This window comes from Ochotona princeps, chromosome 21, assembly GCF_030435755.1.
Source record: "Ochotona princeps isolate mOchPri1 chromosome 21, mOchPri1.hap1, whole genome shotgun sequence".
NCBI classification, from domain to species: Eukaryota; Metazoa; Chordata; class Mammalia; order Lagomorpha; family Ochotonidae; genus Ochotona; species Ochotona princeps.
Genome location: NC_080852.1, coordinates 261,560 through 333,648, shown reverse-complemented (window position 1 = coordinate 333,648; position 72,089 = coordinate 261,560). Strand labels below are relative to the sequence as shown.

The 72,089-nt window shown below is 43.0% G+C and overlaps 1 pseudogene; it reads right to left on the bottom strand.

Annotated features, from left to right (window-relative positions):
* Positions 1 to 31,253: 31,253 nt before the first annotated feature.
* LOC131482916 (deubiquitinase DESI2-like) lies at positions 31,254 to 35,745 on the bottom strand (annotated as a pseudogene).
* Positions 35,746 to 72,089: the final 36,344 nt, after the last annotated feature.

Genomic DNA, 72,089 nt, shown 5'->3' with positions numbered 1-72,089 from the left:
ACTCCCAAAATGTCAGGACTCTGCCATGCTGAGCCCAGCAACAGGAATCCATCTGGGTTTCCCAGGGAGTTCTCGGAACACACCCACTGTGTTCCAGGCACAATAGCAGGATACTGCATTGGAAGTGTTACATAGCCAGTAGGCATAAATAAGGCATTTGGGGATCATATATGATCTATCCCAAGTCACAAAACAACTCCAAACCACAAACCAATCATGACATTCATTCCTCCTAGTCTGATAGTTTTCTCTGGCTGTTGCCATAATGTAACTATTTAATAAGGTAAAGTGAAAGCACTTTTCAAACTATGCTGCTATCATATTTATGGATGTCCTATACGCTAAGGCAAATACAGTTTCAAGATAAGGTATCATTGAGGGTTTAGGACCTGGAAAGTGCCATTGAAGTCTTAAGAACTTCCCTTTGGAGCAATTAGTAAAAGGCTGTATAGAATAAATGTATATTATATTCATTTTTCATATATAGGTTTACACAGAATTACTGTGATTGAAAGATGTTTGCCTTCTGTATGGTTTTTATTATTAGCAGCAAGAACCATTTTAATGGAAGTCCTTATATAGAGTCATATGCAGCTCATGTGTGAAAATGGAGAAATCCTATTGGTTTGAAGAGTTTGTAGAGGATTGGGGTTAGTTCTGTTTGGAATGTTTTGTAGAATTCTGCAGTGAAGCGATCTGGGCCTGGGCTTTTCTTTGTTGGGAGATCTTTAATCACTGATTCAATCTCTGCATCAATTATGGGTTTGTTCAGTTCATTTGTTGCCTCTGGGCTAAGTTTTGGCAGGTTGTACAAGTCTAAGAACTTTTCCATTTCTTGGTGGTCTTCTGATTTGTTGGAGTACAGTGCTTTGTAATTTCTAATTATGTTCTTAATGGTTGTAATGTCTGTTGTTATGTTGCCTTTTTCATCTTTGATGCTGTTAATTCTTGCTTTCTCTTGTTTTAGCCAATAACAAAAGGTTAGATACCACATGTTTGCCTTAATTTAAGATGATATGATGTTATATAAAACATTTTATTTTATGTATGTTATATGTTGTGTATAAACTAAAATTGAAATGTCAATGAGGTGACCACAGAATGTGGTTATGAAATCGCATTTGTTTTTAACATATTGGTTACTCAATACTATATCAATTAATTCCACAACGAATTTAATTGTTGCTGATGGTATGTTGGAGCTTTTAATTGATCTGGATGATACTCTGCTGGTTCTGCTCTCAGACCACACAGGGTCTCCCTAAGGAGCCCCGAGGAACTTGACTGGACTATAAGATGCTGGACTCTATGTTTAGTATATGCTTGCAAAGAGGGAATCTCAACTGAACTTGAACTGTGGTTATGCAACAAGGTGGAGTAATCCATCTTGGGGGGAGGGTGAAGGAAAGGGGTGGGGAGAATTCCTAGTACCTATGAAACTGTGTCACATAACACAATGTAATTAATCAATAAAAAATGGAGAAATCCTTAATACCACCCTAACATGTTTCTGTAGCATAAATTTGATATGTTTTGTGTGGTGTGTTGTAATTTGAATAATAGTTGTTGAAAAAATAAGTTAGTGCTTGACACTAACATTATTATTTTAATATTCATATATTCATTGGAAAGTCAGATTTACAGAGAGAAAAGAAATCTCTTCTATCAGCTGGTTCACTCCCCAAGTAGGTGCAATGACTGGAGCTGAGCCAATCTAATGCCAGCATCCAGAAGCTTCTTCCAAGTCCCATGTGGATGTAGGGACTCAAGGCAATGGGCCATTCTTGAATGTTTTCCCAGATCTAAACAGGGTGCTGGTACAGAAATCTAGCAGCTAAAATATGAATCAGTGGCCATGTGGGATGCTGGCATATACAAGGTGAGGAATTTAGCCACTAGGCTATGCTGTCAAGCCCAGTAATATTATTTTAAAATCTGTAGTAGTTGTTTGCATTAGACAAATGAAAACTTGAATTTAATCACTGCCAATTAATGGCATTGTGGATAGGGTTCAACGGAAGCTCTCCTGGCACTTGTAAAGCACTGCTCTGGCCCAGGGAAACTGATGGTTATTGTGCCTCCAACCATTGTGTCTGCCTCTGTGTTGACATTGCTTATTACAGTAGGAACCATTAAGGAGACTAGGGACAAGCAAGACCAATTCACAACTGCCTTTCTCCACCTTATCTTGCAGGTGTTGCACTGCAGCCCATGACATGTTTCCCAGGCTGAAAAACACAAACCTACCTTCAGCAAGTTGTTTGTTTACTTCTCAGCTTGCTTTACATTGTATTTGAGGAGTTTTATGATGGTTTCTAAACTATAGTGAAAAAAACAATGAGAGAAAGAATGTAAAATTGTCATAACTAAGCTATTGGAGCTGTCAAACTTCCTCTCCAGGTTTTCTAATGCCATAAAAAGACAGGGTAATTTTTACATGATTTAAATTGAAATAAAGAATTTGTTCATGGTTGCAGGATATCAAGTTTGAAATGGTTTTTATTGATGTTGTATATGATAAAATAAAAATTATTTCATACATAAAATAAACACTCAAAATTTTGGAGTAGTATGAGTTTCCAAATATACAAAAAATGTATTAACTTTCCAGTTTTGCTTTATTGGAATTGCTGAAATTGTGTGATGCCTAATAACATGTGGAGGTTACTACATTTATGAGCTGCTACAGGAATATTTGGAGAATAAAATACGTTGCATGTTCTTTTATTAAAAATTAAAATGCACACTATTTATTTTAAAAACTGAATTACAGAAAGAAGAGAGAGACAGAGACAGACATGTCTGCTATCCACTGATCGATTCTCACAATGGTCAGTGCTGGATCATGTCAGAGAAGATCCAGGAGGTCCATCAGTCTCCTACTTAAGTACTTGACACATCTTCCACTGCTTCCAATTCACATTGATTTAGAGCTGGATTGAAAGTAAGACAGATGATAGCTTAGCCTGATTGCCCACAGTGCCATTTCCTACTGCTGGTTTTTTTTCTTTCTTTTTTTTTCCCATAAGATTTACTAGTTTGAAAAGCAGAGATACTAAGAAAGAGAGATGTGGAGAGACATCTCCTATCTGCTGGTTTGCCCCTCAAATAACCAGAATGGCCAGAAGTAAGGAAGTCTAAAGCCATGTGCCAGGTGTCTTGTCCAGGTCTACAACTTAGTTACAGGTAACCAATTGCTTGAGCCATCCTCCACTTTCTTTCCAGACCTATTATTAGGGAGTTGGATCTGAAGTGTAGCATGAAGGCTATGGAACAATGCTCATATGGGATGCCAGTATCTTTACTTGGTAAGGCACAGGGCCTGCCCTCTGTGGCATTCTCTGGTTTTTATTTGAAATGCAAGGTTGTAGAGAAAACTTGGGACAGTGAGAAAGAGATCTTCCATCTGTAACTTTGTTCTGCGCATGACTGCAATGGCAAGAGCTAGGCCAATCCAAAGCCAGGAGCCTCTTTTGTGTCTTACACATGTGTACAGATGTCTGAGGACTTGAGCCATCCTCTCTTGCTTTCCTGAGGCAAAAGCAGGAAACTATGTTGAAAGTGGAACACTCAGAATATGAACTGCTTTCATGTGGGAAGCTCAGCTCACTATGCCACTGTTCAGGTCACAGATCCTGACAGCTTTAAAAGGAAACTCAGGCAGACCATGGAAACTCTGGCATGCTCCCGGCTTCTTCCAGGTGATCTCTGTACTGGTTCCAATGTTTGTGAGAAGGTTAAAAACATAGGCAGTCCTCTAGTACCATTTTTGGAAGATTTATCTCATTTTTATTGCAAAGTTAGATATACAAAGAGTAGAAACAGAGAGGAAGATATTCCATGCAATGATTGTCTCCCCAAATGACCTCAATGGCTGGGGCTGACCCAAAACAAAGCTAGGCGCCCAGAGCCACTTCTGCGTCTCCCATGTGGGAACAGGGTCCAAAAGCTTAGAGCTGTCCTCGACTGCCTTCCTAGGCCACAAGCGGGGAACTGGATGGGAGGCAGGGCTGCTAGGATTAGAACCGACACCCACATGAGATCCCAAGTTGTTCAAGGCGAAGGCTTTAGCCACTAGCATGACTGGCCTTCTCTCTGGTTTTCAGGTAAATAAATCTTTCAAAAACAGGGAGGAAAAAAAAACCACTTAGATGTGAAGGAAAGTCATATTTCTTTTTTTTTAAAGATTTATTTTTATTACAAAGTCAGATATACAGAGAGGAGGAGAGACGAGAGGAAGATCTTCCGTCCGATGATTCACTCCCCAAGTGAGCCGCAACGGGCCGATGCGTGCCGATCCAGAGCCAGGAACCAGGAACTTCTTCCGGGTCTCCCACGTGGGTGCAGGGTCCCAAAGCATTGGGCTGTCCTCGACTGCTTTCCCAGGCCACAGGCAGGGAGCTGGATGGGAAGTGGAGCTGCCGGGATTAGAACCAGCGCCCATATGAGATCCCGGGGCTTTCAAGGCGAGGACTTTAACCGCTAAGCCACGCCGTCGGGCCCAGGAAAGTCATATTTCATGAGGAAATACATTTTGCAGTTACACGTGTTTCATACTACTTACTCTCATCCCACATGTCACTGAATCCAGTACTTCCATCAGAGTGTCTCATATTAATGGAGTCTTTCCCAAATCACATTTTTGCATTCTCAGCCAGATGAAATGGAATCTCATTCTAATATTCACCCCATTTGATCTTTGATTTAAGTTTCTACATTGTACTCAAAAATTTTTCAAATATAATGACGCAAGTAGTTCCATGTTTTATTCAAATTGACAATTTTATCTTTCAATTTTCATGTGACCTTAACAACATAAAAATACCCAGTTTGGTAAAGAAATGATCCAAGAACCTTATTAAGTAGTTCTCAGGAAGTAACCATTAGGGAACTGTAAATCAAAATCCCAAAGAAATACCATCTCAACCCTGTCAGAATGGCTATTATTATCTCGAAGAAAGGGTAACAAATGCTGGTGATGATGTGAAAAATGGGAACTTTTGCACAATGTTAATGGAGTTATAAATTAATTCAGTCCTGTGGAAAATAGTATAAAATTTCTTAGATGATTAGAAATAAGCTTGTTGTATGATTGAGCGATGTAGTATTTGCATGTTCTGAAAGTTTTGAGCACATTGTATGAAAGAGATACCTGCAGCCATTTTGTTTATAGTAGCACCGTTCATAATACCCAAATATGGAATGAATCAAGGTGTCCATCATTAGATGAATGAATAAAGAAAACATAGTATATATGTACAATAGACTGTTATTCAGCCATGGAAAACAAAATTCTGTGGATTTTAACGAAATGAGTGTAACTAGAGGGCAAGATGTTAAGAGAAATATCTTAAATATAGATACAGAAATATGACCTTCTGTTATATAGAGTAGTGTAGAAGGACACTGTGTCCCTAAAAGGTCAGCGAGCATAGTATTGCAACTGATAGGATAGCATTTGTATGAGAATTGAATGGATATCTTTTGTATAACTGAGTAGGTATCATTTGTATGAGAATAGCTGAGTAGATAGAATGTGAATGAGAACACTTGGTGGGGTATACAAAACAAAAGAATTCCGAACAAGGTTATAGAAACAACTCATGGGTTCCTTAGAGAAGCTCAATACCTCCTCCCTTATCCTATAGGACCCTCTATAAAGTCTATAAAGTCTGATGCGACTAATAAACTTCATCTATTGACCACCAGTTAGCAGTTCATGCATGTCATTATTGTCTCCATGCACCAAGTCCATTCCTGATCAACAACTAACAGAGTAGCTTAAAAAATCACAAGCAAAAAAACAAAAAAGGAATAAACAATGGTGTGTATCAGTATTTGTTCAAATGTGATCTTGTTACTTTGATTCATATCTTTGCCAGACAAATGGTTAAGAATGAAAGTCTACTATAATTTAATGATCTGTGTTTGTCAACTGTGTGTGATTGAAGCATTTTTATGTAATTATATTTATAGTCTTTATCTATTAAACTATGATTATCTTACTTTCATTTTAATCATTTCATGAAAAATTAGGATCTTGAGTGCAATTTAAATTTAAAACATGTTATTGCCCTTTGTTTCTCTCCTGACCCCAGATGCAAGGAAAAAATGATAATATTAGTGTGGAAACAATGGTATTACCCACTTTCACCCTGTAGCCCTTGACCCTTTGTACCCTAATCAACTAAGTAAGAAAACCAGAAAATAAATTTTTTTAAATTCATTTTATTATTATTCTTATTAATTTATAGTACAGTTTCATATTCCCTTATCCTCTCCCCAGTTTCCCCCCCCCCAGTTCCTCTATATCATTACTAACATATAGTTCTTCATACTCAGCCATATGTCCATCATTGCGGGCATGGACAATGGCAGAGAGTCCAGAATCCTATTGCCAAGAAATAGTAAACAGTTTCATTGTAAGTCCATCTTTGTCTGGAAGCATAAATGCATACCACACTACACCCTTACATCTGGATGTTAGTCTCCATTTCACAGCTACTGTACATCCCCTTAAATGAAAAGTCATAATGCAAAATAAACAAAAGAAAGAAAAGAGGAAATTTACATTGCCATGAAGTTAAATGACATGTTACTAGATATGATAGTCTCCATTACACAACTACTGTACATCCCCTTAAATGAAAAGTCGTGATACAAAATCAACAAATAGAAATTTACAATGCCCTGAAGTTAAATGACATGTTACTAAATATGGCAGTCTCCATTACACAGCTACTATACATCCCGTTAAATGAAGAGCCACAGAACAAAATCAACATCCGGGATAAAAAAGAAATTAACAACACCAAGAAGTTAAATCACATGCTATTGAATGACTAATGTGTAGCTGAAGAAATGAAAATCAAGAACCTTCTTGAGGAAAATGATGCTACTGTATGATATACGAGTCATTGAATGATTTAATCAGAAGGAAGTGTTTTGAAGAGATGAAACCAACAGAAAACAACAAAACCCATGTGATACAGTTTCCGCTAATCTCTGTTGAAGTGTGTCTCCTCCAGACAATAAATAGATGGGTTTTGTTTCATAATCCAGTCTACTACTCTATGATGTTTATTTAAGCTTAAGCCATTTACATTCAGAGTTTAATATACATGGGTGTGACGTTGGTCCTGTCATTTTAGGAATGGGTTGTACATGGGTTTAGTCTTCTGTTATCATTTTACCTGGATGTTCTTCCCCTTTGCCTTTGGCTTTGGTAGGTGCTATTCCTCTTCTCTGCCAAGAGAACATCTTGAAGTACCATTTGTAGGGCAGGTTTGAAACAGGCAAATTCTTTAGCTTTTCTTTACTGTGGAAGAATTTTATTTCATTTTCAAAGACAAAAGAAAGCTTTGCTGGATATGTTATCCTGGGCCGACAATTTTTTTTTCCTTTAGAATCTGGAATATGTTACTCCATTCTCTTCTTGCCTGTAGAGTTTCCTGTGGAGATCTCCTGTGAGCCTAATTGGTGTTCCTTTATATGTCAATTGATTTTTTCACGTGCACATTTAAGGATCTTTTCCTTATGTTCAATTGAAGAGAGTTTAATGATCATATGTTGTGGTGAAGATCGCTTTTGAACAAGGCTGTTGGGAGTTCTGTGACCCTCCTGGATCTTGTTTCCCAATTCTTCCTCTAGATTAGGGAAATTTTCCTTTATTATTTCATTAAATACATTTGCAAATTCAGCTTCTCTTTCTGCACCTTCTGGGACTCCCATAACTCTAATATTTGGCCTCTTAATAGTGTCTTTCAATTCTTGAATACTTTTTTTGGCCTGATGCAGCTCTGCTTCCAGCTTTTTGTTTGCTTCCCCCTGGTGACAGGAAATACCTTCCAATTCTGAGATTCTTTCTTCTGCTTGCTTCATTGTATTTTGGAGACTCTCCACTGTACTCTTAATTTGCTCTACTGTGTTCTTAATTTCTGATATACCAGCCTTGATTTGCTTTGTTGCTTCCTTGAATTCTTTGAACTCTTGCATGAGCTTCTCCTTGTTGATCAGAAACTTTAAAATGAGTCTTATGGATTCTGTGTGCCCCATTTTCTGGATGTCTTCCTCAGTGAACTCTGAGATTGGCATAGGGTTATGCTCCTTTGCAGGAGAGTTTTCGGCAATATCCATTGTGCTTTGTCTCTTCTTTTGCTCTTGATCACTGTACTTCTGGTTAGCAGAGTCTTCTCCTTTTGGCAGGTTTCTAAGTTGTGTCACCCACAGGTCTACAATGTGATTTTACTTAGTGTGGTTGGTACACAACTTTTCTTGCAGCCACTTGTGCCACAACCTCCAGCAAGTTCCAGGTCTGGATTCTTATATCAGATTTCCACTGTGGTCTCACAGCCCCAGCTCTTGTTTCACCACTCACCACCTCCTGTGATACCGTCGTGAGACTGCACTATTGTCTCTGCAACCTTTCTCCCACTTTCAGTTGGAGCAGGTCCCAGGATTAGAGAGACACCAGGTGTCCTATATAATTAGGTTATTGGTGGTGCTGATCCTGTCGGAACCTGTTGGACGTTAGATCTGGGTGCCACATGGAACTATTTTGACCCGTATGATTTCACAGTTGGTATTATTTTCCTGCTGGACCAGTGCAAGCAAGGACCTCAGCAAGTTCTCACGAGATCAGCACATGCGCAGTTCACTGTTGTTCCCTGGAGTGCCAAAGCTATTGCCACAGTGCCAAAAATGGCGCATGCTGTACAACCACTAAGGTTCTTGATTTGCTGGCCGTCAGATCTGAGGACTACCCAGACCTCCCTGATTGGAACCCGTAGAATGCCATGTCATTGCAGTTCACTGAGACAGAAATGAGCTCACTCCCAGCTCAGTGCATGCTCAGTCCTCTCCCTCACCCTTTGCTCCTTATGCAAAATGGCGCCCAATTCAGCTCTAGGGGGCTGACTGGACTGTGAAATCCACTCTGTTCTCGCACTGCCAGTCTGAGATCTGCTGCTCTGTCTCTACTGCTGGTCAAATCAAACAGACCAGCAGAACAGACAGTTCTTTGTCTGGGTTCACCACCCGAGCTCCCAGTGAAAGTCCCTTCCCACCTGGTTGCTGGTGGAGTCCCAGCTGCTGTGGAGTTCAGATCGCCATGCTGGAATATCAGTCTCTGCAACACCACACCGTTGTGTCTGCTGCTTTCCTGTGTCTGTCAGTCTCCAGGTACCCCTCTGCTGTTGTTCTGTCCTTTCCTATTTCCTGAAATATGCCCTCTCTGCTTCATCCTGGTTAAATGTTTTTCCGTCTGTATAAACGTGTCCTTACCCTATTCCGCCATCTTGATTCTAGAAAATAAAAAATTTTTAAAAAACATGTTATTTCAAATATTTAAGAACACAAGGGAAGATACAAAAGAAAAAGGGAGGAAAAAGGCAAAATGGAGGAGGAAAAAGGAAAGATACAAAAGAAATATTCTGTTGTTAAAATTATGTATATCAGTTACATTAGTTCTGTTTTTATATTAAAATCATTAATAAGTAGCTAGCAAAAAAGACAAAAAAAATAACTGCTTCTAAAACATATATCAAAAGAAAAAGCTATGTTTGTTACAATGTCTGTTCAACTGGCAGGCTGTGAATGGCTGATATTACCTACTTTTAATAAGATAGCTCTGTATAAGGCTGTAGCTTGTTTCCCCACTAAGCTGTAGTTTTCTATGTAGAAATTCAAATTTTAGTTTAATTTAAATATTATTTCATAGGGTCCGGCAGTGTGTCCTAGTGGCTAAGGTCCTCGTATTGAATGCCCCGGGATCCCATATGGGCGCCAAAGTGATAAAAGGTTATGGGATTCGTATGTATATATATTTAAAATTATTGGAGATTTATATATATAATTCTAGTATAAGCTGCAGGAAATATTTGCTGTTTTATAAAAGTTCAGTTTAAAAATATTTACAACATTCTATTATTTCATGTTGGAATAAGAAAACTGAATTATATTATTGCTTTATATGATTTTTAAATATCAGAATATTTGAGAAAAACATTCATAAATTATTAAAGATTTCCTCATTATCACGTGCAATGTTAAAGATGTGTCTTCTTTATCTACCATGTTAGTTTATATGCTTATATTTGCAGATTGCAGAGTGAATTCATTTTGTAATTGTAGATTACAGAGTGAACTCATTTTATAATCATTGTAGAAAATTTAACACAGAATATTATGGGAATTATAGTTTCACAATTGCAAAAATAATACAAAGCAAAATTTTTTTTGATTTTTACTCTACGTTGATATGTATATTGTGAATAAAGCAGCATCCATAGAAAATGCAAATTGAATTCAAAAGAATTACATTCATCTTACTATTACATGCACTGAGCAAATATTTTGGCTCAGTATTAATAAGATTATTTGTTATAATTCAGTGGAAAAGCAGAGTGGCAATACCAGGGACAAACCTGGAATGATGTCTTTTGTTGTAGGTACTTTGTAACAAAGCTTTCAATAGTTCATTGCAATCTTTAGAGAAAGTGACATTTGAGAATAGTAAGGGATATCCTGTTGTAGTATTGAGTTTGCAAAAGTAATACAGGTCAAGATATTTTTTATTCTGTTGCTACTCTATAATGTTGTATAGATTGTAAATTAAATTGCATTCAAAAAATTACAAATTAAATATGCAGAAAATGCATGGTCACTGTTTCTATTTAATAATGCAGAACTGAAGAGACATATGCTGTTACAGGTGTTGGTGTCATTTGTAGATGTGGCTGTGGACTTTGCCCAGGAAGAATGGCAGACAATGGACAACAAGCAAAGGACCCTGTATAGGGAGGTGATGCTTGAGACCTATAACAATCTGCTGTCCTTGGGTGAGTGAAGTTCTGTCATGCCTAAGCAGAACACTTCTGTATAGTTTACTAATGAAAGAAGAGTTTATAAAGTGTAGTAATTAGCAGGACTAATGGTGATTTCGGAAAATCTGCATCATTCTTCATTCACAGGGTACTCCATGACAAAGCCTGATATGATCTTCAAGTTGGAGCAAGAATCAGCACCATGGACAGTAGAGAAATCTGTCAAACAGGGACTTCCAGGTAGGACAGCACATAGTAGGCAGGGAAGTTGGTACTTCTCCAGTAAATATTGACCACAATTCTCTCTGATTTTTGTTTTTAAAGTTTCTTTCTAGGTCCCAGCTGCATAGCCTAGCAGTTAAGGTCCTCGCCTTGAAAGCCCCGGGATCCCATATGGGCGCCAGTTCTAATCCCGGCAGCTCCACTTCCCATCCAGCGCCCTGCTTGTGGCCTGGGAAGGCAGTTGAGGACGGCCCAACGCATTGGGACCCTGCACCCGCGTGGGAGACCCAGAAGAGGTTCCAGGTTCCCGGCTTCGGATCGGCACACACCGGCCCGTTGCGGCTCACTTGGGGAGTGAAACATCTGACGGAAGATCTTCCTCTCTGTCTCTCCTCCTCTGTGTATATCTGGCTGTAATAAAAAAAATGAATAAATCTTTATAAAAAAAGTTTCTTTCTAAAGAACAGCAGATGAGACACAGGCATTCTGCAGTCTCCATGTGTAGGTTTATTCTAGCAATGCCTTTCAAAATCTGCCAGCATGTTACTTTAAATCTAGAACCATGATGACAAGAACCATCTAGAACCATGATGACAAGCACTTGAGTCGTCATCTGCCACCTTCCAAGATACATTTTCAGGAAGTTGTATTTGAAGCAGAGTAGCCAATACAAGACAAACTGGCATTGATAAAGGATGTAAGATGCCCAGGCCTTAGTTTGAATTTCTGTGCCACATTTTCTGTCATACTATCCAACAAATTAAAATACATATTTCCAAGTAATTGAATATAATGCTCCTAAATGTCCACATATTACTAATATTAAAATCTGCTCTATCTAGAATGGCAACAAACCTCATTGGCTTTATTTGAGCCTTGGAAAAGAAACACTTAGATGTGATTCATGGATATGGTTACTCTTTTCCTCATTTCAGATTCCTACAGAAAAAATGAGCTACTAGGAGTTAATCAGAAAATTCAAGAAATAATCTTCAGGCAAGTTGTAATCACAAAAATTATGTAATAGTTCCAAAGAGTGGCATTGCCACAAAATGCTTAATATTAGCTCTGACCATATTTAAAATATGACCTAAATGGGAAATTGTACAAAACAAAAGTGAGAAGTATGATCCCTCTGTTTCTTTCTTTTTTTTTTTTTTTCATTTGGAGACAGAAGTTTTATTTGCAAAGTGGCCAGGTGAATGTAGAAAGCAGAGGAATGGAATATCATTTCTTGAGAGAACCAGGAGATGGGGTGACTCTTGAATGGAGAGAGAGGAAAAGACACCACAATTTTTCAGAAGGGTCTTAGGTTTTTAAGTGCCCCTTGGCCCTTCCTTGTCTGGACAGGAAACTGAGGGTAAGACATTTCCCATCTGTATATCCTCAATAAGCCAGGAAATAGCTGCTACTGCACTCCTGGCAATGCTACTCTTTGGAGCTATTACATAATTTTTGTGATTACAACTTGCCTGAAGATTATTTCTTGAATTTTCTGATTAACTCCTGCTATTCTATGGCTGGTCAGGTCTCAGAGGTAGGAAGCCAGGTGAGTGATCAAAACGGGATGGAGAAAAAATAAAGAAACTTGTCTTTTCTCAATTCATCTAGGAAGTGTAGAGGGGGGTCATGCAAAGCACCAAATAGGTAATTTCAAAGGATTAATCCCAAGTACATGGTATGGTAGCCTAGTGGATAATTCCATGCCTTGCACATACTGGGATCCCATATTGGCATTAGTTCTCCTCCTGCTTCACCTATTTAACATCCATCTCCCTGCTTGTGGCCTGGGATGGCAGTTAAGGACAGTCCAAAACCTTATGACCCTGCATCTGCGTGGACCACCTAAAAGAGGCTTCCGGCTCCTGACATTGTATCACCTGAGCTCTGGCCATTGCGGCTCACTTGGGGAGTGAATCATGGGATGGAAGATCTTTCTCTCTGTCTCTCCTCTCTGTATATCTGACTTTTTAACAAAAACAAATCAGTCTTTTTTTAAGTATTGATTTATTTTTATTACAAAATCAGATATACAGAGAGGAGAGACAGAGAGAAAGATCTTCCATCCCATGATTCACTCCCCAAGTGAGCCGCAATGGCCAGTGCTGCGCCGATCTGAAGCCAGGAACCAGCAACCTCCTCCAGTTCTCCCACATGGGTGCAGGGTCCCAAAGCATTGGGCCATCTTCGGCTGCTTTCCCAGGCCCCAAGCAGGGAGCTGGATGGGAAGTGGGGCTGCCGGGATGAGAACCGGTGCCCATATGGGATTCTGGCACGTTTAAGGCGAGGACTTTAGCCACTAGGCCACACCACCAGGCATATAAATCAGTCTTAACAAATAGAAAGTTCAAACCAAGGGCAGAACACATGTTGGTGCTGGGAGGATAACAATGCTGAACCATGAAAAAGTAGCTCAGAGCTTGGATATAATGTCACGTGGTTGGCATTCAGAATCTGCCAAGGAAGTTTCAAGTTATACAGAAAGTGACCTTTTCCAGGAACTGTCAGTACCCCGTCCAAAAGTTTTCCAAACACAAGCACCCACAGCCTTGTTACCAAAACCAAAATTGAGCTGAATGGAAAAGTGCAAATAGGCAGTTGGTGATTATAGCCTCTTAATCCCTGAACTGCTGTGCTTACTATCTCCACCCTCTGAAAGTACAATGCATCTGAAGGTTTAGCCAGAGCTAGGCAGTGGTGGTGGTGGTGGTGTGAGTGAGTGGTTGAATGGGCCCATATTTATGCAGTCATGGGACACCAAGGGTCATTTTTATAGGTTCAGCCCAACTTGAAGAAAGGCATACCAACATTATGCAGTGCTCTCTCTGCTGAGTTAAGCCACATAGCTCTGGTCTAAGAATAAAAGTGTTTTTCATATGCCATGTTGGACACACCAGCAAATGTTATCAGGAATGCTTCGTGGTTGATTTCTGTGTATACTATAGAAACAAAAGCAGAATTAGTTGTAGACATAAGTTTTACCTGCTAAGTGACCAGTTGCACTTGCAAGGAGGTGGGGGACAGAGAAGCACCTCACATGAGGGAGACCGAAGATGAGGTTGTTCTCTCAAGGAAAGAAGGAGAGACACCATAATGTGTTTGAATATTTTTTTTTCTATAGGGAGTCTAATGAAATGCCATTTGGGAAAAAGTGTGCTTCTAATGTCCCTGAGAACAGCCTCCAGAGTGGGAAAAGTCTCACTCAGCAGGACAAGATGCACATTTATCAGCAGTCTTTTGAACACAATGGGAAAAAAAAACTTTCAGCACAAAGAAGAAATTCTTTATGTGTGAAGAAATTTATACCAATGAACCATGTAATAAACAACCTGTCAATGTGGGCGAACCAATTCAGGTTTAAAAGAAAATGTTCCACAACAATGTTTATTTTGGAAAACATCAGCAAACACAGCCAGGAGAGAAACTCCACGGTCATTTCAAGAGTGAGAAATATCTTATGAATAAAACAGATGTCAAAGTAAATCAGATAAGCCAAACAGCAAAGAGTCACTATATATGTGGCTGCTGTACAGAATCTTTTAGCTGTGCATCTTGCATTGCCACCAGAGAACTGACACAGGAGAAAATTTTTATATGTGCAATGAATCGAAAGAACATGCTTACCAGAAGTCAGAACTGACAAGAGATCAGATCCTTCATACTGGAGAGAAGCCATATGAATGCAATGAGCAGGGGAAAGCCTTTGACAAGCAATTATCTCTCATTAGACCTAAAAGAATTTACACAAAGCAGAAAACATGAATGTAGTGAATGTGGAAAAGTCTTTACCAAACAGTCAGATTTCATTAGACATCAGAGAATCCACACAGGGGAAAAACCTTATGAATGTAGCCAGTGTGGAAAAGCTTTTTCTCAGAAGTCATCCCTAATCATGCATCAGAGAATCCACACAGGAGAAAAGCCTTATGAATGTAGCCAGTGTGGTAAAGCTTTTTCTCATAAGTCAAACCTAATTGTGCATCAGAGAATCCACACAGGGGAAAAACCTTATCAATGTAGCCAGTGTGGAAAATCTTTTTCTCTTAAGTCAAACCTAATCATGCATCAGAGAATACACAGGGGAAAAACCTCGTGAATGTAGTGAGTGTGGAAAAGCCTTTACCAACTTGTCAGATCTCATTAGACATCAGAGAATTCACACAAGTGGGAAACCTTATGAATGTACTGAGTGTGGTAAAGCTTTTTCTCACAAGTCATCCCTAATCATGCATCAGAGAATTCACATGGGGGAAAAAGCCTTATGAATGTAGCCAATGTGGTAAAGCTTTTTCTCACAAGTCAAACCTAATCATGCATCAGAGAATTCACACGGGGGAAAAACCTTATGAATGTAATGAGTGTAGAAAAGCCTTTACCAACTTGTCAGATCTTACTAGACATCAGAGAATTCACACAGGGGAGAAACATTATGGATGTACTGAGTGTGGAAAAGCTTTTTCTCAGAAGTCACATCTAATCAGACATCAGAGAATCCATACAGGGGAAAAACCTTATAAATATACTGACTATGGGTTTCAACACATCAGAAAATCCACACAAGGAAATCTGTTATGAATGCAGTGACTGTCAAAAAGCCTATTACAGAAAGTCACACCTTATTGGACATCAGAGGATGCACGCAGGATAAGAACCATACAGATGTAGTGAGTGGGAAAAATGCTATTGCAGGCAGTCAGGTTTCATTGCACATCAGCATTCACACAGAAAACATTATGAATGCAGATACTGTGCAAACACCTTTTGGAAGTCAGTTTTGATTAGACTCAGACGATTCACAAAGGAAAAATAAACATGAAAATAGTGAGTATGGAAATGTTGCTGGCTGGAGTATACTTAATCATGAGTCAGAGAACCCACATGGGGGAAAAACTATGCATACATTGATGTGGAAAAGCCTTTACCTCCAGTCAGGTCTCATTTTATATCAGCAAATTCACAAAGATGAAGTATAATGAATAATCAATGTGGGAATTTGTTCATAGTATTAATTTCTGTACAAGTGTGGACAAATTCATCCACAAACACATTTTGAGTGCAGCAAACTTCAGAAGTCCTTTAATAGCATATCCACAGAAATAAATAAAATATGACTGAAATAACTGAAAAATCATTTTTTGAAGTCAATCTTCCTCAAAGCCATGGAGTTCAGAAATAAAAAAGCATGGAAAGAGACATTAAATACCGTAAACTTGTCATTGGCTTCAGAGCTTATAAAGTGAATGAAACAAACATTAGCAAGAATGTAAATAGAAAGCTATAAATGTGCAACAGATGTTGAAAATTATTGAAACTCCAAATGTGTTTAATAATACACATGAAGAATGTCACAATATTTCAGAACACAGGCTATGTGATGCTAAAATACTAAGATGCAATTTGTATATGATCTCCCTTTGTTGTGAGGAGGAAATTGTGAATGAGTTCTGTTTTCAGATTTTAATGTTAATAATAAATGTTCAGTGCATAACACTTGCTTGATATCCCAGCTTTACCATTTACACATTCATCTCATAGAGCTTTTTTATGAATCTCAAAATTTCACATCCTATTTTAAACTTACATTACAATCAAAGATAAGAACGGATGCATGTGACAATTCTGATGGTAAAGATCCATCTTTGAAGGATGAATCTTGAGCAGAGTGAAGATTCTCTTGCATTATCTGGACAAACATGGATCATGTTTGGCCACTGTTCTCTTTGAATAATAAGTGTGGGAGATCATCCCTGGAATCTGCCTGCTCAGCACATGTGGGAAGATATAGGTACATGTCACACCATTTCACCGAGAGAAACCTTGGTTAACAACGGCTCCATCATGGCCTGTTGATTGGGTATATATCCAGAGTGGTGGGCTGCACTCCAATCTCTCTGTCCTTGGAGGTGCTGTACTGAAACTTCCCCGAAAGAAACTCTAAGAATTTAGGGTGGGCTCCAGGATGGGGCGTCTTGCTCGGATCCTGACTCCAGGCACCATGTGCACGTGAGGAGCTGGGCTCAGGCCTGCCAGGGTTTGGGAGCTGCTTCCTTCGGGGTGAGTACACCGGGGTGAGTACACCAAGGGGGAAGTTCTCCATGACTGGGTAGGTCTTGGGCCCACCCACCGCTCTCATTGGGTGGTGAATGGGATTGGGGAGGGGCATGACTTTGGGCTTGGGGATTTAAATTTCCCGCAGCTGGGAGGCTCTTGGTGGGCTCCATGATGGGGCGTCTTGCTCGGATCCCAACTCCAGCCACCATGTGCACGTGGCGAGCTGTCCCCGGGGAACCAGTGCGTCATGGCCGCCTGCCCAGGGAGCTCTGGGGTATTGGTTGTTTGAATTGCTGCTTAGGTAGCTTCAGGTTGATCCCACTGTGCTTCTGGGATCTGAGTCAATCCTAAAGATTCCCAATGGCAGTAACTCTTCCTTTGAAGAACTTGTAATCACTGAACAATGCTGAGTGGTGAACACCAGTTCATGCAAAAGCTAAGGCTCGTTGCTTGTCCAGCAGGATATCCTTTGACCTGACATGATGATGGATCAGGAGACTGGACACATCAAACAGGGCCATAATATTAACTAGCACTCGAGAACCACATCAGGGGGTGGATTCTGTGTGGGATGTGTGGGCCACACCCTGTGGAAAGTCTAACCCCACTGGTAAGCCCAAGAGTTTGGGTGGTTATTTACTAAAGTAGGTGTAACCAAGGAGCCTGCCATCAGTCACAGGTAAAGAACCCACAACAGTCTGGACTGGTAAAGGCAGCAGCAACCGAATGTGCATCCTGAATAGGGTGTGGGGTGGGCTGGGCTGCAATATTCACCAGCTCATACATGGCCAAATGGAAGGCCAGACTGCGCCGGGCACTGGCCTAAAACCCATTGGCATGTATGAGAACCGGGTCTGGGAGTGGATCAAGTGAAAAAACATGGGAAACTCCCCTGGTGGGTCATGGCTCCCGCTGGCGAACATGTGGTCCAGACCTGAGCGTCAGACAAGCTGGAAAATATAGCTCCAACAGTTGGCTAATGTGTAAATTGGTAATGGAACGGGATGTACTGGGCAGGACTGAGCAAACCTTAGCCAACAAGTGAAACTAGAAACCAGGATGGAACACAGGTCATGCCAAGCTAGGCTCTTGCACCTACAGGTCTACTCGAGTCAAGGACGCTAAGCCACAGTGTCTAAGGCAGAGGCCAGGACAAGTGAGGGACTGAGTCAAGCTGAGTCAGAGCAGCCACTGGCATGTGTGTGATCTATGGCTGGGAACAGGCTTGGTTGTGGAGCTAAGAGTAGACCCTAACTGGGTTGAGGTTCCCACCAAGGGGTGCGTGTGTGCTGGAATGGGGGCTTCGTTCTAACTAGGAAGCAGTTGTAGTCTCCTGTGGCACAAGTGTGGACTGGGACAGAATGCAGCAGGTCAGGCCAGACCCCAACACTGTCTGGATGACCAGGGTAGATGCAGGACTGACTAGGCTGGGTCTCAACCCCCTACTGAGCCATGTGTGAGCTGTATGTGGGTATGGACGAGCCATGGCTGAGCTGAAACATCCAACAACAACATGAACCAGAATGGGTTGAAAACCAGGCAAGAAAAGCCACTGTTCCTGCTAGGACAGGAGGTGAACTGAGTAGGGCTGGCTCATGGACCCCCTAGTATGCACAAAACCTGGCATTGGCAGGGGTTCTGATGGAGGAGTCTGGGCAACTCCACTGGCAGGACACAGTTCCAGCAGGTAAGCACAACAAGCATGATAGGAAGCAGCCCAGAATAGGCCATGGAAAGTTTTTCACTGGCATACATTTGGCATGAGTCGGGTGCAGACCAGGCTGAATCAGTTCATGTCATCCACTGGCAAATCTGAACACCAGAACAGAGTGTGGGTTGAGCCACATTTGGTTGTGACAAAACCCAGTGCACAATATGAAATGCCAGGGTGAGGTTGCCTGTACTGGATGTGACTGCAGCACACAAACAGCACATGTGAGAACGAGGAAGGGAGGGGGCAGAGCCAGCAGGAGGATTAAGGGGCTGGTCACCTCGTTGGACAGCTACTCCCACTGGAGAGCATGGACTGGGATGGGGACAGACCATACTAAGCAGGGCTACAACACCTGTGCACTGCCTGTGGACTAGATCAGGGAAAAGCCAGGCTGGGCTGATTATTCCTACTGGTGCAAGCATAAATTATAGTGGTTGAGGGTTGTTTGGGCTTAGCCACAGCATCAGCTAGCATAAGCTGGCAATGGGGGCTAATTCTCTCAGGTCCAACCTCAGAACCACCCGAAGAGTGCATAAACCGGGATTGAGAGAGACCTCGGAGGGAAATAGTGCGTTCCCCCCTCTTGGGTTACTACTCCCGCGGGAGGGCATAAAAACTAGGACGAGGGCTCAGGTGGCTAGACAAAGAGGCACTCAATAACATCTGTGAGGGCTGGATAGTTGAGCTGGTAAATGGAACTTAGCTTTAATATCCATTGACAAGTACAAGAGTCAAATGGGATGTGGGACAAACTGAACTAGTCTGCTATACATACTGGCAAACCAGGGGAGGGGACGGGTCTTGTGGGGGACTATTGTGGGTTGCTCCGACTAGGCTGCAGCTCCCACTGGTTGAAGTAAGGGCTGAGTATGTGCTGGGCAGAACCAGGCTGGACTGCAACACCCATTGGTTCCAGTGGAAGTCGGGACTGAAAACAGAACCAACCCAGCAATTGCAACCCCCAGCTATCGTGGAGATGGACTGTGCTGGGCCATGTGCAAGAATCTGGTCTGGGAATACCTCAACGTTTCTGTGGGGATCTCCCCAATCAAAATGCTGGACTCAGAACCCTAGCCAAGTAAAGACAGAAGAAAGAACAAGTCAATCAACCACCTCAGCTATATGTTGGCAGCGAAATACTGGGCAAATGGAGACTCTATGATGGACTATGTCAATCAGTGGATTCTTCAACGACCTCACCAAGCTGGGAGTGGTGAGACTGGCAGCTATTCATAACTGGTGAACTGTTAAAACTACTTGAGCAAGGATCTCAGAGCATGCCCCACATCCGGGACTTGGGGTGGGTGGGAAACTGGGTGAGGCTTCTCCCTCAATATCCCCCTTTATCTCAGATACAAGAAGGAAACAATATGGACATAATATTCTTACCCACTTCCCTATAACCCCTGAACTTTTTACCGTAACTAACTATGTAAAGATTGTCAACAATATAATTTTTCAAAAAATTAAAAAAAAGAAACTCTAAGAATTTAAATGCAACTCTCATCCTGTTTAGCAGTCACATGTAATGAACATGCCCAAGGAATAGCTTTCAGCCCAGCTGCTAGCTTATATTGGCCTACCTGCATGTGGTCTGCAACACAGCTTCCAACCCTACGTGTTGTAACTGTGATTGTTTAGAGCATCTGGAGAGATAAGCATGCCTATCAGCCTGTTAGAAAGTCATTGTTGGGTGGGAGTACTGTCAGAATCATCCTTTTGCATTGTCACTTTCCTACTCTGTATAAGCTTGTAACATCTTCCTAATAAGTTCTCCCTCACCAGTTAGTTTATGGTGGTTCTGCAGCTAAAAAACACCATCGCCTCACCCCGAACTGGCCTCTGGGCCTGATGATTAGAAAATCCCCAAGACTCAACAGGTGTATACCAGAGACATAAGAATTGTCTGACATCAGGCTATCTGGGCCCTAATAGATGTTCCCCTCCCATGGCTCATGGGTCTAGCACCAACATCCCCCTGACTGGCATGGCTTGGCTCACCTCATCCCCAGCATGTGTTGCAGCCTGGGTATGTTCAGCTTGCCCCTAATTCCACTTCATGTTGCTCTGTGCTGTGGCCTATCTTGGCCCATTACGTCCCCAGCTCAGCACGGATATGAATTGCCTGTTGTGTTCTGATCCAGCCCCAATGCAATACAACATCCTGGTTCTCAGATCTGCTAGTGGATGTTATGAACTGGCCCCTCCTGGCCCCCTTTCACAATAAGGTAATCCCAGCTTGACACAAGACACAGGTGATTTTCTCACTCAGAGTGAATTGGACAGCATGGTGGAGACACCAGGCTTAAATTTCTCACATGGATGAGGTTACTTTCAGGATATGGGGAGTCTTGTTGGAGTGGGTAACAGTGCATTTTTTTCTTTTTCTTTTTCTGTCCACACCCCATCCAGCATGTTAAGCAGTGTGTGCTGTTGTAAAACTTATTGGAACTTGTGTGATTAAGCAGTTGGTGTACATTTATATTATCTCTCTGGACTAGTGTTTGTCCTCGTTAATACTGAGAATGTTGAACTTAAAAGTCACTTGGAATTTTCTGTCTCTTGAGCGGTGTTGGCCCAGGGATGGGCATTTTTTTTCTATAGGTAAAATAGGCTGTGGATATGAGCTCCAGGATTAAGGACAAGTAGTGAAACCAAGCTGAAATAATTTTCAATGAATTGAGTAAAGAGTTAAGAAAAATTGAATTCCTGTTCATTTTTAAATTTTATTTTTTTTATTGGAAATTTAGCTATACAGAGTGGAGGAGAGACAGAGAGGAAGAGCTTGCATCCAGTGATTCACTTCTCAGGTGGTGTCAACTGCCTGAGCTGAACTTATCTGAAGCCAGGAACTTATTCCAGGTTTCCCATGCATGTGCAGGGTTCCAAGGACTTGCAACATCCTCAACTGCTTTCCCATGTCACAAGCATGGAGCTGGATGGGACGTGTGATCCCTACAATTAGAACCTTGCCGATATGGATCATAGTGCATTCAAAGTGAAGACTTTAACTGCTAGGCTGCTCTGCCAGGCCCCCCGCAACTTGTTGTCATTTTTGGATTTCACTACCTTCCACAAGAATATTTGGGGGTGTTGAACACAAGCAACTGTCATTCACCTGGCTGTGTCCAGGCTCAGATTGCATAGTCACCATTTGGTTGCCTGCCACAGAGTGTGGACTGTCCCCAGGTGGAGTATTTGTTGGTCCCTGATTGTACAGTCCTGCAGAGGGGCTGGTTGATGATGCCAGAGGTGCACTGGAAGAACAAGCTGGGAAAATCCCCATGTGCAAGATCCAAGGATTGATCAAGAAAGGAGGTGGTGTAAAGTGAGGAGGGAGGGAGGATCACTGAGGGAATCTGTTGAAGATAAAGAATGACTTCTGAGGGATTCTATCAGGATACGACTAGTGCACCAGCTCATGGTAGAGACCTGAGTAAAGCTAATTAGCTTTGATCACCAACAACTACCACTCACCAGTGCAACAAAAACTAGCACTGGGGTCCTACCTGTCAGGGCTCCCACTGGCATGTGCTGGAGCCAGGCTAGAGAACAGATCAGGCTGAACTAGGTTATCACACCTCCACATTTGCATGAGCCAAGGATGGCAGCAGACTCAGCACAGCTAGGCTGCAGCACCCACCGGCAAAAGTTAAGACTAGGGGAGGGCAAGGACATGCCAGACTGCAGCATCTGATGGCAAAGGCCAAGACAGGAGATAGGCTATGCTGAGCTGAGTCACAGCAACCACTGTCGTGCACAAGATTGGTGTCTGGGTACAGGTGTGCTTGTTGAGTTAAATAGATGTTAGCTGGGTTGTGGTTCACTTTGATGACTAGAAAAGCTGAAATGGGACTGTGAACTGGACTAGACATGACTGCAGTGTGACTTGGCATGGGTGTTGACTTGGACAGAGGAGTACCAGACTGGACTAGACTCCAACACGCATTGGTGTTTGAGAGAACCAGGGTGGGTGTAGGATGGGCTGGGTTAAGTCTCAACATCTGCTGAACCTCATGCGAGCTGTATCTGGGCTTTAACACACAACAGTAAGAACCAGAATGGGTGTTGGCCCATTGAGAAAGGCCATTATTCCTACCAGGACAAAAGGTGGACTAAGTTAGTCTTCATCAAGGACTCCCCAGTGTTGGTGTGTGAGACATTCTACCGGGAGGAACCATGATAGAGCAGTTTTGGGAAGTCTCTCAGGATGCATTCCCTGTAGGTGAGTGCAAGAACCTAATCTGGGAGCAGCCCAGAACAAACACGTTATGTTACTCACTAGCACATTTGTGGGTCAGGTCTGGGATCAGATCATGCTGGGACAGTTTATAACACCTACAGGAGGATGTAAGAACCAGAAAGGGGGCCGGACAAACTGGTCAGGCCCCAACACTATCCTGTCCACATATAAGTTAGGACTTGGGGCTGGTTGGGCTTGGTTGGGTAGTGATACCCATCGTCAGGAGTCGGGACTGGGGGTAAATTGGGCCAGGACAGGCTACAGCACCTGCGGGCAAATGTTCAGTCGAGTAATGTCATGCCAGATTTGACCACAGCAACCGTTTTTACATGTGAAACATGTAGGATGGATGGTGGGAGGTTTCTGCTAGGCCACTGCTGTGAGTACTGGAAGCAGGGGCAGGTCAGTCTGGACAGTGCTACAATCCCCTTTAGCGTACAAATGAGCTGAGTGGGGGAGAGTCAAGCTGGACTCTCTGTGCACTGGTACAGGTATGAATCAGAGCAAGTGAAGACTGATTTGGCTTTATCTTGGCATCATAAGGCACATTCTGGAACAGAGGGCATGTCCTGTCAGGCAAGACTGCAGTACCAGGTCTAGCACAGCAGTGTAGTGACTAATGTCTTCACCTAGCAGTCACCAGGATTCTATATCAGCACCAGTTCATGTTCTGGCAATTTCACTTTCAATTAAGTTCCCTGGTTGTGGGCTGGTAATACAGCCATAGATGGCCAAAAGCCTTGGGACCTGCACCTGCATGGGAGACCTGGTAGAAGCTCCTGCCTTCAGGCTGGCTCCACATTGACCCTTTAGGGAGTCAATCAGTGGATGGAAATCCCCCTGTCTCTCTCTATATATACACACATATATATGTGTGTGTGTGTGTGTGTGTGTGTGTGTGTGTGTATCTGACATTCAAAACAAAAATAAAAACAAATGGACAAACTTAAGACAAGAAAAAAAAAAAAAAACAGCAGATGAGACTTTCCAAGCACCTCTTTTCATGAACAACAACAGCAAAAATGTAGAACCAATCAATGAGTGCAAGATCCATGGCTGGATTATACTTGGTGGGGAATCTGTAGGCACTTCTCAGTTGGGCTGTATCTCCTACAGGTGGGCATGAGAAACATGCCTGTGGCCGACCTGATTAGACAGGCATTGGTATTTACCAGCAAGAGTGTGGGCTTGTTATTAGGGTCAGTTGGGTTTATCTGAGTTCCAACATTCATATAGGTGTGCAACTGAATGAGATGTGGGGAAGACTGCACCAGCTTGATGCACATAACAGCATTGTGAAGTCTCAGGCCTGGGGGCAGGCCTGGTAGGGGTTAGTGGGTTTCACCCTGACTAGGCTGCATTTCCTGCTGATGAATGTCAGGGTTATGTGTGGTGGGCAGTGTTGGGGTGCACTGCAAGTTCTATTGGTTTATATGAGTGCTAGTTAGAGATAGAACTGACCCAGCAATTGCAACTACCTTTGTGTGTGTGTAGGCTGACATTGATGATGACAGAACTGCACCATGTACTGGTCAACCTTGTACACAAGAGTCAGGTATGGGATCACCTCAGGTGATGTTTCTTTGGGCATCTCTCTGATGGAACTGCTGGACTCAGAACTCCAACCATGGAGAAAATCACAGGATCAATAAGCTTACTTTGGAATTCATGTATCAGGACTGGGCCTCCTCTGTGGCTAAGATGGAGCAGTAGTGTGGCCAAGTCAATGTATGTGGAGCATATAGCAGTGCATTGGGACCACAAAAGACAACTGGTACCATAAGCAGAGGAAAGAGAGCATAAAATTGGGCAATGACCCAAACCAAGTGTTGACAGAATATATCTGGGTGAATGGAGACTCTAAGGTGGGCCAAAGGACCTTAAAACAATTTTTTTCATCCTTGGATTGGCAAGACAGAGATTTTTAGTACTTTCAAAACTGCTTGTGTGGAACCTTGGGAGCATGTGCCACATTGGGGACCCTGGGCTGACATCAGTTGACCATATCCCATCCCTAGGTACTGGTGCTTTGGGGAGACTGGGTGTAGTATTGCTAATTTTTCCCCTTTCACAGGATACAGAAAGAGTATTTAAAAAATTGGAAACAATGGTCTCATCCATGCTGCCACATTCCTAAACCCTTTCTATCCTGGTTAACGATGTAAATATCATCAAAAATAAAAACAAAATAAATGTATTTTTACAATAAAAGAAGGATGACTAGGGCATGGCTCAGTAACCAAGTGGCTAAAGTTCTCACCTTGCACCTGCCAGGACCTCTTATAGGCACCGGCTCTATTTCCAGTGACCCTGCTTCCCATCCAGCTTCCTGCCTGTATCCTGGGAAAGCAGTTGAAAACAGCCCAAAGTCTTGGGACCATGAACCCACATTAAAAATCTAGAAGAAGCTCCAGGCTTCTGACTCGGGTCAGCTCAGCCTCAACTGTTGCTGCCATTTGGAGGGGGGAATTGAATCCATAGACAGAAGATCTTTCTCTCTGTCTCTCTTTGTTGCTATGTATGTTACTTTGCAACAGCAAAATAAATAAATAAATAAATAAGCTTAAATAAAAGACGAGTTTTTTTCTCTTGTGGCATAAATGTAAACATCATGCAAATACTATGCAAATGTACCAGTGGGATTCTAATTTCCTGAGAATGTATTGTGGAAATACTGAAAGAGTAATTGGGTGCATGGACATTTACAGTGATTCTTGTAAAACCTATGGCAATTATTACTAAAACTTAGAGAACTCCATTCAAATGGAATATGTAAAATGTGTTTTTCTTTGAAGATTTATTTATTATTTTTATAGGAAAGGCAAATATACAGAGAGAAGGAGAGACAGAGGGGAAGATCTTTCATCTGATGGTTCATTCCCCAAGTGGCCGCCGTGGCCGGAGATGAGCCAGTCTGAAGCCAGGAACCAGGAAACGGGAGCTTCTTCCAGGTCTCCCACGTGGATGCAGGGTCCCAAAGCTTTGGGCTGTCCTCGACTGTTTTCTGAGGCCACAGGCAGGGAGCTGGATGGGAAGTGGGGCTGCCAGGATTAGAACTGGTGCCCATATGCAATCCTGGTGCGTGTAAGGCAAGAACTTTAACCACTACACTATGGCACTGGGCCTGTAAAATGTGGTTTTTAAGGGCCACTATTTATCAAAATCAGCATTAACCAGGTATTCTGAAAGGCAGAGACAGAAAAGATGTGCTTGCAATGTGTCTCTGGGCGCTCATGATGCTTATCAGGTTTCTTGCCAAAGAAAGGAGATATCCCATTATTGTGTTCTGTTGTCCTCAGCTCCATCACCTCCACCCAGGTCCTGTATAGTGGCAATTCCAATGGAGAGCTGCAATTAATGCCATAGTTTCCTTGCAATTTTGTCCCTGAAAGACACTACACAGCTGTCAATATTAAAAGGCCTCTGTCATTAGGACATTTACATGGATTCTCCCTTATTGCTTGAGAAAGTTTTCCCTTGGTCCAGTGTTTGTAAAACCATTGGTGCTCAAAATCTGAAATACAGGTTCTATTAGGCTACCCACTGGAAATTGTCAATGATTGGAGGAGGATGGTGTGGGGGTACAAATGGTGTTTTTGTTCTGTACTTGGTCACCCACTATGAAAAGAACAGCTCAGACCCAGTGCAATTGTCCAGTGGCTAAATCTCACCGTGTACATGCCAGCATTCCATAAGGGCAAGTTCATGTTCTGACTGCTTGATTTCCCATCCAACTCCCTGCTTGTGGCCTGGGAAATCATTCATAGATGGCCCAATGCCTTGGGACCCTGAACGCATGTGGCAAACCCAGAGGAGGCTCCTTGGCCTGGCTTTGGATTTGGTCAATTCTGGTCGTAGCAACCACTTGGGAAGTGAACTAGCAGATGGAAGAAATTATGGTTTCTTGGTGTGTGAATCAGTGGATAGGAAATCTTCCTCTGTTTCTCCTCCTCTTTATGTATACGACTTTCCAATAAAAATTAAAAAGGAACAATGCAGTGAACAAGCAATGTCCAGATGTGCGCTGGAAGGCTAGGTATGTGATTGAGAAAGAGCTAGGTCTGTGGGGCCAATGGAATGGAGAGTCTGTGGTAAGAAGGCAGGAAGGAGCTGAAATTGAAGCTGGTGTAGGAATAGACACTCAGAGTGACAGGCACATGTTTTCTACAATCTGGTGCTAAAATAACGTTCTATGAAGATAAAAAAAAAAAAGTAACTAGAGGAGCAATAGAACACTAAGTGACTTGTGCTGGGCAGGTTTCATGGCTGGCTGTCAAGGAGTTGGCTTGTTGACAAGGTCACCTGTGTCTGCAGAACCACACTAGAGATAAGGTGGGGGGAAGGAAAGCCAAGCAGAGTGATGCAAGGGCTGCCATGTGGGAGGCAGGGGAGGAGCAGGCTGCACAGTGTGTCACTACAGGGACCAGTGAACCTTTACCCTCTGTCTGTGTTTCTCTTCTTTTCAAGGTCTTAGGCAATATCCAGTTCTATATTTAGCTGATTACATATGTTTGTTTATATATGTTGGTTGAATTGAAATGGGAGGAAAAGCTTTCTGGGTCTCTCTAACCATACATTATTCAAAAAGCAGTATCATTAAATGAACTCCAATTTCACGTGGCCAGTCTTTCTAGAGATCTGAGGAGCCAGAACGTTACATCCCCATGGCCAAGCATTTAACTCTCCTTATTCTTAGGTTCCTTATTTAGTCCTAAACTCAGTTGGCTGCCTACAGCATACCTAATGTGTAGTTGGGATATATCTAAGAACTTTGAAACATAAAGCAGGGTAAGATTATTAGCATATCATAGGATTCTTTAAAAGTTTAAAAAAATATGTCAAATTTTGGAACATATACATTGGCTAGAATGTAGACAGTAGCTTGATGAATGGAGGCAGGAAGTTCATTTCTTTCCTTTTCATACTCATTAGCTGTGCAACCACCCACACACCTGTTTATCCATCCAGTGTTTTTCTATCTTCTTTGGATACAATCTTATTAAAAAGTGCAGTTCGGAAAACAAACAATTCTATAATCAGGGTTATGTTTTTAAATTCCATCCCAGGGGCCCAACACAATAGCCTAGCAACTAATGTCCTCACCTTGAATTCATAGGGATCCCGTATGGGTATTGGTTCCTTCTTTTTAAGATTTATTTTATTTTCATTGCACAGTCAGATATATGAGAGGAGGTCAGACAGAGAGGAAGATCTTCCATCCAATTATTTACTCCCCAAGTGGCTGCAACTGCCAGTGCTGTGCTAAACCAAAGCCAGGATCCAGGAACCTCTCCCAAGTCTCCCACATGGGTGCAGAATCCAAAAGCTTTGGACCATCCTCGATTGCTTTCCCAGGCCACAAGCAGGGAGCTGGATGGGAAGTGCAGCTGCTGAGGTTAGAACCGGCACCCATATGAGATCCCAGTGTGTTCAAGGAAAAGACTTTAGCCACTAGGCCACTGTGCCAGGACCATGGGCCTTGGTTCTAACCCAGCAGCCCCACTTTCCAGCCAGCTAACTGCTTGTGGCCTAGGAAAGCAGTCTTTTGGCCCAAAACCTTGGGACCTTGCACCCATGGGGGAGACCTGGAAGAAGCTTCTGGATTCTGGCTTTGGATCAGCTTAGCTCCAGCCATTGCAATCACTTAGGGAGTGAACCATCAGATGAAAGGCCTTCCTCGGGCCTGGTGGCGTGGTCTAGTGGCTAAAGTCCTCGCTTTGAATGCCCCAGGATACCATATGGGTACCGGTTCTAATCCCGGCAGCTCCACTTCCCATCCAGCTCCCTGCTTGTGGCCTGGGAAAGCAGTTGAAGACAGCCCAAAGCCTTGGGACCTTGCACCCGCATGGGAGACCCGGAAGAGGTTCCTGGTTCCTGGCTCTGGATCAGCGCGCACCGGCCGTTGCTTCTCACTTGAGGAGTGAAACATCGGATGGAAGATCTTCCTCTCTGTCTCTCCTCCTCTCTGTATATCCAGCGTTCCAATAACAATAAATGTAAAAAAAAAAAGAAAGAAAGAAAGAAAGAAAGGCCTTCCTCTCTGTCCCTCCTCCTCTCTGTATGGCTATCTGCTTTTCCTAAATAAATAAATAAATAAATAAATAAATAAATAAATAAATCCCACCATATGGCTCATTCTGTTGGCTCAAATCTCTTATTAATTCAAATTAATGATGTAGAAATAAGACTAGCAACATATATTCAAATTGATAAATGGTTTGGAGAGAGTAAAAACAATAATGCTTAATTATATGCTTAGCATCATGCCAATAGCTCATAAACACTCAATAACTTCAAGCTAATTTTATTACTATTAACAGGTTAAAAGATCAGTGCTAATAATCCCTAGGAGATGAAAACATGTGAGACCATTGTTTCATCTCTCTATCTCTCTCTCTCTGTCTCTCTCTCTTTTTGGAAACTTAAAAGGGTAGTTTACTGAAATATATGTATCTCCACATAGAGCAATAGCAACAGTCCAATCTAAAAGATTAAATAAATAGAGATAGCTCTAATACTAGCCATATATTTATAAAGCTGAAGTCACTTTCTTTTCACACACTGCATTCCAATATTTTACATAGGACATTCATTCATAAGGCAGAAAAAGTGAATTTCACATGAAATGACTTGGTTTTTACATCCAAGGGTCACACTGGGAGTAGACTCAGGCAGACAGATTCCTTGCTAATGAGGAGTTATCTGTGATGACAACTGCAAGAATCTTAGAATATGCTGTGTAAAAGACATACATTTGAGAGAACAAAAAAGATGGAGATTTTAAGACACAATAGGATTTTCAAGCAGAAGTTAGTGAGACTAGCCATTCTCTCATGAGGTCCAACTACTTTCATTATAAACTAATCACCCTTGGCACACACTTTCTGATATGGGACATAAAGGGTATGAAATATCAAAGAATAGTCTTTTGGGGATATGATACTTTAGGTTTCAAGGTCTAGTATAAAAAGTAGCCTGGGGCCTGGTGCAATAGCTTAGTGGTTAAAGTCCTTGCCTTGAATGTGCTAGGATCCCATATGGTCACCAGTTCTAATCCCAGCTGCTTCACTTGCCATTCTGCTCTCTGCTTGTGGCCTGGGAATGTAGTCGAGGATGGCCCAAAGCTTTGGGACTCTGCACCCATGTGAGAGACCCAGAGGAAGCTTCTGACTCCTGGCATCAGATTAACTCTGCTCCAGCCATTGTGGGCGCTTGGGAACTGAACCATCGGACAGAAGATCTTCCTCTCTGCTTCTCCTTCTCTCTGTATATCTGTATTTCCAATAAAAATAAATCAATCTTTTTTAAAAAAATTGCCTGTATAGTTAAAAGCAGTTGAATGTGAACTCATACTGCCACTCAAAAGGCTATGCTTGGGATTTTACCCCTTCAACAAAGCCCTGTGCAGGGAAGAAATAAATGTGGATACAAATGAATCTCCGCCCCACATACATGTGCAAAAAACACTTGTCAATTATTGTAAGAATATCTTTAGCATAGAACAACTGAAGTATAGAATTGGTGGCACCTAAGCCAGACACAGACTGCCCCAGCCTACCTATGTGGATGCACACTGGGTGAAAGCAATCATTCTGTGTGCACCTCAGGAATGTGCTGCTCTGAGGGGACAAAGTGCCAGGGGCACCAGCCTCAGGCTCCCAAGCTGTGCCCCCTCATCTCTGGCCAGTATGGTTCTCATCATCCTGCTGCCCACAATGTTAAGAAAATAAACAGACCTAACACGCTCCATAAGCAGGGAACGGGGACTCTAACCACGTGCATGAAGTATGCCTATTATGTATGCCATGGCTCTGGCAATTGTCAGAAGTGTAACAAGATCACCTGCCTAAATTTTGAAGACATGAAGATTGTCATCTTTTTATGGTGGCAGGAGTCCATGCAAGATTTGTAAACAGTGATTCAAAATACTATAAATATAACGTAAAAGAGCTTGTGTAAAACAGAAGAAATCCAAATTTATAAGTGGGTACAAAAAACAGATGTCAGCTTTATACAGAGTTCTTCCTCCTGTACCAACAGATTTTTTTTGTTGTTATAAATATAAACCTGACCTGAAAAACTGGGATTTGGGGGAGAGTTATCTTTGCATCTAAAATATCCAAAGGATGCTTACTCTGTTAACGTCTCTAGAGATATTCTACTGCCAGAGACAGTTCTGAAGGTGTGACTTTGGAGGCAATTATAGTTTAGTGTGGAGCCCAGGCCTGGAGTCCGCTGCATTGCTAGCCATGGGAGTGGCTGCTGCAGCATCCTCTGCTCCTCCAGTTCATCCTGTAGCTCCTGGCAGACACTGGCCTGCAGGACTGCCAGTGTGAGACGCCCCTTTGGGGGCAACTCTGTAGACAGGATATGCAGGAGCTGAAGTAGGCAAGCCAATTGATCCAGTGAGGAATCTCTTTCCCACAAAGAATCTCTGCCAATTTTACTATTCTAGGAATCTTAGGATGAATTCCACAACAGTGTAATGTCCAGGGTCAAGAGGGATCAGGCCTGCTTGTCTGCCTCTGAAGGCTGACTTGGTGATCTCTATGGTACTAAGCTATCCAAAAGACTAGGGATCCTTGACAGTCTCATTAGCTTATGAATCATCTGAAGGAGCAGGGTAAAATGAAGATTAGGATTCACTTCATCCGTGATGGGGCAGAGATAATAGCATCTCACAAATTCCTAGATGATGCTAGCCCACAAAGCCGACCTTGAGCCCTGATAAAGCTGAAGAGAAGTGATTGCAGTTTTTATGCATCAAATGATAAGCATTGCCTTTCTATTCTATTCCCAGTTCCTCTACATTTTTTTTCTTTATCATCTTCTAGGAAGTCAGTGCTTCTTAAAACAGCAGCTTATTTAAATTGAAATGATTCTCCTAGTTTAGAACCATTTCCTGGCAAAATTTCAAATATTCCAGAAAAGGGTAAGGATGACCACCATAAGCAAATTCTCTACCAAAACTTCCATTCATTCATTAAAAACTCCAATTCCAGTAAGTGAGGTGTACTTGTTCATCCAGCACATGTCGTACAAGTTGAGCACCACTAACTGGTTAGCCCCCTTCCTACTTCTCCCTGTTGCTGCTGCCACCACCTTGTCCACCCCTGTGGCACTCTTCAGGGGGTCTGGGCTGGGTGCTAAACTCTCAGCCAGGGTGGAAAAATCGGGCAGCCTCAGCGCTCCATGGGCTCCGCCAATGGGAGCCTGTGCAGGGCAAGGAGAGACATGTGGCAGGCCCCGATCAGGCTCAGGCAATTCCCCTTGGCTGCGGACATGTGGGCAAGATCCACATTCTCTTTTTTCCTTCCTGTATGTAGGGTAGGGGTGAGATAATGGCAGTAACCATACCCAGCCTTTCAACCACCCCATTAATCTGGGATGGGGAACCAACATCCAATATCGAACCATGGTCTCAATGTCACATACTGTGAGGATTCTGCCCAGGTGGTTTCAATAGTTATGAAGTATTCTCAACATTGCCACTTCAAGGATGAGAAAACACTTCCAATATCCATTAAATTACATGGTCAACCTTCCACTCTTCACCCAAATATTTGCTGGCATCATTTGGCTGGAGTAGTTGTCCATTTTGTTCTGTTCTTCTTCTGCTATAGACCCAGATGCCATCTCTAGGTCCAATGTGACTCAGTACCCGCTGTCCACTCCTCCATTTTTTCCAGTGAGGAGTAACAGTTCTCATAGATGGGCCCAAGGATCCAGGCATGAACGGACCCCTGTCCCCCAGGGCTCATGGGCCCAGCACCCACTGGAATGGGATTGACACCAGTGTCCACCCCCATGGCCAACAGCAGTGCTGGAGTGGCTGTGCAGGCACATGTGAAGGCTTTGGCTCATCCAAAGCACTCAGCAGGCTGCCTGACCGATCTCAGCAAAGGGTTGGTGGAGACTCCAAATTGCAATATTGATTAACAGGTAGAGGAGCAGCTTTGTTTAAGACACCACATCACTGGCCCCACACTAATCTGTTTCTAAAACGTTTAATGCTTAGAATTTTGTATTAAAACACTTGTGGAAAAATTCAGAATCAATTAGCATGTATAGAAACAAGTAAGGATTTTAAGACAAGGCAGACCTGGAATTGATTAGCTGGGCCATTTGCCAGCTGTATGATCTTTGGGTGTTAGCTGAACTCTCCAAACCCCATCTCTGTGTCTGAAATATTTCTGACAAGGAAGCGCCTAGCAGATATTAGCTATTTCTGTACTTTCTCTAAGCAAAGCTGTGTCTGATATGCTTCAGAAATGGACTATTCTTCCCTGCTGAAACTTATGCAGGTGGAATGCATACATAATCCAACAGGTAAATCCATTTCAGATGTCACATCTTATACTGAAGTGCCTCCTCATGTTGAAGGCTCCTCCATTTCCCATTCAGCTTCCTTCAAATGTGCATTCTGGGAGACAGCAGGTGATGGCTCAAATACATGGAGCATTGCCATCTTCATGATGGACCACATGGAGTTCTGGGCTCCTGGCTTAGATCTGGCTGTAACAGGCATTTGGGGAGTGAACCTGTGGATGGCAAAACCCTCTCTGTTTTTGAAACATACTGAAAATAAATGGATTTTTAATTGCTAAAGATAAATACTCCAAGAAATAGAAGTTTCTATGTTCTCCTTCCATATTGGCTTTGGTAGTTTGATTTTGAGAAGTATTTTATTATATAGCCCAGATGCAGATTAAGAGGCATAATAACATAGTTCTAATCTAAATATCTTCTAATAGGGTGCAGTTTTGGTTTTACACACACACACACACACACACACACATATATTAAAGATCTAATTATTTTTATAAAAAATACAGATCAAATTTTATGGAGAGAAGAAGAGACAGAAAGCAAACCTTCCATCTGCTGCTTTACCCCCCCAAAGTGGCCGCAATGGCTAGAGCTAAGCCAAGTCAGGAACCTGGAGCTTCTTCCATAGAAGAAGCTTGGGGCTTCGCATGCCTATGCAGGGCCCCAAGGCTTTTGGTCAACGTCTACTGATTTCCCATAGCATCCTATTGATAACTTGATTTCACTTGCTTCTCAACTCCTACTAGAATGTATTTATTCCCATAAGGATTTGTAGGCCACTCCTGATTCCTGGCTTTGGAATAGTCTGACCTTTTTTGTTGTGGCATTTGGAGAATGAGCCAGCACGAGATCTGACTGATGAAAAACAGATTGGTTTACTTGAAAAGGAGAATGAACATTGAATTCTCATTTTCCAGAAGCTTCAAGAATATTTTCATGTGTAGTTTCTCTGGGTCATTCAAATTTTTTATTTATAATTGTGGCAGGAGCTGGGAATTGAGGTCATCTAGCTGCTGGCTTACCCCCTAAAGATGTGCTACAATCAGAGCTGGGCCATGTTGAGGTACAGTCTGGAACTCCATCCGGGTCTCTCACATGGTGATAAGGATCCAGCTGATTGAGTTATCCTGTGCTTACATGGTATTTATACTGTAACTAACAAAAAAACTGAAGAAATTGTCTTTTAATATACATAACTTATCATGCAATTCATTGTGAGCCATTTTCTTCAGTTGAGTACCTATCTCTCATCTAAAACCTCACACACACACACACACACACACACACACACATTTTGCACATTTCCAAGTTGTACTTTATTTTACTTACTCTTTCCATCTTTTTTTTTTCCTTCAAATTACTTGCTACTCCTTCAAGTCCTATTGCTTCCAGAGGTTTTCCAGATATTTTCAGGTATTATGCTTTCTAACTCACATTCCACTTTAAATGTTACAATTGGACAGGATTTTAACTTTGTCTTCAGATGTAAAAAATCCCCAATCATAGCCTCAGTTAAATCCTGGTAAATTAAACATCTGCTAGGCCTGGAGGTAGTCCTTTCTGTTGTAGTCTAGGAAATCAGTTATGTTAGAATGCTTCTTCCTTGTAATGTCCACTAGTCATCTGACACTGTGCTATGCACATTATCCAATAAAGGCAGGACTACTGGAATGAATCAGAAGACCTGCTGCCACTTCTGAGTTCTGTGGCCCTAACTTTCCAGAGATCTAACCTCTTCATTTAAATAAATGGAATAAACTTTGCAAGCATTGCTTTTTTTTGGTTAAATAAATAAAATTTAGTGCAGGCTGATTGTGACATATAATAGTAAAAAGGCAAAGACTCTGCCATTAGAAAGACCGCAGTGAGGCTACTTTTGCAACTTGTTGACCTTGAGTAAGTGAGCTAACTTCTTTGTACCTTGTTTGCTCAGCTGCAAATAGGAAGAACAACAGTAATCACTACATATACATGAGGGGCATGTGGGACAGCATATGAACCCTTTAGTATAATGTTTGAAGTCCAGCAGCATTTTTCTAAATTAAGTTCTATTTTACCATGGTTGTAATATGAAATTGGAATCTTAAACTGGAAGATGGATGAAGCCTGTGAAACCATGGGTAGCTTTTCAGCACTCTGAAGGGCTTTTCTGACTCTGACTAGACTAATTTCCCCATCAATCTTTATCACATATCAGCAAATGGTCATTCCTGAGAAGTTTCAAAATAATTGTGACTTTTTATCTCTTTTGAAGTTTTCTAGAATGCTATTCATCATTGCTGAAGGTGTATACTAGATATGATTTCAATTAAACAAACAAACAAAAAAACCTCGAGCCTACATACTCTGATCACCATCGTCATGGGTCGTACACATGCTTCAGAAGAAGGCCTGTCCTGGTCAGCTCTACCCTTTTGCCAAAAGATCCCCAGCCACAAAGGGAATGACTCACAATGGGCCTAATGCTGAGGGAGCTGAACACAACCTTACACACACCATTTTGCAGTAGATAGTAAGAACTGAAAAAATTTTAAATCTAAAGACTTGCTCCTGGTCTTTCTGAGGATGTCCATCAGTATTAAGAAACGGTTGTTATTTGAAAGCATATTGAGAAGAACAGAAGGGATAAAGGTTCTAAACACTCCTGAGTCAGAATAGAAAATTGATTTTAAGAACTGGCTGGATAGCATTTGCAATACATGTCAATTTTCTCCTAAAAGTTGGAGCTCTAAGTCATCAACAGCATTTGACCTGGTGACAAAATTTTGTCAATATATCCTTGCATCAAAATTATTGTTTACTAAAGAAAAAAATACATTTTTCTCTCTGCTACTTCTGATACATCTTAATATTTCATGTGAATTTCATCTCAACTTGAAAATTTCTGAATTTTTATTGCATTCAGTTTTTTTAAACATTTATTTTAATTTTTCTTGTAATGTTAAATATATATAGAGGAGGAGAGACAGTGAGGAAGATCTTCCATCCATTGATTCACTCCCCAAGTGGTTGCAACGTCCGGAGCTGTGCCGATCTGTGCCAATCTCATACCTGTGCTGAGTTGCAAGGGTTTGGGCCATCCTTGACTGCTTTCCCAGGCCATAAACAGGGAGCTGGATGGGAAGCAGGGTACCAGAATTAGAATCTATGGCCAAATGGGATACTGGTATGTGCCAGACAAGGACTTTAACCACTAGGCTACTGTGCCAGGTCCTTCTTGCATTTAGTTTTAAGCTCTTTAACTTGTATTTACCTAAAACCAGAGATTCTTGTGGATAATGATTAGTTCAATGTTGAATATAATCTGTTACACTCCCTCCCAGATCTGCAAGCACATCAATGACCTTTATGAAGACCTGTGGGATGGCACATACCTGGTTTCTATGCAGGAGGTTCTTTTGGGTGTGAAGCTGGTCAGCTTTCCTATCCTCCTGATGAGTGATCTAAGAAGTTCATGTTACTGGCGTAGCAGGCCATCTTGCTTCATGCTAGGGCAATGAGTGACCAACACTGCCAGCTCTTCCAGCTTGGTGTGAGTGAGGGGGACTTTTTGGGAGGGAGTAGAAGAGATACATCGTGGACTTTTTTCTAATTCATACTTAGAGTTTACAAAGGATATAATTTCAGGTTGTATAATACATATTTTTTATCTTCATGAAATCAGGAATCTTATTTTTCCTCTAATTCATGTGTTTTTGTTTCAACATGGAGTTAGAGAGATAAAAGCTTCTGGATTCTGGCTTTGGATCAGCTTAGCTCCAGCCATTACAATCACTTAGGGAGTGAACCATCAGATGAAAGGCCTTCCTCGGGCCTGGTGGCGTGGTCTAGCGGCTAAAGTCCTCTCCTTGAACGCCCCAGGATCCCATATGGGTGCCGGTTCTAATCCCGGCAGCTCCACTTCCCATCCAGCTCCCTGCTTGGGGCCTGGGAAAGCAGTAGAGGACGGCCCAAAGCCTTTGGACCCTGCACCCGCGTGGGAGACCCGGAAGAGGTTCCTGGTTCCTGGCTCTGGATCAGCGCAGCACCGGCCATTGTGGAGACTTGGGGAGTGAAACATCAGATGGAAGATCTTCCTCTCTGTCTCTCCTCCTCTCTGTATATCCGGCTTTCCAATAATAATAAATCTAAAAAAAAAAAATCCTTGTTGTGTATGTATGAGGATCCCATATGGACCAATATGAATGCTGCATTCCCAATCTAGCTCCCAGACTGTGGCCTGGGAAAGTAATAGAGGATGGCCCAAGGCCTTTGGGCCCTGTACCCATGTGGGAGACCTGGATGAAGCTCCTGGCTCTTGACTTCGGATCAGCTCAACTGCAGCCATTATCGACAACTGTTGAGTAAGACAGTGGATAGAAGATCTTTTTCTCTTTACAAATCTGACTTTCCAGTGAAAATAATATAATCTTTTAGAAAAGGGAGGTGTCTGAGTATAAGAAGTGATTAATGTATCCAACTGTCCTGATTTAATTTTCTGAGACTATTGAAAGTTGGAGGGTATTTTCATATCTGCTGATTGATTTTTTAAATTTTTGTTAATAAATTAAGGATCAGCAGGGCTGAAGAACCTCCATCTGCTGAGCATGCCCTCCTGGCAACATGGAAATGACAAGGAGTGAGGGGAAGATGATGATGATGATAATGATTCCTGCTGTGATGTGGGCCACCCAGCCAGCACTGCTGTCGCTGCAGGGCTGTAAAGGTTTAAGTGTCTCTAGGTCTCCAGTTGGGACTACCAGTACTGCCATCAGAGTCTGAGAGGTTCTGCATCTCCAAGTAGCTTAGCTATCATTTGCCTTTTGTTTCCAGCTGGGAATTTGCCCAGTGAATGCCATTAAAACTAATTGTGCCTCTTGTCAGCAGATGTCACTGCAGAAAGCAATTCTCTTTATCTGAAGAAGATTGACACCAAAAGAATCATGTTTGGATGTATCAAGTCCGCTCTGACTTAAAGACTCATGGCTTTCTGGTTGCTCTGCTGTCTTGTGTAACTCTAGACCACAGAATTTAGGGAAGGTTTAGTGGACAGCATGACAGTTAATTGCTCACAGCTTCACAGTCCAGACTAACTGGCACTTTTGCCCTACCTCTTTGGCCAATAGAGCCTCACCACACAGAATATTGTTTGTTTTCAAAATAGCCTGTGATTTCCAAACTCACCGCCTAAAGTTTCTCTAGCCTTAGTTAATGCTATGTATAGTATTAGGATGGAGATTTTTTTTAAATTGTATTTTGGAAATTTTTACATTGTTGATTAGGGTAAAAAGTTACAAGGGCTAAAGGGAATATTGAGGAGAAGCCCCACCCAGTCTCCCACCTACCCCAGGTCCCGGATATAGGGCATACTCTGAGATCCTTGCTCAAGTGGTCCCAGTAGTTCACCAGTTATGCATTGCTGCCAATCTCACCACTCCAGACACAATGAGGCTGTTGAATAATCTACTGATTAAGATAGTCTATCATAGAGTCTCCCTTTGTTCAGTGTTTCACTGCCAACATATAGCTGTGGTGGTTGACTGACCTGTTCTATCTTCTGTCTTTTCTTGGTTAAGGTTCTGAATCCGCCATTTCAGTTGAAGGGATCCCCAAAGAAACTTTGAGGTGTTCCCAGACCAGAATCCTATATGTATTAGCAAGTACAGGACCTGGCACAGTCCGTCTCCCATTTCAGCTGGTGGTTGCAATTGCTGGGTTTGTTCCATCTTGAGCCAAGACTTCCACTGAAATCAATGAGTGTTGCAGTCTGTCCTGGTTCTGTTCATCACATATCATCACATACTCGGCCATCACACCAACCAGTGGGAGCTGCAGCTTGGTCAGAGCAACCCCCACCAGGCCCACCCCTGCCCTAATTTGCCAGTACGTGTAGTAGCCTAGTTCAGTCTGCCCCATATCCCATTGGGCTCTCGTAAATGTCAAAGGGTATTGGAGCTTAGTTCCATCCAACCAGCTCAACTGTCCATCCCTCACGGATGTTGTTGAGTGCCTCTCTGTCTAGCCATCCCAACCCCTGTCATAGTTATTGTGCCCTCCCATAGGAATGTTAGCCCAAGAGGGGGGAACCCACTATTTCCCTCCCAGGTCACTGTCACTCCCGGATTATGCTCTCTCCAGGTGGCCCTGTGGTTGGACTTGACAGTATTGGCCCCTGATGCCAACTCCTGCTATGGCTAAGCCCCGACAGCTGTCACCCCCTCCAGTTTTGTTAACACTAGTAGGAATAGTCCACCCTTCCTCACTCTTCCCTGATCTGGTCCACATGAGGCGCACAGGTGCTGCAGCCCTACCTGGTCTGGTCCCAGCTCATGCTCTCCAGTGGGAGTAACTGTCCAGCAAGGGAACCACCCCTTCTTCCCCTGTCGGCTCTGTCCCTCCCTTCCTGACTCACATGTGTGGTGGTTGGGTGCTGTGGTCTCATCTGGCACAGGCAACCTCACCTTGGTATTCTTTGTTGTATCTTGCTTTTGTTGAGACTGAACCTGGCTCAACCCACACTCTGCTCTGGCGTTTGGGTTTGCCAGTTGATGACGCGAACTGATCAGCCTGGTCTGTCCCCAACCCATGCCAAATGCATGCCAGTGGTGCACTTTTTCTGGGCTGTTTCCTTCCATGCTTCCTGCGCTTATTTGTAGGATCCTTGTCCTGTCAGAAGAGTTGCTCAGGCTCCTACATCAGAACCCCTCCTGGTGTCAGGTTTCACGCATAGCAGTCGGTCCGTGGGCCAGCACTACTCAGTTCATCTCCTGTCCTAGCAGGAGCAATGTCTTTGCTGGCCTTCAACCCATTCTGGTTCTTGCTGTTGAATGTTTCAGCCCAGCACGGCTCGTCCATACCCACATATAGCACATGCATGGCTCAGTTGGGATTGAAACCCAGCCTAGTCCATCCCACATCTACCATAGTCCTCCAGAACACCAGAAGGTGTTGCAGTATGACCCGGCCTGGTTTACCAAGTCCCAGTCTACACTTGTGCCAAGGGAGGCTACAACTGTGTCCTGAACAGAACGCAGCCCCATTCCAGCTTGTGTGCCCCTTGGTGGGAACCTTCACCCAGCTCCCCAACTGGACCTGAACACAGTCAATTTTAAGCATGCCAGTGGTTGGTCTGGCTCAGCACAGCCCCTCACCTGTTGCAATCCCTGCCCTAGACACTATGGCTAAGCTCCTTGGTCTCACCCAGCTTAGACTGTCACCATCCCCACTCCTATGTCACCCAGTGGGATTAGAATTTCCACAGGGTGTGGCCTAGACCCCCCCATACAATCCAACCCTGGATATGGTTCTCGAGTGCTAGTTAATGTCATGGCCCTGCCCACTGTGACCCCTGTGCAGATCCATCATCATGGCAGGTAATGGGGACATCCTGCTCTTCATGACCAGAGCCTGAGCTTTTGAATGAACTGGTATTTGGTGCTCAGCATTAATAAGTAATTACAGGTTCTTCAGAGGAAGATTTACTGTCATCGGGAATCTTTAGGATTGATTAATGGCTCCAAAGCACTGTGGGTTAAGCATGGAGCTACCTAAGCAGCACATCAAAGAACCAAAATCCCAGAGCTCCCCTGCCGGGTGGCCAGCAAACTAAGTCTGGTGCCAAGTGGCGCACTAGCCACCTGAGAGCGGCTCACCACGTGCACATGGTGGCCAGTGCACGCAAAGCAGGCATGAGAGGACCCGTGGTGCCCTGCGGGGCTTCCGCAGCCTGGGGCTACAGGAAGTTGAAATCCCCGGACTCAAGGATCCGCCCCTTCTCAACCCCCTCCCCAGCTCAAGCCAGAGCAAGCAGTAGGAGGGGTCGGACCTGCCTAACAAAGCCAGAGACCTACCTGGGCTCCATCAGGCAGGCCCGAGAGTGGCTCACCACGTGCATATGGTGGCTGGTGTGTGCGAAGCAGGCATCAGACGAGCATGAGACGACCTGTGGTGCCCTGGGGGGCCTCCTGGATGGAGATTTAACTTGAGTGTTTTTGGCTATTTATTTTTCTTGGATGGTGCACTAGAAGCAAAGATCAGAGTGTAAGAGGAACATTCTCTATGTGCACTCCTTCAGTTATAGCCCAGAGTCTTTTTGCAGAAAGTGATTAGGACATATCCCTAATCCCTAGTCATCTCCTTGATTTCTTTTCCAATTGCCTTTGTATCCTGCATCTTTTTTCTTTTTACACGTGTTTCATTGAGAGGCACAATTACAGAGCAGGTGAGATATAAAGAAAGAGAGTGAGGTCTTCCACCCACTCCATTCTGCAAATTGTTGCAGCAGCTGGGGCTTAGCCAGGCAAAAAAGTCAGGAGCCAAAAACTTATTCCATGTCTCCCATGCAGGTACAGGGTCCAAGTGTTTGGATTTTCTCCCACAGCTTTTCCAGGTGCTGTAGAAGAGAGCTGAATAGGCAAACGAACAGCCAGGTTTTGAACTATCGTCTATGTGTGACACAGTCACTTTAAGTGGAAGTGTACTCCACTGTTTCACGGTGCTGAAACTGTACCTCAAATATATTTTTGTCAAAATTTATTCTACCAAGGGCCATTTGGACACTTGTATCATTAACAGGTCACAGGAGATCAAGAACATAAGATTTGCCCTGGGCCCAGTGTGATAGCCTAGTGGTTAAATTCTTACCTTGCATTCATGTAGTTTTCATAATGCAGCCAGTTCATACCTCTGATGCTCCACTTCCCTTTCAACTTCCTGCTTGGGGCCTGGGAAAGCAGTCCCCCAAGCCTTAGGACCCTGCACCCACATGGGATACCTGAAACAAACTCCTGGCTTCAGATTTGCTCAGATCTGGCTTTTTGGCTATTTGTAGAGTGTATCAGTGGATGGACAAGTCTTTTCTCACTGTATCTCCTTCTATATGCCTCTGTCCTCATTGCTCTACATGGCAAGCTACAATGTGCTAGCACCCACAGTGCCATTGATTTACAAGGGTAAAACAAAACTTAATAATTGAAAAAACACTAACAGATTCCTTTGCTGTTAGTTCTACTCAGTTCCTGTGTGAGATATGCAAGTAAACTGACCATACTCTTTTTGCTGATATTTATTTATTTCTATTGGGATGTCAGATTTAGAGAGGGAAGGAAAAACAGAAAAATCTTCCATCTGCTTGTTCACTTGCAAAGTGGCCACAACAACCAGAGCTCAGCTGATCCAAAAAAAGGAGCCATGAGATTTTTCAGGTTGCCCACAAGAATGCTTTTGGATATGCTTTACTGCTTTCTCAGGCCACAGGCAGGGAGCTGTAAGGAAGTGGAGCAGCCAGGACATGAATTGGCTGTCATATAGATTTCAGTGCATGCAAGATGAGGACTTTAACCACTAGGCTACTGCACTGGGTCTTGAACATATTCTAATGAGAGCGATGTTTCTTTTTTTAAAAAAAGATTTTTTTTTTAAATTACAAAGTCAGATATACAGAGAGGAGGAGAGACAGAGAGGAAGATCTTCCATCTGATGTTTCACTCCCCAAGTGAGCTGCAATGGCCCGTGCTGCGCCGATCCAGAGCCAGGAACCAGGAACCTCTTCCGGGTCTCTCACGTGGGTGCAGGTTCCCAAAGCCCTGGGCCGTCCTCTACTGCTTTCCCAGGCCACAAGCAGGGAGCTGGATGGGAAGTGGAGCTGCCGGGATTAGAACCAGTGCTCATTTGGGATCAAGGGGCGTTCAAGGCGAGGACCTTAGCCACTAGGCCACACTGCTGGTCCCGAGAGTGATGTTTCAATCCTAACTTCAGTAAAACTAACTGTCACAAAAGGAAACCAAGCAGAAGAAAAAATATGGAAGTAGTATTTCCTACAGAAACTATCTGGCAAATATATGAGACAAAATTACTAAGCCTTGGACAGGGAGCAAAGGCCCTGGGATTCTGTTCTCACGGTTATATGATGTTCAGGACTGGGAAAGGGTAGAAAATAATTTTCTTTGGGGTATGTTTATTAAACACTCATATACCTCCAAGCTTTTGTTTGATTTGTGTACTTCATGCAGAACTGAAAGATGATTTTCCTGCAGTAATAGCACACTTCCTTTGAAGTGGGTTGCTTCCTAATTTTTACCTCTCACTTTATATATATATATTTCTGTATATTGAACATGTTTTCACCATGTATTATTCTTCATTTTCTGTGGTTAGAAATTGGCTCTCTTGAGAGCCTATTCCTAGAAGCAGTGTTGGATCACACTTAAAAAAAAAAGGATACAAGAAATGAAAAGTATGATCAAAAGGCCCAACACATGAGTTATGGAAGTTCCAGAAAGCACAGAAAGAGAAGTTGGGATTAAAGATGTATTCAATGAAATAACAAATAGAAAGGCCATAGAACTCCAATGACAGAGTTGATCAAAAGCGAACTTCACGTGACATGATAATCAAGCTCTCTTCGGTTGAACAAAAGAAAAAATCCTTGATGTGCATGTGAAAATATTGAGTGACTTATAGTGTACCCCCAATCAAACTCATAAGTGACCTCTCAGAAGAAACACAAGAGGCCAGAAGAGAATGCAGTGACATATTCCAAATTCAAAGTGAAAAATTTTCAACCCAGAACATAACCTACAAAGCTATCTTTGTCTTTGGAAATGAAATAAAATTCTTCTATAATAAAGAAAAATTCAGTCTTGCTTGGATCCCACATGCTAGCCACCATGTGCATGTGGTGAACTGTGCCCGGGCCTACCTGGGTTCGGGGGCTGCTTCCTTCAGGGTGAGTACACTGAGGGGGGAAGCCTCTATGACTGGGTAGGTCCAGGGCTCACTTACTACCCTCATCGGGTGGTGAACAGGATTGGGGAGGGTCGCGACCTTGGGACTGGGGCTTTAAATTTCCAGCAGCCTCCTGGCTACTGGTGGACCTCAGGATGGGGCATCTCATGCCTGGATCCCACATGCCAGCCACCATGTGCCTGTGGTGAACTGTCCCCAGGCGGCCAGTGTGCCATTTGGTGCCAGGCTTCGCCTGCTGGCTGCCCGGCCAGGGAGCTCTGGGGTGTTGGTTGTTTGAATCTCTGCTTAGGTAGCTCCAGGTTGAACCCACTATTCTTCTAGGACGTGAATCAATCCTAAAGACAGTAACTCTTCCTTGGTAGAGCCTGTAATCACTGAACAATGCTGACCACCAAATACCAGTCCATGTAAAAGCTATTGCTCGGAGCTTGTTCATCAGACTCATAACTTGTTACCTGACATGATGATAGATCAGGAGACTTGTCACATTAGACAGGGTTATAACATTAACTAGCACTCGAGAACCACATCAGGGGGTAGATTCTGTGGGAAATGTTTGGGCCACACCCTGTGGAAAGTCTAACCCCACTGGTTAGCTCAGGACTTTGGGTGATGATGGACTAAGCCAGGTGTGACCAAGGAACTTTCCATCAGTCACAGGTAACACAACCCACAACAGTCTGGATTGCTCAAGGCAGCAGCAGCCGAATGTGCATCCTGAAGAGGGTGTGGGGTGGGCTGGGCTGCAACATTTACCAGCTCATACATGGCCAAATGGAAGGCCAGACTATGCCAGACACTCGTCTAAAACCCATTGGCATGTATGAGAACCGGGTGTGGGAGTGGATCAAGTGGTTGAACGTGGGAAACTCCCCTGGTGGGTCACAGCTCCCACTGGTGAACATGTGGTCCAAACCTGAGGGTCAGACAAGCTGGAAAATATAGCTCCAACAGTTGGCTAATGTGTAAATTGGCAATGGAACAGGATGTACTGGGCAGGACTGAGCAAACCTTAGCCTACAATTGAAACTAGAAATCAGGATGGAACATAGGTCATGCCGAGCTAGGCTCTTGCACCTACTGGTCTACTCGAGTCAAGGGCACTAAGACACAATGTCTAAGGCAGAGGCCAGGACAAGTGAGGGACTGAGTCAAGCTGAGTCAGAGCACCAATGACATGTGTGTGATCTATGGCTGGGAACAGACTTGGTTGTGGAGCTAAGGGGAGACCCTAACTGGGTTGAGGTTACCACCAAGGGGCGTGTGTGTTGGAATGGGGGCTGCGTTCTAACTAGGAAGCAGTTGTAGCCTCCCATGGCACAAGTGTGGACTGGGACAGAATGCAGCAGGTCAGGCCAGACCCCAACACTGTCTGGATGACCAGGGTAGATGCGGGACTGACTAGGCTGGGTCTCAACCCCCTACTGAGCCATGTGTGAGCTGTATGTGGGTATGGACGAGCCATGGCTGAGCTGAAACATCCAACAACAACATGAACCAGAATGGGTTGAAAGCCAGGCAAGAAAAGCCACTGTTCCTGCTAGGAAAGGAGGTGAACTGAGTAGGGCTGGCTTATGGACCCCCTGGTATGTGCAAATTGTGGAACTGGGAGGGGTTCTGATGGAGGAGCCTGGGCAACTCCACTGGCAGGACACAGTCCCTGCAGATTAGCACAAGAAGCATGATAGGAAACATCCCAGAATAGGCCATGGAAAGTTTTTCACTGGCATACATTTGGCATGGGTTGGGTGCAGACCAGGCTGAATCAATTCATGTCATCCACTGGCAAATCTGAACACCAGAACAGAGTGTGGGTTGAGCCACATTTGGTTGCGACAAAACCCAGTGCACAATATGGAATGCCAGGGTGAGGTTGCCTGTACTGGATGTGACTGCAGCACCCAACCAGGACACGTGAAAACCAGAAGGGAGGATGCAAAGCTCGCAGGAGGATTAAGGGGCTGGTCCCCTCGTTGGACAGCTACTCCCACCAGAGAGTGTGAGCTGGGATGGGGACAGACCATACTAAGCAGGGCTACAACACTGAGCCCCTCTTGTGGACTAGATCAGGGAAAAGCCAGTCTGGTCGGATTATTCCTACATAAATTAGAGTGGTTGAGGGTTGTTTGGGCTTAGCCACAACATCAGCTGGCATAAGCTGGCATAAGCTGGCAATGGGGGCTAATTCTATAAAGTCAAACCACAGAACCACCCGAACAGTGCATAATCCGGAAGTGAGAGAGAGACCTGGCTCCTCCCTCTTGGGTTACTACTCCCACAGGAGGGTATGAAAACTAGGGCTGGGGCAGGCGTGGCTAGACAGAGAGGCACTCAACAACATCCGTGAGGGCTGGATAGTTGAGTTGGTTAGATGGAACTAAGCTTAAATACCCATTGACAAGTACAAGAGCCAAATGGGATGTGGGACACACAGGATTAGTCTGCTACACATACTGGCAAACCAGGGTAGGGGGCGGGACTGGTGACAGTTATTGTGGGTCGTTCCAACTAGGCTGCAGATCCCACTGGTTGAAGTAAGGGCCGAGTATGTGCTGGGCAGAACCAGGCTGACTATAACACCCATTGGTTCCAGTGGAAGTCGGGACTGAAAACAGAACCAACTCAGCAATTGCAACCACAGGTGATCGGGGCAATGGACTGTGCTGGACCGTGTGCTTGCTAGAACATTCAAGAATCTGGTCTGGGAATAACTTAAAGTTTCTTTGAGGATTTCCCCAATCGAACTGCTGTACTCAAAACCCTAGCCAAGAAAAGACAGAAGAACAAGTCAATCAATCATCTCAGCTATATGTTGGCAGCGAAATACTGAGCAAATAGAGACTCTATGATGGACTATGTTAATCAGTGGATTATGCAACAACCTCATAGTGCTTGGAGTGATGAGACTGGCAGCGATTCATAACTGGTGAACTATCAAAACCACTTAACCTTTGCTGAATCTGCTGTAGAGCCTATTGATTTTCCTGCATATGCTGTGCCAAAGGTCCTTAAAGTTGCTGGACTGAAAAAAGAAGACATTGCAATGTGGGAAGTGAACGAAGCCTTCAGTGTGGTGGTTCAGGCCAACCTGAACATGCTCGGGATTGACCCTCAGAAGGTCAATGTCAACGGGGGAGACGTTTCTATGAGGCATCCCATTGGGATGTCTGGAGCCAGGATTGTTGTACATTTGCCTCACGCCTTGAAGCAAGGAGAATACGGTCTGGCCAACATTTGCAAGTATAGCCCACACAAGTTAGCCAACTAATCCTTGACAAAAAAAAAAAAAAAAAAAAAAAAAAAAAAAAAAAAAAAAACTGCAAGCAATCCAGAGAAAAATCCTAGTCTATTCAACAAATGTTGTCCAGACGACTGGATAGCAGCTTGCAGAATTAAGAAACAAGACTAGCACCTGTCACAGTATGCAAAAATCAGCTGTAAGTAGTTCAAGAATTTAATTCTTTTTTTAAGATTGATTTTCTTATTTTCATTACAAAGTCAGATATACAGAGAAGAGCAGAGACAGAGAGGAAGATCTTCTGTCCAATGATTCACTCCCCAAGTGCCCACAACAACCAGTGCTGTGCCGATCCGAAGCCAGGATCCCAGAGCTCCTCCAGGTCTCCCATGTGGGTGCAGGGTCCTTAAGCATTGGGCCATCCTCGACTGCTTTCCCATGCCATAAGCAGGGAGCTGGATGGGAAGTGGAGCTGCCAGGATTAGACCCGGCACACATATGGGATCCTGGCACGTTCAATGTGAGAACTTTAGCCACTAGGCCGTGGCGCCAGGCCCCTCAAGGACCTAATTCTACATCCAGGAGCCATGAAACTACTAAAGGAAAGCATCAGAAGCACTCTCAAATAAATTGGAATTGGTAGACTGCTTGGAAAAGATGCCAAATGCACAAATGATACTACATCATTCTAAAAAGCTTTTGTAAAGCAAAGAAAAACAATTAGCAAAGTGAAGAAGCAATCAATTGAATGGAAGAAAATTTTTGCACACTGCACAAGTGATAGGGGACTAATATCCAGGATTTACACTCAGCTTCAGAAACCCAGGGACAGTGAAAGAAGAAAAAACCCTTTAAAAAGGGGCAATGGAAATGAAGAGACATTTTTCAAAAGAACAAATTCAAATGGCTAACAGACATATGAAAAGATGATCAGGCTTGCTTGCTTTCAGGGAGATACAAAAGATAACCACATTGGGGAACCATCTAACTCCAGTGAGACTGGCCTTCACTCAACACTCAACTAACAACATCTGCTTGTGTAAATGTGGGGAGAAAGGTACCCTTGTTCTAATTCATACCTTATTTCAAGGCTTTTCATTTGTGGGATGTATAGTGATGGAGTAATAGAGACTACCATATCCAGATGTGGAGATACAATGCAGTATGCATCCCTACTTGCTGATCAAAAATAGACACCCAATAAAACTTGGAAATTTGTAGATGATGGGCTGCTGGACTATCTGACATTGTCTGTACCAGCAACGTCGCAGCACACTTAAATAGCAGACTGATGAAATCATGAATCCTTATGAAGGATTATGCAATTGTACCAACTTGGGGTAAAACCATCTGGGATTGGGAGCTTGGGGGAGATGAAAGAAAGCCCAGTCTCTAAGAAATTGAACCATAAAATTCAAAAATTTAAAATACAAATAAAAAAACTATAAAAATAATTTTAGGGCCAGGTGTGGTGGCCTAGCAACTTACGTCCTTGCCTTAAAGGCACTGGGATCTGATATAGGCATTGGTTCTAATCCCAGAAGCCCTGCTTGTCATGGATGTCCCTGCTTTTGGTCTGGGAAATCAGTCGAGGATGACCCCAAGCCTTGGTAATCTGCACCGGCATAGGAGACCTGGAAGAGGTTCATGGCTCCTGGCTTTGGACTGGCACCTCTCCAGCCATTGCAGTCACTTGGGGGATAGAATCATCAGCTAAAAGATCTTCACCTCTGTCTCTCCTACTCTCTGTGTATCTTACTTTTCAATGAAAACAAATACATTTTTAAACATATGATCATTTTAATAGTCCTGTTGTGTTAGAAAGAAAGCAAAGTAAAGAGTCTCTTGAATGGAGAAACCAGGTCCTTGGAATTGGGCCTCTTAAAAAATGCAAAAATTGACCCAACATTGCCAAACAGTAAGTAAGCAAATTATGTGGCTAGCTTAGAATCCTCCCTAAACTCCTTGGCCCAGGTGGCACTCCAACACAGCCAGAGATTCAACCTATTGTACCTTAAACAAGGAGGCCTTTGAATGACTATGAGAAAAACCTGCTGTTTCTATGCAAATCCATCTGGGATAATTAAATATAGTCTGTCTCTTGGCAAAAATCATCTCAAGGAAAGAGAAAAGTGAAGAGAAGTTCAACAAAACTGGTTTGAGTGTTTCTTCTCCTAGCCACCTTGCTCACTGCATTGATTATGACCTTATGCCTTGGCTTTTGGGTTGCTAGTAGGCTGTATTATTAATTCATTGGTTAAATATATAAAAAAGAATTAATAGTGCTAAATTTATGATCTCCAGGTCTCATTATAACTCCATTTCTCTGAATGACAATGTGTCAAAGGTTTGACTCTAGTTACTGGAAAAGGGGCAAATGTGATATCCTGTCACAAAATGGAGTCACTTTGGTTCAGGCCTGCGCAAGTTTCCAAACCTGTACTCTATGCTTCTCCACAAAATGCTTTTCCAGTTTCCTGCTTTTAGGGCCAGATCACTAGGCTAACATGCCCTGCAACCCTCAGTTCCAGAAATCAATTTTGTATGATTGATTCACCCATTGTTCCTATGGCTGCCTCCTGTGGCTGCCCCAGCCTACCCCGTGACCCCATGGCAGCCTTCTGTGGTTGCTATAGCCTGCCCATTGTTGAACCATTGTCTCCATGGCAGGCTCCTGTAGCTGCCCAACTCATATTGTTCCTATGGTTGTATAACTTTCTTTTTATAAAAACTCCACTAAATTGCACCTCAGGGTAATTCTGTGAAGGAAAGGAGAACTGACTCCCAGGCAATTATTTTACCTGTCTCCTCAATACGCTTTGCTGCATAGCAGAGTAGTTTGGGGTGCACTTCTTTGGGAGAGGCTCAGTTTAGATGCAACAAAATAAGCCTAAAACATAGAACTCAAGTAACACAAGATTATTGAGACTGTTTCCCCTGAGGTAAGATACAGATTGGATTACATCTTCTCATGGCCAGACTCCATGTTATAGTGTAAATGCGAACATGGAGACAGTCAACAAATAGAAAACACAAGTTTTGAGACTCCACATTGAAGCAGCAATATGTAAATCAAGCAGCACATAAACCATTCAAGCAGGTAAGGGAAGAGTTTCCTATAAAATCCAAACTCATCTTTCACACATCAGCATTAGGACCAGACCCAACAAATGGAAAACAACAGCCTAAGAATCTCTTTTGAAACAAAAGCAAATGAATCAATAACTTCTTGAATTCAGTCCCATAACCACACAGAAAATACATTGAATAGAATAAAAATTTTAAACCTTGACTATGTTAATCTCATCCAGGTTGTCACAAATAAGCCTACAACATAAACCACATTCCTGAGTTTCCCCTGGGATTGGATGCAAACAAGGTTGCCTCTTCTCCTGAACAGGATCCGGGTAGACAATGGGAATGTGGTGATAGAGACAATCATCAAGCAGAAAATACAAGTCCTAAGCTTATTTTTGAAGCATAAACAAACAAATTGATTAATTAATTAAGCAAAGGATATCTTACACAATCCAAACTATAAATTCACCAATTCACATGATGACTGGATCCAAAGGAGGAAGAATTACTATTCAGGGAATAATGCAATGGCACCAACTACAAACACAAAGTGCTACTCATTTGAAAAAACAAAAAAGGTAGGGCAGGAGACACTAGGAAGGCAAACTTACTCAAAGTGAAACACAACAAAATAGGTTGTATGTGAGATCTGTAAGCCTTCTTTGCAACAAGCATGGAAATAGCACCCATGGCATAATGGGTGGAGAGTATGAAGAATATGAAGAGAAGTTCCAAAACAAGGGTGTGGAGGATGTTTGTGGAAGTTTGATATACATAGGATTGTCTGTCAGCTGCCACAGGTTGTGTCAAGCTCCAGACCACAGTGACATTTCAGGCACTTGCATGGATAAGTTGAACCAACAAGGTGATAGCACACCAACATTTGTTGGCCATGATCAAGTAAAATGTCAAAGCTCTGAACCTGACCTGCATTCTCAGCCATCACTCTTGCTTCATTCACACAACCCCATGTGGTTGTTTTGGTTACAGGGAGCATTCTGACTGGCTGCACCTCTTAGCTCACAGGGCTCTGTGGCCATACAAGCTGTCCAATCAGCAGCTGCCTGGTCATAACAACCCAGAATTTTGCAGCCTCAGCATTCTAGAAAAGCCATGGTGAGACAGGCTCCTCAGCCTGTTCGAGACAGGTGATGAGTGGCTGAAGTTCTGCTTTCTGTGATTTTTCTCACCACAAATGCCCTACCAGGGAAGATGTTCAGCCTCCGTGGAAACAGCAGATCATGAGGGTATGGGACTGGGTTCCCCCTGAGTGTGAGTGTGCAAATCTGCTGAAAACATAGTGAAGCCTAGGGCTTTTTCAACACTGGTACTATGAAAGTGTTTCACTTTTCATTCTATGAGGATCTCCAAGATCCAATCTGATTCTAGTTCTCCACTAGAGTCTTGCTTCCAAATTGAGCCTCTCCCCAAGAAGTGCAGCCCAGACTACTATGCTAAGCAGCAAAGTTTATTCAGGAAGCAGGTGAACTCTCCGAATCACACCAGCAGCCAGAACTACACCAGCAAGCAGTTGGGAAGGGACTTTCACTGGGAGCCCAGGAAGTGAACCAAGAAAAAGAAATGCACATCCTAGTGGTCTGTTTGACTAGGGGCTGAGACACAACAGTAGATCCCAGGCTGTCAGTGCAGGAATAGGGTGAATTCCACCACCCTGTCTGCCCCTTAAAGCAGTATCAGGCATCATTTTGTTTATGGAGGCAAGGGCTATGGATAGAACTGCACATTCAGTGAGCTGGCAGAGTACTCATTTCTGACTCAGTGAACTACAGCAATGTGGCATCCTCTACAAGTTCTACCCAAGATAGGTCCAGGTAGCCCTTAGACCTGATGGCCAGCAGATCAAGAACACCAATAGTGGCACAGCAGGTGCCATTTTGTACATTGTGGAAAAACTTTGAGATAGCGGGGACAACAGTGAAGGTGTGCATGTGCTAAGCTCAGTGAGAGCTCACTGAGCTCATTGCATTTTACTGGTCCCACAGGGAAAATAATACCAACTATGGCATCGTACAGGTCAAAATAGACCCGTGTGCCCTCAGAAGTAACAGCCAACAGGTTTCGCATGTTCAACACCAACAACAACCTAGTAAGATAGGACACTTGGTGTCTCCTTAACCCATGGCCTACTCCAAACAGAAGTGGGAGAAAGGGTGTACAGAAAACAGTGCAGCCTCTCCATGGTGTCACAGGAGGTGGAGAGTGGTGAGCTGGGAGCTGGGGGCATGGAGACCATGGTAGAATTCTGCCATAAGAACCCAGAGCTGGAACTTGCTGGAAGGATTGACACAAGTAACGGCAAACAAGGAGCCGTGTATGATCTGCAATAAGGAAAATCGAACTGTAGACATATGTGTGACAGAGCTTAAAACCTATCCCATGGAGAAGAACCTGATAACCAGAAGTATAATGACCAAGAGCAAAAGAAGAGACAAAGGCACAATGAATATTACTGAAGACTCCCCTGCAAAGGAGCAAAACCCTTTGCCTATCTGAGTTAACTGAAGAAGACATCGAGAAAGTGGGGAATACAGATTTCAAAACACTTGTTATAAAGTTTCTTATCAACAATGAAAAGCAGGTAAAGCAAGCATTCAAGGAATTTAAGGAATATGTCACACTGGAAATGAATTGAATGAAAACTCATATATCAGAAATGAAAAATACAGTGGAGTGAATTAAAAGTACAAAGGGGAGTCTCCAAAATAGAATGAAGGTGGCAGAAGAAAGAATCTCAAAATTAAAAGATATTCCCTGTCACCAAAGGAAAAAACACTCAAAAAGCTGGAAGCAGAGCTGGATTAGACTGAAAAAAGTATGCAAGAATTGAAAGACAGTATGAAAAGGCCACATATAAGAGTTATGGGAGTCCCAGAAGGTGCAGAAAGAGAAACTGGTTTTACAAATATATTCAATGAAATAAGAAAGGAAATTTCCCCTAATCTGGAGAAAGAATTGGGAAACAACATCCAGGAGGGGCACAGAATTGCCAACAGGGTTGACCAACAACAATCTTCACCAAGACACGTGAGTATCAAGCTCTCTTCAATTGAACATAAAGAAAAGATCCTGAAATGTGCACGAGAAAAAAAAAATCAACTAACATATAAAGGAATGCCAGTTACAACCCCAGGACACTCTACAGGCAAGAAGAGAATGGAGCAACATATTCCAGATTTTAAATCCAACAATTTTCAGCACAGGAAAATGTATCCAGCAAAACTTCCCTTTGTTTTTGAAAATGAAATAAATTTCTTCCACAGTAAAGTTAAAACAATATGCCTCTTTCAAACCTGCCCTACAATGATACTTAAAGATGTTTTCTTGACAGAGAAAACGAATAAATCCACCAAACCAAAGGAAAATGTGAAGAACATTAGAGTAAAATAGTAACAGAAAGCTAAATGAATGAACAACCCATTGCTAAATGACAGGACCAAATTACCACCCATTCATATTAACCATGAATGTAAATGGCTTAAATTCACCAATCAAATACCATAGATTAGTAGACTGAATTAAACAACAAAACCCATCTATTATTTGCCTACAACAAACACATTTCACCATAAGGATCAGAAGAAACTATATCTCATGGAATTTTTTTGTTAGTTTCATCTCTTCAAAATACTTTCTTGGGCCCGGCGGAATGGCCTAGTGGCTAAAGTCCTCGCCTTGAAAGCCCCAGGATCCCATATGGGCGCCGGTTCTAATCCTGGCAGCTCCACTTCCCATCCAGCTCCCTGCTTGTGGCCTGGGAAAGCAGTTGAGGATGGCCCAATGCATTGGGACACTGCACCCACGTGGGAGACCCGGAAGAGGTTCCAGGTTCCCGGCTTCGGGTCAGCGCGCATTGGCCCGTTGCGGCTCACTTGGGGAGTGAATCATCGGATTGAAGATCTTCCTCTCTGTCTCTCCTCCTCTGTGTATATCTGGCTGTAATAAAATGAATAAATCTTTAAAAAAAAAACACTTTCTTCTGATTAAGTTCTTCAATGACTTATAGATCATTCAGTAGCATCATTTACTTCCAGTAGGTTCATGATTTTCATTTCTTCAATGACACATTAGTCATTCAGTAGCATGTTATTTAACCTCATGGTGCTGGTAATTTCTTTTTCTGCCTCTGCTTGATTTTGTGTTGTAGCTTTTCATTTAAGGCGATGTATAGTAATTGTATAATAGAGCTTATTACATTCAGATGTGAGGATACAATAAAGTAAGCATCTCTACTTCCAAAGATGGACTCCCAATGAAACTGTTGACTACATTTTGACAATAAGATGCTCAATTCTCTTCTGTAGTTCATGCTCACAATGATGAACAAATGATTGTGTAGGAAGAAATATATTGTGGCAATTGCATGGGAGAACTCAGTGAAAGAGGGAATTGCACAGGGGTTAAGGGAAATCTCAGCGCCTATGGAACTGTATCATAAAATGATAATAAAGGACCTGGTGGCGTGGCCTAGCGGCTAAAGTCCTCGCCTTGAATGCCCCAGGATCCCATATGGGCACTGGTTCTAATCCCAGCAGCTCCACTTCCCATCCAGCTCCCTGCTTGTGGCCTGGGAAAGCAGTTGAGGACAGCCCAAGGCATTGGGACACTGCACCCGTATGGGAGACCCAGAGGAGGTTCCTGGTTCCCAGCTTCAGATCGGCACGCACCGGCTGTTGAGGCTCACTTGGGGAGTGAATCATTGGACGGAAAATCTTCCTCTCTGTCTCTCCTCCTCTCTGTATATCTGACTTTGTAATAAAATAAATAAATCTTTCTAAAAAATGTTAATAAAAAGAAGTAAAATTTAAAAATTTTAAAAAAGAAAGAAAATGGGACAGCTGTTACCTGAACCAGAACTTAGTACGGGAAAAACATCACAGATGTTGTGCTGGGCCCAAGCTGCTGTGCTAGACTCAGGTTCTTACTGTGTCAATCAGTTTAATGATGTTTCTTCCACCATAAAGATTCTCCAGAATCTTAACGTCCACTTTCTTCTTTTTTAAATGATTTAAGAATTTTCTTTTTTTTTTTCGCAAAGACTTTCTCATTGTTGATGATGTTAATGGCCTCAATATTTTGCTGTATGAACACCATGGTTTTGAAAATGTTGATAATCGAGACTCGCAAGATGGCCGACATAGGAGGAAGACTGTGAGGGAGCTTACAGACAGAGAGGGCTAGAATGCGACAAAAGCGTAAGTGGAGAAGCATAGAGCCACAGGGAGAAGAACGTGAAGTTCCCTGGATAGTGTGGAGCCAAAAAAATCAACACAACTCGGGAGAGCAACCAGGGAAAAACAAAACAAAGGGCAGGGAAGACAGCTTTCCGCTCCTGACCTGCTGAGTCACATTTGAGTGCAGCCGCTGAGAGCCGCAGTCAACCCACAGACCTCAGGACCCGCAGATGCTGTGGCCGTGAGGACCAGCAGTGATCAGGACCCGCTGGTACCTGCCCACCCTAGTCACCAGGATCCGCCAGGACCTGCACCTGCTGCAGAAATCAGGACCTGAAGTCATCAGGACCCGCTAGCATCCGCCCACCCTAGTCGCCAAGCCCCGCCAGGACCTGCACCCGCCTGCACCCGCCGCAGTCTCCAGGTCCCATCCGGACCTGCCAGGACCTGCAACTGATGCAGTCGCCAGGAGACACACCCGCGGCGAGGGTTCCCACCAGAGGAAGAGGCAGACTGCAAGAACCTGAGGTTTGAGTGAGTTGGGTGAGGACAGTGGTGGGTCGGAGGCTCCGGGAGTTGGCCCCCCAGGGGCATGCACAGAGCCTGAACACCCTTGGTGCTCATCTCCCCGCCCCACCCCCCCGAGACTCCAGCGTCTAGGGACACAGGGCGAGTGCCTTGAAACTGCCAAAACTGTGTCTGGGAGGTGACGCACAGCGGTCCTGTGCACTGAGGAGAAAGGCAAAAGGCACACTGAATACTCCCCTGTGCTTTGCGGTCTGGCACTCATCTGGGCGGTGCTATCCCACAGGAATCCGAGCACGCCTCTGGGCTGGGCAGTCCCATGCTAGCGCTGGGGCAGATGGTCCCCTGCAAGCGCTGGGGTGGGCGGGCCTGCACAGGAGGCGCTTCCAGAGAGCACCTGGAACACCCCACGCCCTATAGTCCCATGCTTGGGAGACGAACCATGAGGGCACTGCAGACCCGCGTGCAGGAGGCATTCCCAGAGAGCACCTGAAACCTCCACGCCCTGCAGTCCCTGGCACTGGGGACACACCGAGAAAGCACCTAGAATCCTCCGAGCCCTGTGATCTCATGCACAGGGGGCGCGCACAGAGAGTGCCTTCACTCCCCCACGCCCTGTGGTAGCATACCTTTAGGGGACGGGCTGAGAGTGCGCTTTGAATCCGCTGGGCCCTGGAAGTGGCACCCTGAGGTCCAGTGTTCTGGAGACGCACCAAAAGTGCCTTGAAAATTCCCACACCCTGCTACTCCACGCCTGCAGACTCTGATCTCTACAGGATAGTGCTTGGAGACCCCTCAGCACACTGGTGCCTAGGTCTCTCAAAAAAGAAACACTAACACAATGGGAAGAAATACCAGAAAAGGTAATGATCCAGATGAGAGAGCCAACACCCTACCAATAAAGGATCAAAAGCCAATGTCTATTTCGGAGATGCGAGATGAAGACATAGAAGATCTACCAGACAAGGAATTCAAAAAAATAATGTTAAAATATGTCAGAGACAATGAGAAGAATTGGGAGGACTTCAAGGAATTCAAGAACCACATAGTCGCAGAAATACAACAAATGAAAAGTAAAATCCTTGACTTAGAGCACAAAATTGAGAGCCTAACCAACAGAACAAATACAGCAGAAGAGAGGATCTCTAAAATGGAAGACACACAAAACGAACATACCCAGCTCATTAAACAGCTGGAGACAAATCTGAACAAAGCCAATAAGACCATACAAGAAATGAAAGACAACCTCAGAAAATCGAATATTAGGATTATTGGCCTTCCTGAAGGAGCGGAAAAAGAGACAGGAAAGCAAATGGTGCTCGATGAAATTATACAGGAAAACTTCCAAAACACTTGGAACATGAACCCAGCTGAAATCCAAGACGGTCAGAGGACTCCCAGCAGATATGACCCAAAGCGATTTTCACCCAGACATATGGTGCTCAAGTTCCACTCCAACGAAGACAAAGAAAGAACCCTGAGACAAGTACGAAGCAGAGAAAAGATCACATACTGGGGAAAACCAATCAGAATCACTGCTGACTTCTCTGAAGAGACCTTACAAGCAAGAAGAGAATGGACAAAGATCTTCCAAATCCTGAATCAGAACAACTGTCAACCAAGAATATTGTACCCAGCAAATATCTCATTCATATTTGAGAACAAAATCAAATACTTCCACAGCAAAGAGAAATTAGAAGAATATGCCAGCACAAAACCAGCTCTACAAAATCTCCTTAGAAATGCACTAAATCCAGAAAAAAAGGAGGTGAATTGTCGCTGTCCCGCAGCGATGGACTTGGTGCACGGAGCCGATAATAACACGCGTGGACCCCTGACTGATGGTCAAAAGCCGAGGTTTATTAGTAGCTTCAGACTTTATACTCTGAGGGTCATATAGGATAAGGGAGGAAGTGCTGAGCTTATCAACAAAACCATTAATGCTTGTTTGGAACTCCTTTTGTCTTGTATATTCCACCAGGTGTTCTCATATACATATGCAGATGATATCCAATAAGGTATACAAAAGGTAGCCATTTGGTTATTCTCCTCCAAATATTATCCAACCAACTGTAGTCCTGTGCTCACTGACCTTTTCGGGTCACAATGTCCTCCTACAAATCCCCCTTCTGTGTTTTGTAAAATTAGGCCTGAATGATGTATGTAGGGGAAACATGCTCTTGGGAGAGCAGAAAAATGGGGAGAAACAATATTATTTAACCGAAAGCAGAGTGGCACAGGAACAGTGTAAAGACCAACATTGACATACATAGCAGCTGAGTTCAAACATAACATCAAAGTTCTTTACAGTTACATCTTGTTTAGCATTAACAGTTTTAAATTAATAAAAGCTTTTCAGGGAGATTCTTAACCCAATTTAAATTTTGCAGTTTATAGAGGTTAAGCACAGTTTTGCATTTAACAATTGAAGAATAGAAAAGTTTTAGGTAGGTGAGCAGGGAAATCCCCAACAACTTAGTGAGTGAGGAAGAATTTAACTCTACATGGGACTCACAAGCAACCCTGATGGTTGGTGTAAGAGAGGGCTGAGAGCCAAGGCTGGAACTAGTTAAGAACTAGAGGAAGCTCCTCCTACAATCCTTTTCTCTCTGAGTGCCTCCCGGGGCTCCTGGCTTAAGTTCCCAGGTCACCAGACCCTATGAGCAGGGTACTGGGCTGCTTCAATCCCTTGTGAGAAATCCAATAGGAAAGGACTGACCTCAGAGTTCTCGGCCTCCAAGGGCACTCATCTTCCTTGTGATCTCCTTGGCAGTCGGGATACGGTTCTCGATGTCCTTGATGAGGCAGATATCCACTGCTTCTGCAGCGAAAGCACATGGGAGGCCTCCGGGGGCCTCCGGGACTAGGATAGAGGGCTCCTCTTATCCTCCTGCTCCACCCTGAGATCCCCCTTGCTCTATACACACAACCTCCTTTAAGAGGGTGTCAGAGTCGTCCTTGGATGCCATCACAAATTTCTATGGCTTTTCTAATGTCTAAGGTCATTAAAATCTATAAATAACAAGTTACACTTAAAGTCTTCCTCAAACATTCTAAGAAGGTGGAGAATTTCTCTGCACTCCTGACCTGTAGTAGAACCAGAGGAATATTAAACAAATTTAGCTTTTCAGTTCTTAGAGGCAGCTCCACTGGGGGTTCCATCTTCTCCAGGGGCAGCGTTCAGTTCAAGGGAGTTGCAGCACTTTCGAGGTCAGATGAGCCAGTTTTGAGGATCCATCAGGAAATTCTAGGGACAAGAGCATAACCTTTCCCACGGATTATTAGTGTTTATCAAATGCATCATAATGTCAAGGACAGTTGCGCTTGATGCACCAATCTCTTAGGATCCCTCACGTCACCCGGTGTTGGAAGGGGTCTGGCCTCCTCCTCCTCCTCCAATGTCTCCTTGATGGAGATGGATCTTTCAGAATGAAGTCGCGAATTTGTCTTACTGCAGGCGCTTCCTCTGGTGAATGGAGTCCAGGGCTTTACATTACCAGCTGGCACCCACACAGGCTGCAGCTCAGTTTCTGGAAAAACACAAACAAACCCTCTTCCCACAGTTAGCAAGGGGTCAGGACCTCTCCACTTGTGAGTGGCTGGGTTCCTCCATCAAACCAAAGGCATCTGTGTTGGGCCTGCAAGCAGCCTCTAGTGACGCAGAGCTGGTGCTCACCAGGAGACAAAATCTGAACAAAATTTAAGGTGAGTAAGACCAAATTAATGCATTTACAGGGGTAGCATATTCCCCCCTCTGCTTTTAAAGCATAACTTTAACATCTTTGTGATTTTACAATCCTATCAGAAAGCTCTGGGCGTGGCTGCAGGTTGCCACAGCCCCAAGGCAACCTGCTCTTGATAAACAAACAGCAACACATGATAACAATTTGAAACAACTTTTTACAAAGGACAAAATGTTAAGACACACATGTATGCGCGCACACACACAGACACACACACACACTTTTGGAGACTTGAAAATATTATTCTCAACCAAGCTTAGTAGTAGTGTTCACCAAAAACCAGTAAGTGAAACCATTAAGTCAATAGTTTTGAACTGAGAAACTCAGACAAAAACATTGATCATGCTATGAAATCCCTCCATCAATCTAAAATTGCAAATTTCAGTCTTCCCAGCAATACAGCCATGCTAAGAATACATAATTAGCAACGCAAACTAAAATTAAACCTTCACAACTCCATGGATGTATACAACGTTTTGACACAATAAAATTTTACTCCATTTGTTATTTGGCAATAATCTTAGTATAATCCAATAGCCTGGTCAACTGTCTCCACAAAACGGGAGATAGATCCGTTGGCATTCTTGAGGCCTCGTAAGAATACCAAGGGAATCCCTAGGATTTGAAACCTTTGAATTCTTAAATGCTTTTTTAAGGATAGCTAAAAATATCTGAAACAAGATTTGTTGTTGACATTAGCATAACATATGATAGATTACAATTGGTTATTGATGCGAGATCATCACTCAAATATCTTTAAAACAAATACAAAACCTTGACACATTAAAGGCAGTGAGAGATTTGATAACCAGCCAAAAACACAAGAATTACATTAATACATGCAATTAATACATGCAAACACTTTGTAGACAATGAATATCACATTAACTTATACCTTGAAATAATCAAATAGTGTTCGAGTTCAATTTTATACCAAATTATTTATGATAAAATTTCACATTTTTATTAAGTGTCCCCCCAAAAAACTCTCAGGATTTACAAAAGCCTAGTATCTTCTTTGAATTCCAAGCTCCCAAAAGTTGCAATGGATATACAGATGAAGTCAGTTTGCTAAACATCTACCACAACAAAAGACCTTGAAATTGGTGATTATTGTGAAAGCTAGCCACTAAACTGAAGGCCAGCTTCCTCAGCATTATAAAATATTCCAAAAGACATGAGGTTACAACTCGGGTACATTAACAAACAAAACAGGAAACATTCACTTTATAATGATATAATGACATCACCCAAACACTCCTTAAAGCAAGAACATCGCTTTTGTTAATTTTAAACAATGAGAACGTAATGAGGCAGTGAACATAAAAATTAACTTAATATAAAGACTTGTACTTAAAAATTAGTATACATGATTAAGCAATGCTGTATATGAATAACATGCATACACCACAACTGATTGGAATTTCAGCCTCCAGGATTTATACTTGCAGGGTGAGGAGCACAGGTGGGGCAATGAGACAGTGGCAGTTTTAAGTTTGTAGCTTCTCTGCAGATTCCCATTTTGTAAACCTGTGAATGTTTGGGACCTGGGGCTGACCCCTCCCAGAGTCTTCTGGCCACAGGCATCTGCCATCATGGTCAAATTTGGATTTACATTCTTTTTTCCGGTGTTGGCCTCTTTGGCACTTAGGACATATTCCAGGGGAGTGGCTGTTAAAAGCATCCGCAGGGTATTTTTGAGTTGAAGGAAGCATTCGGCAATCTTTTCTAAGGTGTCCTGGCTTGCCACAGTTAAAACATTTAGCCTTCATTTGTTTTTGAATAGCAAAAGTTTCAAGTGCTGCTAGGCGGGCACGGTGCTTAAATGTCCCTATGTTGAGACAGGCTTTCAGGTAACCCAGAAGATCCTCTCTTTCTTTTATAGAAAGAATAACAGCCTGGCAGTCCTCATTCGCATTATCAAAGGCCAGTTGCTTTAACAACAATTTCCTAGTGCCTTCTCCCTTAACTTGTTTTTCTATAGAGTCTGTCAAACGTCTTACAAAATCAGCATAAGATTCTTTGGCTCCTTGAATGACTTTTGTATAACTGCCTGCAAATTCAGACCCAGTCTCAATTTTCTCCCATGCCCACAATGCTACGTCTCGTATATGCATGAGCGCAGCTTGAGGTAGCTGTATCTGTTGCTCTGTAGTAACCCACTGTCCATCTCCAACCAACATATCATAAGTCAGTTGTCCTCCACCAGGGAGTTGCCGACCTGATGCTCCTAAGGTTCGCAGTTTTTCTTTAGCCATATCGCTTCTCCACATTTTCCATTGTAAATATTGAGAAGGAGAAAACCCTATTTTTGCTATTACTTCAAAATCATAAGGAATCCAGTTTGCTCCCTGGCTCCAGCCATTTAAATATTCCCACACATAAGAAGAAGTAGGTCCATAGGACACACAAGCCTTTTTAAAAGCTATGATGGCATTAACATCTAGGCTTTCATAGGTAGGTTGGTTATTTTCTTGACTAAGTATGATTGGAAAAAGCAATCGGAATTCATGAGGTCTCCGGGGAACATCAGTCATTTGGAAACATTTTTGATCAGATTTAAGAGCAAGACGGCATGGGCTGATATTTAACTGTTGCTTTATCCCAGCCTCATTTACCTCACTAGAGAAATCCTGTGGTTTAACACTGAAAATGTTCTTTTTCTTAGTTCTGATTTCATTTTCAGTCACATTATGGTAACATCTTCCAACTTTTCTTTTCCTAATTTCCACATCTGTAGTATAAGGCCTTTCTCTTTTTGCTGCATTACAGTGGCATCTCCTCGTGGGAGGGTCTCTCACACATTCTTTCTCATCTTCATCTGTAGTATAAGCCATTTCTTTCCTAGCCACATTACGGTGGCGTCTCTTGTTAGGGAAATCTCTCACGGGCTCCTCTTTGCTGTCCTCCTCATCTGTACTATGAGGCGTTTCTTTTTTAGCCATATTACAGCGTCCTTTCCTGTTAGGTGGGCCTCTTAAGGATTCCCTTTGTCTTTCTTCCTTGTTCTTACTATGAAACACTTCTTTTTTAGCTACATTTTGGGGGTGTCTCCCCTTAGAGGAATTTCTTGCAGATTCCCCTTCTAAAATTATAATAATAGCTCTAATTAAAGCCGATATAATCCAAAAACTAACTTGAATATCTTCTATCCTTCCGGCCTTTTCACCATTTTTCTGAGTAAAATTCTTAAGTCCAGTTTCTAGTGTCCATTCATCTGGAGACCAAGGATTATATTCATTAACAAGCTCTAAATAAGAATGCAATTGCTGCCTAGTTATCTTCGTTCCACTTTTCACTAAAAAATTCTGCATAAGAGAGATAAAAGACTGTGCCCTACACTGGTTCTGGCCCATTGTCCCACTCACCACTTTCTGTGGGGTCTCCGCTGCACTTTCTCTTCTTCTTTCAAGTCCCCGTTCAGGCGCCAGTTGTCGCTGTCCCGCAGCGATGGACTTGGTGCACGGAGCCGATAATAACACGCGTGGACCCTGACTGATGGTCAAAAGCCGAGGTTTATTAGTAGCATCAGACTTTATACTCTGAGGGTCATATAGGATAAGGGAGGAAGTGCTGAGCTTATCAACAAAACCATTAATGCTTGTTTGGAACTCCTTTTGTCTTGTATATTCCACCAGGTGTTCTCATATACATATGCAGATGATATCCAATAAGGTATACAAAAGGTAGCCATTTGGTTATTCTCCTCCAAATATTATCCAACCAAAAGTAGTCCTGTGCTCACTGACCTTTTCGGGTCACAATGTCCTCCTACAGTGAATCATAAGCAAAGATGGCAAACAGGAAGGTCTCCCCACTAAAGTCCACACAAGGAAGGGCAATTACACAGATATCAACACCCACAAAAACAAGTATGGCAGGGCAAAATCACAACCTCTCAATTTTAACTCTTAACACAAATGGCCTGAACTCACCAATCAAAAGGCATAGATTAACAGAATGGATTATCAAACAGCACCCAACTATCTGTTGCCTACAAGAGACACATCTAACCAGAAGAGATTCGAAGAAACTGAATGTGAAAGGTTGGAAACAGATATTTCATGCCAATGGATGAGAAAAAAAGGCTGGGGTAGCTGTCTTAATTTCAGATGATGTGGACTTCAATCTGACACACATCAAAAAGGACAGGGAAGGACATTATATATTGGTGAAGGGACTGATCCATCAGGGAGTAATTACCATTGTGAACATATATGCACCAAATTCAAACGCACCTAGCTACGTGAAGCAATTACCCACGGACTTAAGGGGAGACATAGATATGCACACAATAATAGTTGCTGATCTTAACACCCTACTAACAACAATAGACAGATCAACAAAACAAAAACTCAACAAAGAAACAACAGAGCTCACACAAACAATAGAACAGCTGGACATGATAGATATTTATAGAATTTTTTATCCTTAGGCCACAGATTATACATTTTTTTCAGCAGTGCATGGCACCTTCTCCAGGATCGACCACATGATAGGACACAAAGCAAACCTAAATAACTTCAAAAAGATAGGAAACATACCATGTACCCTCTCAAACCACCACGGAATGAAACTGGAAATCAGCAATTCAAAATGCCCCAGGAAATACAGAAACTCTTGGAGGTTGAACAATATGCTATTAAACGAACAATGGGTCAGAGAAGAAATTAAAGATGAGATCGAAAAATTTATGGAAACCAATGAAAACTCTGACACAACATTCCAAAATTTGTGGGACACTGCCAAATTAGTGCTACAGGGTAAACTCATTGCAATTGGAGCTCATGTCAAGGCCCAAGAGAGGCGCCAAATACAGGAACTAAACACACACCACCAGGAATTGGAAAAACAACTCCAGAAGAGCCCCACACACAATAGAAAACAAGAAATCATCAAAACAAGGGAGGAAATTAATCAGATAGAAATAAAAAAAAAATTATACACAAAATCAATGAATCAAAAAGCTGGTTTTTTGAGAAGATAAACAAGATAGACACCCCACTGGCCCGACTGACAAAGAAAAAACAAGAGAAGGCAAGAATTAACAGCATCAAAGATGAAAAAGGCAACATAACAACAGACACCGCATCCATTAAGGACATAATTAGAAATTACTACAAAGCACTGAACTCCAACAAATCAGAAGATCACCAAGAAATGGAAAAGTTCTTAGACTTCTACCACCTGCCAAAACTTAGCCCAGAGGCAACAAACGACCTGAACAGACCCATAACTGAAGCAGAGATTGAATCAGTGATTAAAGATCTCCCAACAAAGAAAAGCCCAGGCCCAGACGGCTTCACTACAGAATTCTACAAAACATTCCGAACAGAACTGACCCCAATCCTCTACAAACTTTTCAAAACAACACAAAAAGAAGCAACCCTTCCAAACTCATTCTATGAAGCCAACATTACCTTAATCCCAAAACCAGACAGAGAACTAACAGAGAAGGAAAACTACAGACCTATCTCTTTGATGAACATTGATGCTAAGATTCTCAACAAAATCTTAGCCAACAGAATTCAAAAACACATCAGACAGATCATTCATCCAGATCAAGTAGGATTCATCCCTGGAATGCAGGGATGGTTCAACATTCGCAAATCCATAAATGTGATACACCACATCCAAAAACTGAAAAACAAGAATCACATGATAGTATCAATAGATGCAGAAAAAGCTTTTGACAAAATCCAACACCACTTCCTACTAAAAACCCTAACCAAGGTAGGCATAGATGGAAAAATCCACAACATAATTAAAGCCATATATGAAAAACCCAACGCCAGCATCATACTGAATGGAGAAAAACTGGAACCCTTCCCACTGAGATCTGGAACAAGACAGGGATGTCCACTTTCTCCACTACTATTCAACATAGTCCTAGAGGTACTCGCTGAGGCCATAAGACAAGAAAAAGAAATCAGAGGAATCCAAATGGGAAACGAAGAAGTCAAACTCTCACTATACGCAGATGATATGATTCTTTATGTAGAAGAGCCAAGAGACTCAATACAGAGACTGCTAGAACTTGTACTAGAGTTTGGTAGAGTGGCAGGGTACAAAATTAATGAACAAAAATCAACAGCCATAGTGTATGCGAACAGCCCCAAGATGGAAAGATTTAACCAGCAAGATAGCATTCAAAATAACAGAGAAAAGTATGAAATATCTGGGAATAAATCTAACCAAAAATGTAGGAGACTTATTTGAAGAAAACTACAAACTACTTAAAAAAGAAATTGAACAAGACCTCAAAAGATGGAGTAACATCCCATGCTCCTGGATAGGTAAAATCAATATCATTAAAATGTCTATACTGCCAAAAGCAATATATACATTCAACGCAATCCCAATCAAATTGCCCAAAACATTCTTCATGGAACTGGAAACAATGATCCAAAGGTTCATCTGGAAGCACAAAAAACCACGGTTAGCTAGAACCATCCTGAAGAACAGGAAGTTAGCAGGGGGAATCACAGTTCCGAACCTCTGGACATACTACAGGGCAGTAGTTATCAAAACAATGTGGTACTGGCACAAAGATAGAGAGCAAGATCAATGGAGCAGAATAGAAACACCAGAAGGGAACTCAAACAGGTACAGCCAAATAATCTTTGACAAAATGACAAATGATAATCCAGGCAAATGGGAAGGTCTGTTCAATAAATGCTGTTGGGACAACTGGTTAATAGCCTGCAGAAACAAAAAGATAGATCCACATCTCTCACCATACACTAAGATCAGATCTAAATGGATAAAAGATCTAAACCTACATCCAGAAACCTTCACACGTTTGGAAGAAAATGTTGGAAACACACTGCAACACTTAGGGGTAGGCCCTCACTTCCTAAAAAAGACTCCAAATGCAGTAGAAATCGAGACCAAAATAAACAATTGGGACCTCATCAACTAAGAAGCTTCTGTACAGCTAGAGAAACAATCAACAAAGTAAAAAGGCAACCCTCAGAATGGGAGAAGATCTTCGCACACGACCTAGGTGATAGAGGGCTAATCTCCAGAATATACAAAGAGCTACAAAACAACCAAAATGTCAAAACAAACAAGCCACTCAAGAAATGGGCACGGGAAATGGGCAAACACTTCACAAAGGAACAAACCCAAATGGCAAACAAGCATATGAAAAAATGCTCAAGTTCCCTGGCAATAAGGGAAATCCAAATTAAAACATCAATGAGGTACCACCTAATGCCAGTAAGATTGGCCCACATGAATAAAAGCACCAACAACACTTGTTGGCGAGGTTGCGGGGAAAAGGGAACCCTACTCCACTGCTGGTGGGGCTGCAGGTTGGTACAGCCTCTATGGAAATCAGTATGGAGAATATTCAAACAACTCAAAATCAGCATACCGTATGATCCAGCAATAGCACTCCTAGGAATATATCCAGAACAATTGTTTTATGAGAAACCAACATGCACTCCTATGCTCATAGCAGCACAATCAGTAATTGCAAAAACATGGAAGCAACCAAAATGCCCACCAACAGAGGATTGGATAAGAAAGCTATGGAATACTGCTCAGCTATTAAAAAAAACAAAATGCAGTTCTTTGTGGCCAAATGGGCCAAACTGGAAACCATAATGCTAAGGGAAATGAGCCAATCCCAAAAGGTTAAATACCACATGTTTGCCTTAATTTAAGAGGATATGATGTTATGTATAACATGTTATGTTATGAATGTTATTTGTTGTGTATAAACTAAAATTGAAATGTAAGTGAGGTGGTCACAGAAGGTGGCTAGGAACTCGCATTTGCTTTTAACATATTGGTTACTCATTACTATGTCAATTAATCCCATAATGATGTAAATTTTTGCTGATGGTATGTTAGAGCTTTCAATTGACTGAGATGATACTCTGCTGCCTCTGTCTTCAGACCAGAGAGGGTATACCTAAGAAGCCGTTGAACCTGACAGGACAGTAAGATGCTGGACTCTATGTTTGGTATACGCTTGCAATAGGGGAATCTCAACTGAACTTGAGCTGTGGTTATGCAACAAGGTGGAGGAATCCACCATGGTGGGAGGGTTTGGGGAGGGGTGGGGAGAACCCAAGTACCTATGAAACTGTGTCACATAATGCAATGTAATTAATGAATTAAAAATAATAAATAATAAAAAAAGAAAATGTTGATAATCATGTGGTTACCCCTGAGTGTTCTCTCTCTCCCCCTTTCTCTCTCTATATCTATGTCTCATGTCTCTCTCCTTTCACACACATGCACACATGCACACACTCATACACACACATATGTTACCACTATGCTCTCATTGCATTGAAGTGATGCAGCCAAAGAAACCCTGGGAAAAGCTATCACCATGCTGATAATATTTTCTGCTCCTCAAACTCCTTATATATTATCCATCATGAAATATTTCATTTCAGTGAGAATATACGGTGGCTGGCACCATGGCATAATGTGTAAGGCACCATCTGCAGCACCAGTGTTCTATATGGGATGCTCCACTTTTGATTCAGCTCCCTGCTAAGGTATTGGGAAAGCAGCACATCATGGCTCAAGGGAGACCTGGAAGGACCTGTGGATCCCTGGCTTAGGCCAGCCAAGCTCTAGACATTGTGACTGTTAAATAGGGAATGAACCAGGAGATGGATGATTCTCTCCCTCTGTATGTCTCTCTTTGTAACTCTTGGTTTTAAATTAAATACTTTTTTTAATCTCAAATATTTTTGGACAATTCTGCATTCCATCCACTCCACCCAATCCTGCAATGAACAAACTCAATGTAAATTGTTTGGGCCTAGCCCAATGACTCAGTGACCAAATCTTCACCTTGCATAAGCTGGGATCCCATAGGAGTGCCAGTTTATGTCCTGGTTGCTCCACTTTCCTTCCAGCTCCCAGTGTGTAGCTTGGGAAAGGAGAAGAGGAGGGCTAAAATCCTTGGTGGACTGCAGCCACAGGGGAGTTGCAGCAGAGGCTCCTGGCTTTGGATCAACTCAGCTCCAGCCATTGTGGCCACTGGGGGAGTGAACTGGTGGATGAAAGATCCTTTTCTGTTTCTTTTCCTCCCTGTATATTTGTGAAAAAGATCTTTCATTGACTGGTTCACTCACCAAGTGACCACAATGTTTGAAGCTAAACTGATCTGAAGTCAAGAGCCAATATTTATTGGACAGTGAGATGTATAGAGAGGAAGAGAGACCAAGAAAAACCTCTTCCATCAACTGGTCCACTTCCAAAGCACCCACAAAGGCAAGAACTGAGCTGATCCTAAGCTAGGAGCCTAAGCTTGTTCCACATCTCAACTGAATGCAGGATCCCAAGGCTTTGTGCTTGGATCTTGACTGCTATCCCTGGTTATGCATGCAGCTGATGGGAAACTGGAGCAGCTGTGACATGAATTTGTGCTCACATGAGATCCCAGTGCATGCAAGGCCAGGACCTTAACCACTAGGCTTCCAAACAGGGCTTTAAGCAGTATATCTTGAAGAAAAAGGAACATTAATCATTTGAGGAAGCACACATGGAAATTGTCCACTACAAGTTAGAAAATGCCCTGATTGTGTTCGGGGAGAGGGCAGCTCCATCTGACCTCCCTGATAGAGCCCAGAAAATTGTACACTGGTAGTTCTCAATGTTTCCCTCACATTGAAAAAAAAACTATTCAAACAAAAAATTAAAATGCTTTTCAAATTATTAAGGTGTAAAGTGTAATTCTAATGATTTTTTAAACTATAAAAGAAATGATTTTTTAAAATTACTCCTATTCTCTCCGCTCAGAAATTGTGCTGGAATTCTGGCACCTTGGTTCAACCTGCTGCTTATAATACCACCATCCCACATCAGAGCACTAGTTTGAGTACCGGCTGCTCCACTTCTGGTCCAACTCTCTGATGATGCACCTGGAAAATGTCCATGTATACACATAAGAGACCTGGATGAAGTACATGGTTCCTAGCTTTAGCCTAGCCTTACCCTGACTGCTCTAGCCAATCAGTGAGTGAAACCAGCTAATGGAATATCTCTTTCCCTCTGTTACCATGCCTTTCAAATCAACAAATCTGCCATGCCTTCAGTGGAAGATCCCTTGTTCCCTCTACTGTGGCTTTCAGGAGGGCACAGGTGCCTGACAGCATGGCCTGAGATAGGTAGACAGGAGTGCACAGCTGGCGCTGGGTCAAAATCTGTGCTGAGTCACAGACAGATGTGAGATGAAGTCACAAAATAGCTCCAAGAGTCCATCTTGCAACCATTTAGCAGAGTAAGGATGACAAAACTCCACATCCAGCTATGCACAAAGGCAATAAATTCAGGGGACACAGAGCAAAACCAGGAGAAACTCCCCACAGGCAAACAAGGCCCACCTAGTAGATCATAGTAATGATGGCCTTGGTGTGAGCAGCAGGGGTGTTAGAAATGCACAGCGTGGCCTGGCTGGCATGGCCTAGTGGCTAAAGTCCTCACCTTGAACAAGCCCAGATCCTATATGGGCCCCGGTTCTAATCCTGGCAGCTCCACTTCCCATCCAGCTCCGTGCTTGTGGCCTGGGAAAGCAGTTGAGGATGGCACAATGCATTGGGATACTGCATCTGCATGGGAGACCCGGAAGAGGTTCCTGGTTCCCGGCTTTGGATCAGCGCGCATCGGCCCGTTGCGGCTCACTTGGGGAGTGAATCATCGGACGGAAGATCTTCCTCTCTGTCTCTCCTCTCTGTATATCTGACTTTGTAATAAAATAAATAAATCTTAAAAATAAAAAGAAATGAACAATGGTCAAAGGGTGAGCAAACCAGAATCTGGAGCAGCAGGCAGCAGAGCAACCTGCGGCAGACACCATGCTGCTAGCGAGCATTCCTAGTCTTGGAGCAGTTGGCATGATGGCGGGATGTCTACAGGCCCAGAAACCCTGGCCAAGCCTCCTGTGTAAGATCTGGCAACAAGATGGCCACTTGGGGACAAATGCAGACACTTTGGTTCAGGCCTACATAACATAACATAACATAACATAAACATAAACATAAACATAAACATAAACATAAACATAAACATAAACATAAACATAAACATAACATAAGTTTCCCAACCTGCTCTTTACACTTCTCCACAAAACGCTTTTCCAGTTTCCTTTTTGGTCACATCAGTAGGCTATCATGCCCTGCTGGCAACGCTCAGATTGAGGAATCAATATTGTATGATTGCTTCATTCATTGTTCCTATGGCTGCCTCCTGTGGCTTACTGAGCCCACCCATTGTCCCCATGGCAGACTCCTGTGGTTCCAATACCTTTTGTCTACCCATTGACCCCATTGCAGAATTCTGTTGCTGTCCACTTACCTGGTTCCTACGCCTGAATAACTCAATCTTTCTATAAAACAATCACTCAGCTCACACATCAGGGGCACTCTCAGAAGGAAGGATTACTGACACCAGCCTGTTAATTTACCTGCCTCCTCAATAAATTTTGCTGCTTTGCAGAATTGTCTGGGCTGCACTTCTTGGGGAGAAGCTTGGGTTTGATGTAACATTTAGTGCATTGGCTGGGATTTTTCCCTCTGTTACATCAGCCACCTTCTCTCTTGGAAGTGTGGAATGGGAGATTGAGTCACTGCGGGAAATAAGCTCGAGATCCCTTGAGGAGCTGCAGGTCATCTGTGTGGGTGAACCACTGGGATTCAGAGAGCCAAGCTGGATACAGCGCATTGCCGCCAGTCAGGACTCCTGCCGGGACAGCAATAGATTCCTCTGGTCTGGTTCAGGAAGCTTCAGGTAAGGACTCTAAAGAGTTGTATTGAGTTTAGGTGGCCACACAAATTGGTGAGGGATGTCCATTATTGGGAAGATCATACGAGCATATATACAGCAGAGAGGGAAGATCATACGAGCATATATACAGCAGAGAGGGAAGATCATACGAGCATATATACAGCAGAGAGGGGGAAGGCAGAAGGGTGGTCTCAACAGTACTCCCAAACTACACTGTAATTATAACTGGTCAGTAGGCATGCCTCTTTCTCTGGACACTAATGAAGTCACCAGCTGCATTCTCTAAGCAGGTTTGGGAACCTAATGTTTTAGGCCATGTGCAAGCAGACCAAGATAAGCTAGCTCATGCCTTTGGGCATGAGCATTACATGTGACTGGTAAACAAGATGAGGGCTGCATTTACCTTGTTAAGAGTTGCTTATCAGAAAAATTCTAGCACAGCTTCGCAGGGA